The following is a 57,491-nucleotide window of genomic DNA, read 5'->3' on the forward strand; positions in this document are numbered from 1 at the left end:
TCACTTTCTCATATATATATGTATATATATATTCGTAATACATATCAGCACGAATTACGTTAAAGAAACAAAAATCATATCAAATGTGATCGATTATAGTATCTCGTACAGTAAATTCAAGTATAGCATTGTTCACTAACTGGCAATATAACCGTTAAATATAATCTTTTGTTCTTGACCTCTATACTGTTAAATTATTACAGAATACTTAACAGCTGTTCAGGCTGAAAAATTACATGCCACATCATACGTACACAAGAAACGTATACATTGAAATCTACGTTTTGGTATACTTGCAATATCACTAATAAATGAGGTAATATACTCTTCCATCAATGTTATTATCTATAACTTATTGTACGTCTTCCCCATAGATGTACTGCGTCCATAACTGATTCACATTAAACATAACTGATTTACATTAAACAGATCGACTGGTTTTCCTTACGATAAACTGTGGTTTGAAGTGGCAGTTTGTGTTCTTTGTCCTGAGAATAATTGCATGAGGTGAACGGGAACGGCCTCTGTTCACATGCTGCGGTGGCCTGAGAGGAGTGTACCTTATTAATAACGTATCACATCCCATTGATAACTGCTTAAGCGAAGACTGACGGAAATACAAAGGGAATAAAGAAAATGGCAAGGTATCCCTAACGACGCACTTCACCACCTGAGAAACGCCATTACGGTACACAAAGGATTACGTTTAGCGTACTCTTTTCGTGAACAAATATGTCGTGCGTGGATCCGTTCATCTATACCGACCTATACTAATGAATATACATGGATGGAACTATCTATACACAACCACTCACGTATTTGGATGGACGAATCATTACTTCACACACACACACACACACACACACACACACACATATATAATATATATATATATATATATATATATATATATATATATATATATATATATATATATATATTATCCCTGGGGATAGGGGAGAAAGAATACTTCCCACGTATTCCCTGCGTGTCGTAGAAGGCGACTAAAAGGGAAGGGAGCGGGTGGCTGGAAATCCTCCCCTCTCTTTTTTTTTAATTTTCCAAAAGAAGGAACAGAGAAGGGGGCCAGGTGAGGATATTCCCTCAAAGGCCCAGTCCTCTGTTCTTAACGCTACCTCGCTATCGCGGGAAATGGCGAATAGTATGAAAAAAAAAAAAAAAAAAAATATATATATATATATATATATATATATATATATATATATATATATATATATATATATATATTTTTATGAGTCCACAGGGAAAATAAAAAAACACGATAGGTTTTACAGTGCACTTTCGTGTAATAATCACATCAACAGGGGAGACACGAGAGAAATATAAGTCAATTGATATACAACGAAGAGACGTAGCTCGGACGCCATTTGGTAAACATGCATATATTATTTTGTTATTATTCCTTGTCGCTGTCTCCCGCGTTAGCGAGGTAGCGCAAGGAAACAGACGAAAGAATGGCCCAACCCACCCACATACACATGTATATACGTGCACGTCCACACACGCACATATACATACCTATATACATCGAAGAGACGAAGCTAGGACGCCATTTCGTCTCTTCGATGTATATCAACTGACTGTTACATTTCTCTCTTGTGTCTCCCCTGATGATGTGATTATTACACGAAAGTGCACTTGGGAACTTTTCGTGTTTCATTTTCCCCGTGAACTCATAGGAATATATATATATATATATATATATATATATATATATATATATATATATATATATATTATTTTTATTATACTTAGTCGCTGTCTCCCGCGTTTGCGAGGTAGCGCAAGGAAACAGACGAAAGAAATGGCCCAACCCCTCCCCCCATACACATGTATATACATACGTCCACACACGCAAATATACATACCTACACAGCTTTCCATGGTTTACCCCAGACGCTTCACATGCCCTGATTCAATCCACTGACAGCACGTCAACCCCGGTATACCACATCGCTCCAATTCACTCTATTCCCTGCCCTCCTTTCACCCTCCTGCATGTTCAAGCCCCGATCACACAAAATCTTTTTCACTCCATCTTTCCACCTCCAGTTGTTGTTCGCTGATGATACAGCACTGGTGGCTGATTCATGTGAGAAACTGCAGAAGCTGGTGACTGAGTTTGGTAAAGTGTGTGAAAGAAGAAAGTTAAGAGTAAATGTGAATAAAAGAGCAAGGTAATTAGGTACAGTAGGGTTGAGGGTCAAGTCAATTGGGAGGTAAGTTTGAATGGAGAAAAACTGGAGGAAGTAAAGTGTTTTAGATATCTGGGAGTGGATCTGGCAGCGGATGGAACCATGGAAGCGGAAGTGGATCATAGGGTGAGGGAGGGGGCGAAAATCCTGGGAGCCTTGAAGAATGTGTGGAAGTCGAGAACATTATCTCGGAAAGCAAAAATGGGTATGTTTGAAGGAATAGTGGTTCCAACAATGTTGTATGTTTGCGAGGCGTGGGCTATGGATAGAGTTGTGCGCAGGAGGATGGATGTGCTGGAAATGAGATGTTTGAGGACAATGTGTGGTGTGAGGTGGTTTGATCGAGTAAGTAACGTAAGGGTAAGAGAGATGTGTGGAAATAAAAAGAGCGTGGTTGAGAGAGCAGAAGAGGGTGTTTTGAAATGGTTTGGGCACATGGAGACAATGAGTGAGGAAAGATTGACCAAGAGGATATATGTGTCGGAGGTGGAGGGAACGAGGAGAAGTGGGAGACCAAATTGGAGGTGGAAAGATGGAGTGAAAAAGATTTTGTGTGATCGGGGCCTGAACATGCAGGAGGGTGAAAGGAGGGCAAGGAATAGAGTGAATTGGATCGATGTGGTATACCGGGGTTGACGTGCTGTCAGTGGATTGAATCAGGGCATGTGAAACGTCTGGGGTAAACCATGGAAAGCTGTGTAGGTATGTATATTTGCGTGTGTGGACGTATGTATATACATGTGTATGGGGGTGGGTTGGGCCATTTCTTTTGTCTGTTTCCTTGCGCTACCTCGCAAACGCGGGAGACAGCGACAAAGCAAAAAAAATATATATATATAGATATAGATATAGATATGCATCTATATACAGGTATTCAGACCAAACTAAAAAACGCAGGTACCCATACAGAGAGAGAGAGAGAGAGAGAGAGAGAGAGAGAGAGAGAGAGAGAGAGAGAGAGAGAGAGAGAGAGAGAGAGTTATGGAACTCCGTCCTGTAGGTGGTAAAACCTTCGAACGAGGCCACACTATAATCATCACGTACGAAAAAAAAAAAAAAAACCTCGGCGATGGCATATAATTCTCAACAGTTTTAACCTACCCACCATATACTCATCTCAAACTGTACTCCCTAGACAAGTAATATATATATATATATATATATATATATATATATATATATATATATATATATATATATATATATATCATCCTCATACCTAGGAGTCCCTTCTATCCATATGAGGATCCTGCAACACTCAGGACCACAGGTCATAAAGTGTTGTGATGTGTGTGCGTCTATGTGCAGAGAATGCTGGCAACGAATCGTAAGCGCTTAGGGTCTTTTTTTTTATGTTACTAGTTGCATAGTTGCTAGTTTATGGTACTAGTTGCATGAAGGGTCTCGCAATATGTTGAAATGATATCGGTAGGATTGTAATGATGGGTGCGACGAAATCTGTATAGCACCCTTCTGACACAGCGGTTGAAAGTAGAAAAAAAAAATGATACAAATAGAATCCTTTCCCATTTTCTTTGGGAAGCAAATAAACTTTATTTTACATCAGCCTAGCCTCCGTAGATCTACTTTCGGCCTTTTTATCATACGCTACATCTGAACTTCTTAATATCAGTTCTAGTATAAAGAAAGCCTGGTTGATTATCAACAGGATGGGTAATTTTTTTTGAACAGCCTATGGTCGCCCGTAATGGCATGATTACCCAAGCACGCCAAACGCAGTGGGAAACATGTGACAGGATATGCTTGAATAGATTTGAAAAAAATGATTAACTGGGTAAAGATAACTCGTGTCGTCATGGAGACTGCCTCTTCTTGTATCTTCCATCACATTCATCAAGTTGGTTGTCATGCCTCAAATATGGTGAAATCTTGTCATGGGCCAGACATCCGCTACTGCATAGCCTTATATAAATGTCTAAGCATCGTATAAAGAAACAAAAGGCTTTCTTTTACTTTTTCTTTCTTTTTAGTTTACTAGGCAAAATTTTTCTAAAAGATTTATGGAATAATGAGAAAAGTCATACCTACTTCTAAGGTGACCTGTAAGTTATTCTGGAAGTCATTTGTAACAGACCTCTCAGACTTCTATGAAGCAGAGATCAATTTTAAACAAAAGAGAAGACTGGGTACATACACTATGTGTGCATCTGGAGTGCCGGAGAGCATTTGACACTATACCAAATGGGAGCTTAGTAAAGATATGGACCTTTAGACAGGAGTAAAGACAGACTCCGACATTATGAGAAAGGGACTGGAAGCGGTCTGGAGTCACCCGTAGTTTGTCGCAAGGTTCATACCTGGAACCATTATTCTTCTTAATCTGTGTACCTAACGTGCAAAAAGGTTTGGACTCGTGCCTAAATGAATGAGGACGATACGAAGGTTATGAAGGAGGTAATGGAGTGAAAAGGGACCGAGACAAACTCTTTGAGTTGGTTTGATACAAGTTTGATGAAATTCAACCCAACCAGAGTAAGTATCAAATAAAATTAATGGGACACGGTGAAAGATGGCCTTGATATAAATATCATATGTCAGGAAATAAGCTGTAGGAGTCTGTGCATGGGAGGGACTTAGGAATCGACACTGTACCTAGTTTAAAAGACAAACTCTGCTGGTGAATAACTGGGTCACATTCCAATCAATAGGCAATATATCATTCAGTAGCCTTTTCACATCCTTTACCAGGCCAAAACTAGATATATGATTCTCAAGTTTGGTCATCACATTTTAAGAAGTACAAAGAACTATTAAGGTCCAGTGGACGGCAACCAGAATTAAGAAAGCTGAGTTACGGTTAAGGTTCAAAGGCCATAAATTTGTTTACTGTGGAAAAGAGAGGAAGGGATGGATTTAACCAAACCCTTTAAGTTTTCAAACTAGTCTGAATGACTTCAGAGAGCAGCTCTTCAAAAGATGAAAAGATAGATCGACCAAGGGTCAAACAAGGCAAACTAAAAACTTGTCAGAAAATATGAGAAAAAACATTTTCATTGAATAATAGTAGTGGTAAAATACTACAAAAATAGACTGTGAATGGGGACAGCATACAGAAGTGTAGTTTGGCTAAGGCAGGCCTTTCCTATACGTATGACTTAGAGCGTAGGGCCCCGACAGCTAAAGAACCCATTGTTCCGTCCTTTATATGGCAGCCTTCAGAAAGCAGGAAATACTGTCCTAAAAACCCTATAATTTTTTCAGGGGTATGCCCCCTGGTCTCCCCTAAAACTCATAATCTATGGGGGAGTTTGAAGGGTGGAGGGGCGGGCCATCAAAAGAGAATCAGCTTCGGTTCCCCTAAAGGCTAGGGTCGGTCCTGTGTGTTACAGTAGTGAAGGTTACAGATGGGGTTTCATAAGTGTACAACACCCCGTCCAACCGTACACTAAGTTAATTACGCGGAACGAAATAGCTGCAAGATACCCATAAGTGGATGTGGTGGTGATGAATTCGGGTTATAAAAGTTCTAACATTAGTCATATATTTTGGGCGGGTCATTATCAGGTATCGTCAGGGGTATTAGGGTTGGCTAAGCTGTTGGGGTTAGCATTACTGTCTCTGCCCTCGGTTTTTTTTCCCCCCATGTTCCATATTCCATAGACATTGTCACTAAGGACTGATGGAAACAAAGTGGTGAAAATGAGATATAAAGGTGAGTGAGAGACTATGACAAAAAGGAAACAAATTGAATAGTTACGCTATTGATTAGGTAGATATCGTATCAGATAACTAACTCGGTGTCTCGTCAAACAATAAATAAGCTGAGCCCCCTGAAACTAGATATGAATACAGTGGTCTCTAATAGAGATATGAATATTTGACGTTGCAGTTTATCACTTCACATAAAAGTTTTAAGGCAGCCCGCGGAAGCCTCTATTGATTCACTCAAATAACTAGACTGGCTACTACTTGAAACTCGCCCGACAAGGGCTTGGCCATTGCCTTTGTCATTCTCCCTTCCTGTAACTTTTCCTTTAAAAGTGAGGTCTACGGAGTTGAGAAGCTCTGATTACTTTTAGTTTTTCCTTCTACTACCAGTATCTTAATTTCTTTTCACCCCAGACGGCCACATTTTGCCCGTGCCATGTCAGTCACTACACCTCATAAATGGGCGATTCCTGATTGGTCTAGTTGGTAAAGTCAAACAAAAAAGTTTATAATTCTTCTTGGAGACAGGTCTAGCTCTTGCCTGAGCTGTACGCCATAAATCTATCAGCTAACACGACAAAGGGTACATCTCATTTTTCCTTTAACTGTATCAGAGAAAAGCTAGTCTCATTCACAAAGCTTTTTGTACTAGTGGAGGTTCAATACATTAACTCATTGTACTCGCTCCAGTCAATCCAAATATTGAAAAGAAGCTCCCAAGTTTTAGGTTGCTGTAATCTCGCAATATTTTCCTTGCAATTGTTTTGTTCCTGGTAGCAATTGCATTCTTTATTTAAACACATTTCAAACTGCAAAGTTATCTTTAACCTGGCGTTGACAGTGAATGTGACATTTTAATATCCCCCAACAAACTGTTAGCCGAACTATTTTTGCATGTTACTTATGATTCATCTGACTTTTACCTTCTCATGAAGAAAGATTTTGCTGTGATCAAATACACGTATTTTCAGTCAGTCAAGAGATTTGGTTATCTTCGACAAATCCCACCGATAAGAGTTATCTTGGATTAAAAGGGAGTGACAACAATCTTTACCAAAGATAAGGTTGATAACGCAAGATAGCATGACTATCAGTGAGCAACTGTTTGAAATAATTCGATAGCCAGAATAAGACTTGTATATCATAAAAGTTATTAGTATTTGAAAAACGGGGAACATGTCTGGAAAGTTTATTTAAAATCATAGTCGAACACTTTCTTTATCCCACCCAATTGTGCACAACCTGTCATAGATATTGTAATGCGATGACAAATAATGAGACATGCTAAAAGATTAATGAGACAAAATCATAGTTACATTTCACATGAAACAATACGAAGTTCTAGAATATAGAAAGAATCGCTTCATACAGGCTGAATTACAGTGCTGGGAAATAGTAATACATAACCAAAGGTGGTCTGGAGCTACTAACATGGACCAATGTCATCCATCCACATGAGAGAAAACGTGGGGAGGGCAATGAAGTACAGAGAAAATATTTTATGAAAAAGTCATACCAACTAACCTTACGTCACCCCTCAACCGTGGCTCTCCGTCGACCGAAACTCAGTACTACATAATTTGCTTTTATGAATCAATATCCTTTGGGTTATTTTCTGTTGTCCTTCACTGCGGTGGAATAGTTGGGGTGAGTTACTCCTTGGTGGCTTTGTACTCGGTGGCTACAACCGCCCGTGGGAATTATTAATTTATACGAAAAGAGAAACAAAGTGCTTACCAATGGCTTCTTACAAAGACATGTTGTCCAAAGGGAGGACTAAAAGCATGTAGTATTCACCACAGGAAAATCAATTATAGTCGCCAAGAACGAGTTGTGTGTTACATGTTGCCTGAAGCGTAATGTACGATTCTGTACGTTTGTGACTGAATGTCAGAGTGGGGCAGAAATAGCAGACAGCTATTTGGCCAAAAGAGTAAAACTTAACCACTAAGGTGCTGGCCAGACGCACCGAGAGAATCCATTTTCACAATATTGGTGGTTAGAAATACGTTGGGTTAGTTTAAAGGTAAGTTAGTGTTGTGTCGGGAACTGAAAATGAAATGAAACAAAAAAGGCTCTATAGGTTGACTCCTCTCTCGATATTACAAATAATGATAAGAGCTTTGACAGGAAACGAGGGCAGATAATGCTCTGATTTTTGTTATAGACGACAATGACAGCCAAAAAAAAAAAAAAAAAAATAGAAAAAGCGAGAGAGAAAAAAAAGCCATCCTCTTACTAGAAATTTATATCAACTCGACGCTTTTTATATGTGCCAGCCTTATAACAGTATTCACAGGCTGAGGCATGTAGACATGAAATATATACTATATATTGACTTGGTGATTTAATCGCTGCCGTTTAGAGGGATTTTCCCCGCTTAAGTTTATAGAAATTTACAAGTTCATAAAAGGGTGTTTCCGAATAGCCGGACACCGTACTTACCAGTGGTATTCAAGAAATGCAACACCCAAATGGCTTTTGTAAAGCCAAAATAGCGTATCAAATTCCCACTGTCCCTAATTGTGTTGCATGAGTACATGACAGACAGTGGGATCATTCTTTGTACGTCGTTACACCTAATTTTAGCACACCTCTAATTCAGGTTCTAATGAAACTTTATCCAGTTGTTCCCCAGTATGTAAACTATCAAGTGACATACAACTCACAACTCTAGTTGGGTTTTTTGCCTTTTTTTTATGGTGAAGGCTGTATTAAGGTACCTAGAATTAAGGTTTATTCTATACCTTAACTTACGTCCCACCTTAGAAAAAATTCAACCTTTGGCCGTGAAAGTTTACGGTTTCCCCGTCAACTAAAAATTTGAATAAGAAAAGATAAATAAGTTGTTTGTTTTTATGCCACCTTAAAAAGGTTAAACTTAAAATCTAACAAGGCATATGACATGAAAGTTCTGTCTTTAGACATGAAACATAGTAAACCTGACTGTGATATCCTATAAGCATTTCGATCCATTTTTTTCTCACTCCAATAACTATCCAGCAATGCGAGGGACATACTTGTTCATGGAACATCTTTCGTGCTGTTGATCAGATAAGGAAACATGTTTAATTAAGTTGCTGATGTAGAAATCGATGTTCAGTGACATTTTATCTCACGAGATTAAAATTGATTATCTGCAGGCCAGTCATATGTCTTAGCATTTAGGCATTGATGTGAAAAATGTTTAGATAGTATTGTCTTATAATCATCCTCTTGCTTCAAAGCTCCTTTCATATGTAACTGAACTCACACGGCTATCCAATTAACTGCACTCCATACCCACATTCCACCCACTCAACTCTAACCTTCCACCATACATTTACCATACCTTATTTTATTTCAACTTGGGATACGACCTTTAAGTATGGTGGCCTGACCTTTGACCGGACTCAAGGATTAAAGTCAGAGGCCGTATTGCTGTGCTTAAGAACCGTACCGTCGTGCTTAAGAATCATACAGCAGTGCTTAAGGGTCGTACTGTCCTGCTCGTGGTTATCTTTGATGCATATCGCATCCCGGACTTGCTTCTATACCCAGTAGTAACTCACACACGCACACACACAGGAAACTCTGACCCCTGCGCAGTCCCGTAGCAAAGAAATGCAGCACTTACTAGCTATCAGGGAGGTGTGTCCACTCTCAGTAGGGATGATAAGAGTTATCGGCCACACACTCCACAATGAAGAAGTGTTTTACAACCTTGATTAAATGATTATCATTCACACTTCCTTTTACAATAAAAAAAAAAAGTACTAATTACAATTAGCCCCTCCATAGTGATATTCATATTAGCCATGAAATTTTCATGGGTCTCATCAACTACTTGTCTCAGAATTCAGGCATTGTTATTGAATCTTATAAATAGTAACCTATATAGTCGCTATAAATATCAGGCTAGTTCATAGAATGATTAGTAACTTACTTGGACTAACTTCCTGCATTTGCCAACTTGTCGGTGTTAATAGAAAACACACACATATAAGTAGCCTTTATATAGTGCAGTGATAAACCATACCTTTTGAAAATTTTACAAAATATCAATTTGTTCTCAAGTAAGTAAGCAGTTTAAAATAATCATGAATGCTGTGATGTACATCTTTTTCCCTCATTTTTATGACACCACCCTTACAAGAAATATAGATAATGACAAACACTTTAGCTAATCTTTCCTGGAATTTTAATCACTTGGAGAGTTATGGAAAGATTTAGAAATTATGGAACTGTGTAAGACAGTACTAGAGAATTAGGTTATCAGGAACACTGAGCTAATGTTAGCATTTATTAAGGCCTATTGGGGTGTTCCTACTGATTACTTCTACCAAATGTTCCAACCTACTACTTCTACTAATGGAGAAAGTATGCAGTTTATTGGGGGTGAGGGGGTCTTAGGAGGTGAGTCAGTTGTTGGTTGGTTTTGACAAAGTGGTTGATTCAAGAAACTGCAGAAACTGGTGTCTGATTTAGGGAAAGTGTTTGAAAACAGAAAGAGAGTAAATGTGAACAAAAGTAAGGATGTTAGATGTACAGTACAAAGAGACAGATTAATTAGGGTGTGAGTTTGAATGGAGAAGACCTGCACTAATCGAAGTGTTTTAAATACCTGGCAGTGGACATTGCAAAGAATGGAACCATGGAAGCTGAGGTTAGTAATAGGGTGGGTGAAGGGACGAAGGTCCTGGTAGCACTGAGGAATATGTGGAAAGAGGTAACTATCTGGGAGGGCGAGGATGGGAATGTTTGAAGGTATGTTGGTCATAACGTTGTTGTATAATTGTGAGGCATGGGATATAAATGAGAATGTATGGAAGAGGATGAATGTTTTGGAAACAGAATGTTTGATAAGAATACGTGGAGTGAGGAGGGTTGATTCAGTATGAAATGCTAGGGTAAGAGTATGTCTTAAAAGCTGAAAAAGGTCTGCTGTACTGGGTTAGGCCAATGGAAAGGATAAGTGAGGAAAGGTTGACCAAGAAAATAGATATGCCAGAAGTAGATGAAACAAGGAGAAAGAGATGTTACTGGAGATGGAAGGATGGAATGAATTAGATTTTGAGTGCTTGAGGCCTGTACATGGAAGAGGGTGAAAGATGCACACAGGATAGAGTGAACTGGAGTGATGTGATATACAGGGGGAGACACACTGTTGATGGACTGAAGCAGGGTATATTAAGCATGTGAGTTATATTATGTGAATACCATGATCCCAACAATGATCTTGACTTTGAACAGACAACCCTGAATACAGTTCATGACACTACTCTCTCTGGCTTGGTAATACATACACAAAGTAGTATCCTCATTTCTCTTCTGGTTGCAAAGTTAGGAGCAGAAAGAAAAAATACCATGTCCCCTTCTGTGAAACATTGACTTTATCTATGACTTTGACTTTGAAAGTAGGGCCCTGGGGATGGGTAACAACACATAATCTTGTGGCTTGTAATACTTGTATAAAGTAGCAACCCATTTGCTCCACTTGCCTTAATGTTACAGAGCAGAAGCAAAATATGCATTGACTCCTAGCTACAACTAGCTACGATATAAGAGGTAGGTCATAGTTCATCATGTGGCAGTCAGTAACATTTAAGTAATCTATCATCCCAGTTCCCTCATGGGTTCACAAGTTATGGAAAAGACAGATGGCCATAGGGAAAAGGGTAATTTACTCCATAGCACTTGCTCTTCAAGTGGGGTCCCAGTAAAGAAATTAATGAGACGACATCAGTTATAAATAATCACCAAAATTAAAGCAAGTCTGAGGTAATATGAATATGTAAAATTACTACTAGATGTTGAGAAGACCACAACATGAATTTCTTTTTAAAAGGGAGCAGGGAAGAAAGTCAAAAACAGAACACAACTGAAGCAGGACAGAGATTGGAATGCATAGATAAAAGGGCTATTGGTATGGATGAATAAGAAAAGACTATGAAATACAGTATGGCAAACATCATAAATATGCAAACCTGCTTCACAGCAGAAAATGTTTTAGTGGATATAGAAACAATTTGATAAGAATATGATGTCATGATAAAGCAATGGCTTTTTATAATTGCCAGAGGTATATACACCTTTCTATGGGAATCCAGTCTGAAAAGGAAGTGTCATATGTAAATATCAGCCACTTGTTTTAAATAACTTTCTCAATGATCTGGACTATTTTCAGCTCCCTACTTCCTTGCCTTCTTTAAAATGCATTCTAAACCTGATGTGACTTTCCTAAATGGTACAATGGATCTGGCATATCTTCACTAGGTTCAACAGCACAGCACTGTACCATGCTGTACAATTTACTGGGACATATAACAAATATGCACATGCTGGGTACAAAAATTGAAAGAACACTGATTCAAAACATGTAATTCATATAATATGTTTAATCTCTATATTCATGAGAAGACATTCTACATACTATGGAAGGGATTCTTAAAAAAGAAATAAACACATTTGGTAAAATTTGCCTTTTTTATTATGTACATAATAAGATTATAGCACTGGCCATTTTTCAAGGCATTTTACTTCAGTATAGATGACTGGGGTCCTAAACATTAGTTGCTTGTACACAATGTACCTTTCCAGAGCACAAGCAAATCTGAATTTTGTTATATGCTTGCATCTTTGTCATATATCTTAGGTATACTAGTCTTACTGTCACATTTAATCACCAAAATGGTAATGGTAACCATATACTAATAACAGGAATACTAACCACTTTATATAGAAACTCCCATTTGAAGAAAAGATATATATATTTCTTAATGGATTGATAGTTATAATTCATAACTATTGGCATTTTCCCTCCTTGAAACGAACAATCTTGTTATAAAAACTGTTCCTCCTGAAGTACAATATTATTTCTTGGGGAACATCTTTGGATTGAACTTAAGCTGAATCCTGTTACCTAGTTATGGAGCAGTCCACTCAGAGATGAGAAAGGGCACTTCCTCAAAAGACAAGTGGATTCCTTGGCTAGGACCTTTATATGGTTGCTGGTAATAGGAAACATGAATTTTACCTATGTATCTCCTGCATGCTACAAAATGCAACTAAAAGGAGCTAAAAAAAACCCTTCTGTACTAACTTTATAAAAGCAGAGTATGAGAAGGGGCCGAGTGAGGATATTTATTGAAGAATCAGTTCGTGATGGTACCTCACTAAGGTGGGAAAGGTGATCATTTGAAAAAAACAATAAAGCCACCTTCAAGTAGAAATTCAATTTCAAATATGTGCTTTTCTTTGCAGTGGTGGTTAATCAACACTGAGCCTCTTCTTTTCTCCTAAAGACTCTTGGCTTACATTCTGGATACTGGTCTGTGTAGAAGCTACGTATTTCACCATGTTCCACCAACATATCCTTGATGACCTAAAGAGGAAAAAGAAAAAGACAAATCAATGTGAAACCCCAATCTGTATCATACTAAGGCTTACATATGCTAAAATAAGCCATACTAGAATAACAGCTGGCTCAGAGTATAAGAACTGATCAATGGTACAGACTTTTCAGCCTTTCAGGGACTCTACCAGTATATGTACAATTTATGGTATAGGGATTCTAACCATATATATATATGAAGAGTGCACCTTCCATCTCTTGTGGAAGGTGTTAAGAATATACGACATGGGAGAAAAGCTTAATAGAAGCAGTTTTTATGAGAGTAAGGCATATGTACAAGTAGGTACATACGAGACCATGGCTGTTTAATCTGTTTATGGATGGGATGGTGAGAGAAGTAAATGCAAGGGTCTTGGAGAGAAGGGTAGGTATGCATTCTGCCGGGGGTGAAGGGGCTGGGAGGTGAATCAGCTGGTGTTTGCTGATAACATGGTGCTAGTGGCAAATTCGAGAAAAACAGCAGAAGTTGGAATCTGAAATGGGAGAGTGTGTGAAAGGAGAAAGTAGACACTAAATGTGACTAAAAACAAGGTTAATAGCTTTATAAGTGCAAAGAGACAAGTTAGCGGGGAGTGACTTGGAATGGAGAAAACCTGGAAGAAGTGAGGTGTTTAAGACAAGTGGCAGAGAAAGGATTCATGGGAGCCGAGGGGGTTTATAGGAAGGGTGAGGAGATGAAGGTCGTGGAAGCAATGGTAAATGTGTGGAAAAGAGAAGTTACTCTCTGAAAGGGCAAAGATGGGCATATTTGAAGGCTTGGGCTAAAGATGAAAATGTAAAGAAGAGGGTGAATGTGTTGGAAATAAAATGTTTGAGGACAATATGTGGTGTGGGGAAGGCTGCTTAAGTAAATGATAGGGTAAGAGAGTGGTAAGAAGTTTGGCTGAAAAAAATGAACAGGGTCTAATGAAGTGGTCTGAACATGTAGAAAGAATGAGTAAGGAAATGTGGACAATGTGGAATGTGTGTCAGAAGTGGGGGGGGATTACAAAAAGGAGGCCAAATTGGAGGTGAAAGGCAGAGTGAATTAGATTTTGAGTGCTTGGGGCCTAAATGTGCAGTAGGGTGAAAAGAGTGCTGGGAACAGAGTTAATTAAAGAGATATGGCATAAATGGGGCAATGAGCTGCCAATGGACTGAGCCAGGGCATATGAAGCAGCTGGGGGAAATCATGGAAATGTCTGTGGAGCCTCACCATGGTTAGGGGGCTGTGGTTTTGGTTCATTACACATGACAGCTACCTGGCAAATATGGTAAATGGCAAAAAATCATGAAAGAAAGAAATTACCTTTTTCACATTACGATTTTTGGCAAGCTTCTTCAGATGTATGTTGTAGCTCGGCAATGTCACACATGGTGCAGGATATTTCTTTTTTTGTAGACGGACCTTTCCACCCATTATGTACTGTAATTGAAGGAAAATTGTCACAAAATACAGATTAAAGTACAAGAATAATGTTCAACAGATACTTTCGTGATTATCATCTGGTTAATCTATTTTTTCCCAAACGTGATCGCCCTTTCCAACATTAATGAGGTTGTGAAAATTAAGCTATCACATATATTTCTTTGTCTGTTCCTGGCACTACCTCACTAACACAGGAAACAGCAATCAAATATGAAAAAATAAAACCTAAATAAAACCTGTTTCATATTGATGTTGTATGTCCAACTGATTTAGAAACTTGAAGGCTGTAATTAGGTCATCCCTCCCTCCTCCATTTTTGACAGATTTGTAGCAATCAGTCTCACTATTACTCAGCTCTTAATTCTGGTTCCATTTCAGATTTCCTTCCCTTGATCCTCTAAATTAGATTTTTGCGCTTCTTTAGGTGCAGTGACCAACTTCAAAGGTATAACCCACTTTTGGTCTAATATCTATTGTGAGCAGTTTATGATGCTGTTTCCTGTGAGGCAGGGTGGCACCAAGAATGGATGAAAGCAAGCAAGCATGAATGTGTTACAAGTGTATATATGTATGTGTTTCTTTCCTTTCATACATATTCGCCATTTCCCGCATTAGCGAGGTAGCATTAAGAACAGAGGACTGAGCCTCAGAGGGAATATCCTCACTTGGCCCCCTTCTCTGTTACTACTTTTGGAAAATTCCAGCCCCCACTCCCTCCCCTTTTAGTCACCTTCTACGACATGGAGGGAATACATTGGAAGTATTCTTTCTCCCCTGTCCCCAGGGATAATATGTATGTATATGTATATATGTGGTTCTAGAAGCGGTAGAGGATGTGTGGATAAGGTGTTTGCTTTATAGAATGTGTGTGAGAAATACTTAGAAAAACAGATGGATTTGTATGTGGCATTTATGGATCTGGAGAAGGCATATGATATGGTGGATAGAGATGCTTTGTGGAAGGTCTAAAGAGTATATGGTGTGGGAGGCAAGTTGGTAGAAACAGTGAAAAGTTTTTTATCAAGGATGTAAGGCATGTGTATGAGTAGGAAGAGAGGAGAGTGATTGGTTCCTAGTGAATGTTAGTCTGTGAGAGGGGTGTGAGATGTCCCCTTGGTTGTTTGATTTGCATATGAATGAGAGTGGTTAGGGAGGGAAATGCAAGAGTTTTGGAAACAGGGGTGAAAATGCAGTCTGTTGGGGATGAGAGGGCCTGGGAAGCAAGTCTGTTGTTGTTTGCCGATGATACAGCTTTAGTGGCTGATTCAAGTGAGAAAGTGCAGAAGTTGGTGACTAAGTTTGGAAAAGTGTGCGAAAGGAGAAAGTTGAGAGTAAATAAGAGCATGGTTATTAGGTTCAGTACGGTTAAGGGACAAGTTAACTGGGATGTAAGTTTGAATGAAGAAAAATTGGAGGAAGAGAAGCGTTTTAGATATCTGGGTGTGGACTTAGCAGCGGATGGAACCATGGAAGAGGAAGTGAGTCACAGGGTGGGGGAGGGGGCGAAGGTTATAGGAGTGATGAAGAATGTGTGGAGGGAGAGAATATTATCTTGGAGAGCAAAAATGGGTATGTTTGATGGAATAGTAGTTTTAACAATGCTATATGGCATGGGCTATAGATAGGGTAGTATTGAAGAGGGTGGATGTGTTGGAAATGAAATGTTTGAGGACAATATGTGGTGTGAGGTGGTTTGATTAAGTATGAAAGGGTAAGAGAGATATGTGGTAATAAAAAGAGTGTGGTTGAGAGAGCAGAAGAGGTTGTGTTGAAATGGTTTGGACATATGGAAAGACTGAGTGAAGAAAGATTGACAAAGAGGATATATGTGTCAGAGGTGGAGGGAACAAGAAGCGGTAGACCAAATTGGAGGTAGAAGGATGGAGTGAGAAAGATTTTCGGTGATCGAGGCCTGAACATACAGGAGGGTGAAAGGCGTGCACTAGAGTGAATTGGAATGATGTGGTATACCAGGGTCGACATGCTGTCAATGGACTATTTCCTGTGTGGCAGGGTAGCGACAGGAATGGATGAGGGCAAGCAAGTAAGATGGAATATCGGAGTAAAGGTAGCTTTATGGTATGAGGACCTGAACATTCAGGAAAGTTAGACTTGAATGGTAGATAAAAAGAATTGGTATACTGGGGGTAATGTGCTGTTGATGGGCTAAACCAAATTATATTAAATGGTCAAAGTAAAACAGAGTGGTCTTTAGCTGCATGCATGAGGTAAATTCTGAATTTGGTCCATCTAAAATGCCTGCTAAAGACTGAATGTGTGAAAATGAGACCATTTCTTCATCCATTCTTGTTGTGTTACCCAGTGAAAGCAGGGAAAGTCATTAGGTATAAAACCTAAAAGTTTCTATAGGAAAGTGAGACCAACTGACCTACTATCTATAAAGATTCATTTGCCAATAAATTTCACAAGAGCCAAGTGAAATGACTTGCTATGTTTATGAAGGGTGACTTACAGAAATACCTAAACACAAAACATAATATAAATTGAAAGCTTTTACCAAGTACCAAAACCATATGTTAGAAAAATGATGTCACACTCACACGAGTGAAATCCAACTCCTCTTCATTGGAAATTTCCTTAGGAGAGCGTACTTCTCCTGACTGGGGAGATGCAACCACAAGAGGGAAGTTAAGATTTTCTTCACGAAACTCCACTAAGTGCAGGCGTTTCTCATCTGCTAAAGTTTGGTGTGTTTTCTGATAAAAGACAAACAATTATCACATACTTCTAAAGTTTTCAGTTACTAATACTGTCTGCAGTAAAATCACATGATATACCTATGAGCCAAAGTTACTGTCTATGCAATGACATACAATATCAGTATCTGACATTAGAATTTCCCTAAAACAATATCCAATAATGGAAGTTTAGGTTTTACCAAGAAAATTAGTATTACAGTCAACTGTTCGATGAAATTTAAATGAAAACATTAATATAATTTCCAATAATATTTCAGTATCAACAGACAAAAATGAAAAAAAAAATACTGACATGTTACAGACTACAGAGAAGATGAAATGGCTTACTTTTCACATACCTTGCAAATAGTGAATACAATTCAAAGTACATGATTAACTTATCAGTCTAATATATCCATTGCATTCAAACCCATAAGTTCACCAGGAAACATCCTTATGACTAGTGTGCTAGAGTAAGCTATATATGCAACTCCTGTTCCAATCCTTCTTAAAATGGTACTTCTAACATTCAAGTATATTATATAAATAAACAACTGTTATAATAACATGACTATTGGCAATGGCAAAACCATTTTTTGAAATACAATGAATCTAACCGCCAACAAACCTGACTGATGAGACCTAAAAAGAATGCTTTGGTAAGGTTCTGTACATTGGCGGGACCCTCAATCTTAGCATGGATGTCTTTGATACCAACAACTTCACAGATCGTGCGGATAGCACGATGGCATACTAAGCCATACCCTGCATGCATTTTCTTGACAAATATCTTCGTACAACCATACTGGCAGAAGAAGTCATGAAGTACTGAAATGGTAGAAATGGTCCTTTAAATTTTTTTTATCATTATTATACCTGGTTGCCGTTTCCTACGACAGCAAGGTAGCACCAGAAAACAGGCAAAGAATGGCCCATCCACTCATATACACACACACACACACACACATATATATATATGGATTGAATCAGGGCATGTGAAGCATCTGGGGTAAACCATGGAAAGTTCTGTGGGGCCTGGATGTGGAAAGGGAGCTGTGGTTTCGGGCATTATTACATGACAGCTAGAGACTGAGTGTGAACGAATGGGGCCGTTGTTGTCTTTTCCTAGCGCTACCTCGCACATATGAGGGGGGAGGGGGATGTTATTCCATGTGTGGCGAGGTGGCGATGGGAATAAATAAAGGCAGACAGTGTGTATATATGTATCATCCCTGGGGATAGGGGATTAAGAATACTTCCCACGTATTCCCTGCGTGTCGTAGAAGGCGACTAAAAGGGGAGGGAGCGGGTGGCTGGAAATCCTCCCCTCTCGTTTTTTTTTTTTTTAATTTTCCAAAAGAAGGAACAGAGGGGGCCAGGTGAGGATATTCCAAAAATGGCCCAGTCCTCTGTTCTTAACGCTACCTCGCTAACGCGGGAAATGGCGAATAGTTTGAAAGAAAGAGAAGTATATATGTATATGTCTGTGTGTGTATATATATGTGTACATTGAGATGTATAGGTATGTATATTTGCGTGTGTGGACGTGTATGTATATACATGTGTATGAGGGTGGGTTGGGCCATTTCTTTTGTCTGTTTCCTTGCGCTACCTTGCAAACGTGGGAGACAGCAACAAAGCAAAATAAATAAATAATAAATATATATACACATGTACATATTCATACAAGATTGCCTTCATCCATTCCTGGCGATACCCCGCCCCACAGGAAACAGCATCACTACCCCCTGCTTCAGCGAGGTAGCACCAAGAAAACAGACAAAAAAGGCCACATTCATTCACACTCAGTCTCCAGCTATCAAGTGTAATGCACCGAAACCACAACTCCTTATCCATGGTTTACCCCAAACGTTTCATATGCCCTGGTTCAGTCCACTGAAAGCACATTGACCTAAGTATACCATATTGTTCCAATTCACTCTATTCCTTGCAGGCTCCAATCACTCAAAATCCTACAAAATATAAATGTCTTCCTTGCAATTTTCATAAGTCTGCAATTTTCATTTCCATGAATCACTAAAATTCTTTTTTTGTTTGAATGCTCCTTTGTCTTCCTGTAATAACCATTATTCTCATCCATTATTGTTTTCCACTATTAGAAATCAAACAAAATTTGAAGATTTCCATTTCTGATGACAAAAAGAAAAAGTGCAAAATTCAAATTCCACTCTGGCAAGCTTAACTTTTCAGGAAATGAACTGGTTCCCTAAGAGAGTATAACAGTTGCTTTACAACAAAATTTCAGTCAATAGGGTACCATCAATTATGCAAGGGAAGTGTGTACATCATAACTGCAGAGAACATGATTTTTTTTAAATATCTAATTGCCTTCACCAACTTCACATGGCAACATCAGCAACAAATAAATACACACCCAATCTCAACCTATCACATTAAAAGATTAAATAAAAGACAAAATGGGCTGAGACAGTGCAATCATTTAATAAATAAGTGATGAGCTTAAAACATATATATCTAAAAAATACTATGCTGATTCTATATTAACCATCAAATATTACAACTTAACAACAAATCCTCCCCTCCTTGTATTAACTTTCTAAAATGGGAAACAGAAGAAGGAGTCACGCGGGGAGTGATCATCCTCCTCGAAGGCTCAGAGTGGGGTGCCTAAATGTGTGTGGATGTAACCAAGATGTGAAAAAAGGAGAGATAGGTAGTATGTTTGAGGAAAGGAACCTGGATGTTTTGGCTCTGAGTGAAACGAAGCTCAAGGGTAAAGGGGAAGAGTGGTTTGGAAATGTCTGGGGAGTGAAGTCAGGGGTTAGTGAGAGGACAAGAGCAAGGGAAGGAGTAGCAATACTCCTGAAACAGGAGTTGTGGGAGTATGTGATAGAATGTAAGAAAGTAAATTCTCGATTAATATGGGTAAAATTGAAAGTTGATGGAGAGAGGTGGGTGATTATTGGTGCATATGCACCTGGGCATGAGAAGAAAGATCATGAGAGGCAAGTGTTTTGGGAGCAGCTAAATGAGTGTGTTAGCGGTTTTGATGCACGAGACCGGGTTATAGTGATGGGTGATTTGAATGCAAAGGTGAGTAATGTGGCAGTTGAGGGAATAATTGGTATGCATGGGGTGTTCAGTGTTGTAAATGGAAATGGTGAAGAGCTTGTAGATTTATGTGCTGAAAAAGGACTGATGATTGGGAATACCTGGTTTAAAAAGCGAGATATACATAAGTATACTTATGTAAGTAGGAGAGATGGCCAGAGAGCGTTATTGGATTACGTGTTAATTGACAGGCGTGCGAAAGAGAGACTTTTGGATGTTAATGTGCTGAGAGGTGCAACTGGAGGGATGTCTGATCATTATCTTGTGGAGGCTAAGGTGAAGATTAGTATGGGTTTTCAGAAAAGAGGAGTGAATGTTGGGGTGAAGAAGGTGGTGAGAGTAAGTGAGCTTGGGAAGGAGACCTGTGTGGGGAAGTACCAGGAGAGACTGTGTACAGAATGGAAAAAGGTGAGAACAATGGAAGTAAGGGGAGTGGGGGAGGAATGGGATGTATTTAGTCAATCAGTGATGGATTGCGCAAAAGATGCTTGTGGCATGAGAAGAGTGGGAGGTGGGCTGTTTAGAAAGGGTAGTGTGTGGTGGGATGAAGAAGTAAGAGTATTAGTGAAAGAGAAGAGAGAGGCATTTGGACGATTTTTGCAGGGAAAAAATGCAATTGAGTGGGAGAAGTATAAAAGAAAGAGACAGGAGGTCAAGAGAAAGGTGCAAGAGGTGAAAAAAAGGGCAAATGAGAGTTGGGGTGAGAGACTATCAGTAAATTTTAGGGAGAATAAAAAGATGTTCTGGAAGGAGGTAAATAGGGTGCGTAAGACAAGGGAGCAAATGGGAACTTCAGTGAAGGGCGTAAATGGGGAGGTGATAACAAGTAGCGGTGATGTGAGAAGGAGATGGAATGAGTATTTTGAAGGTTTGTTGAATGTGTCTGATGACAGAGTGGCAGATATAGGGTGTTTTGGTCGAGGTGGTGTGCAAAGTGAGAGGGTTAGGGAAAATGATTTGGTAAACAGAGAAGAGGTAGTAAAAGCTTTGCGGAAGATGAAAGCCGGCAAGGCAGCAGGTTTGGATGGTATTGCAGTGGAATTTATTAAGAAAGGGGGTGACTGTATTGTTGACTGGTTGGTAAGGTTATTTAATGTATGTATGACTCATGGTGAGGTGCCTGAGGATTGGCGGAATGCGTGCATAGTGCCATTGTACAAAGGCAAAGGGGATAAGAGTGAGTGCTCAAATTACAGAGGTATAAGTTTGTTGAGTATTCCTGGTAAATTATATGGGAGGGTATTGATTGAGAGGGTGAAGGCATGTACAGAGCATCAGATTGGGGAAGAGCAGTGCGGTTTCAGAAGTGGTAGAGGATGTGTGGATCAGGTGTTTGCTTTGAAGAATGTATGTGAGAAATACTTAGAAAAGCAAATGGATTTGTATGTAGCATTTATGGATCTGGAGAAGGCATATGATAGAGTTGATAGAGATGCTCTGTGGAAGGTATTAAGAATATATGGTGTGGGAGGCAAGTTGTTAGAAGCAGTGAAAAGTTTTTATCGAGGATGTAAGGCATGTGTACGTGTAGGAAGAGAGGAAAGTGATTGGTTCTCAGTGAATGTAGGTTTGCGGCAGGGGTGTGTGATGTCTCCATGGTTGTTTAATTTGTTTATGGATGGGGTTGTAAAGGAGGTAAATGCAAGAGTCCTGGAAAGAGGGGCAAGTATGAAGTCTGTTGGGGATGAGAGAGCTTGGGAAGTGAGTCAATTGTTGTTCGCTGATGATACAGCGCTGGTGGCTGATTCATGTGAGAAACTGCAGAAGCTGGTGACTGAGTTTGGTAAAGTGTGTGGAAGAAGAAAGTTGAGAGTAAATGTGAATAAGAGCAAGGTTATTAGGTACAGTAGGGGTGAGGGTCAAGTCAATTGGGAGGTGAGTTTGAATGGAGAAAAACTGGAGGAAGTGAAGTGTTTTAGATATCTGGGAGTGGATCTGTCAGCGGATGGAACCATGGAAGCGGAAGTGGATCATAGGGTGGGGGAGGGGGCGAAAATTTTGGGAGCCTTGAAAAATGTGTGGAAGTCGAGAACATTATCTCGGAAAGCAAAAATGGGTATGTTTGAGGGAATAGTGGTTCCAACAATGCTGTATGGTTGCGAGGCGTGGGCTATGGATAGAGATGTGCGCAGGAGGATGGATGTGCTGGAAATGAGATGTTTGAGGACAATGTGTGGTGTGAGGTGGTTTGATCGAGTAAGTAACGTAAGGGTAAGAGAGATGTGTGGAAATAAAAAGAGCGTGGTTGAGAGAGCAGAAGAGGGTGTTTTGAAATGGTTTGGGCACATGGAGAGAATGAGTGAGGAGAGATTGACCAAGAGGATATATGTGTCGGAGGTGGAGGGAACGAGGAGAAGAGGGAGACCAAATTGGAGGTGGAAAGATGGAGTGAAAAAGATTTTGTGTGATCGGGGCCTGAACATGCAGGAGGGTGAAAGGAGGGCAAGAAATAGAGTGAATTGGAGTCATGTGGTATACAGGGGTTGACGTGCTGTCAGTGGATTGAAGCAAGGCATGTGAAGCGTCTGGGGTAAACCATGGAAAGCTGTGTAGGTATGTATATTTGCGTGTGTGGACGTGTGTATGTACATGTGTATGGGGGGGGGGGTTGGGCCATTTCTTTCGTCTGTTTCCTTGCGCTACCTCGCAAACGCGGGAGACAGCGACAAAGTATAAAAAAAAAAAAAAAAAAAAAAAAAAAAAACAACAAATCACAATTCAACCACCTGTATGTTCATTGTAACGTTCTATGTACAACAGCTTTTGTCCGGCCTTGTTTTTCACTCTTCGCACAGCATCTGCCACAGTTGTAGCTTTGGCTAAGGCAAATCCACCAAGACCATTTCCATTTCCAGCCACAGCAAATATGCTCATTCGCCGCTTCCGACCAAAGACGGCAGTCATGGATGATACAACTTTTAGTTCCAAAACCTTTGTATCAAATCCATCAAAAGAATCTGAAAGCATCAGATATTGCATTTGTAAAAAAAGGTGAGTTTTCAAGGATCTAAATCCATTTCTCTACTATAAGCAAAGCTGTATGAACATCTTAGAGAAAACTTGCTACGTTGGGGTCAAAATATCAATTTACCTCAATAAATGGGATGTATCTGTGAGGATTCACCTTTCAAGAATATCATAAACCATAAGAGGACAGCAAATTTCTACTCACAAGATTCAATGACCATAAAGAAATTTGTTCACGTACATGATGCTATGGTGTCAGGCATGCTTAGCAACCTTTCACCCATATTCACTCCCACACCACTTGTGACTGTGCCTTAGTTATGTCAATGTCCAAAAATATGAAATGATTTTTCAAAAAGGAGAGAGGAAAGTAGAACTAGAGAAAAAAGCTTCTGAACAAAAAGAGAAGGAACCAGCTAAAGGATCATCCATAGTATCAAAAGGGTCATAATCCATATCAACATTCAAATTCAGTTACTTGATATATTTCCAAGACCTTAAGATCTTGCTCTATAAGCTCAAGCCTACAGTATCTTTTACAAGAGAGCATGTACAGCATATGAACAGTATGTATCTCCTCATGGATACATCTTATTTCAATGGGGTAAAATAATGTTTTAACTGCTTACAAGCATAAGCCCCTCAGAAACTCATGAGGCTCAGTCCAAGAGTGCAAGAAATCATTGCAGAAGCAACTGAATCCTGAAATACTTTAATACAATTTAAAGAGATTCAACATATGAAGCAGATCAATTACCTAGGAGTCATTCTTGTTTCAGTTTAAGGTTAACACAACTTATAGTCAGTACAAAAAAAATTATAGTATTTTTACCATGTGTTGCACAATTTTACAGGAATCCATATACAGAATTAAGCAACAACCCTGAAGGATATGATCTATAAAGTCTAATTGTGAATATCTCTTTCAGCAACCTTGATATATGTGAGAGATGGATTAACATGTTCTGGAAAGCCCACACTACTGACAAAGGTATGATAAAAGGAACCTTATTTCTGAATAAAAAATATCTATGGCAGGCATGTAAGTTATCATCAAAATTCACACTACTTGCATAAATTTAAGTGATGGTACTTATAAATATTCAGCAGGAAATATCTGAAAAATGTATTATCATACAATAAAACAATTACCAATTTTCTGCATTAACACATTTCCTACAAAAAATTTTGGTTGGGAAATCAAAATGACAAGACTAGAAGGATCTTAGTGGACCTACAAAGGGATAAATGGCTTATTATTTATCACACGTGAGTTATTTTCTAAGTTTCTATGTAAACATTCTACCCTACAGTAATGCTTTGACCCTGAAAAACACTTTGTTGCAATAATCAGATTAATATGAGCAGCACTGGGATAAAAGAGTGTGTATTGCAGTATGCATGCAGAAGTTTTACAGCATACATAACAAATTATGAATATAATCAAACAACAGGAAGGACACAGCAAAAAGGTACTAATTAAAACAAACCTTCTCCAATGGGATCTGGTGGACCAATACTTCTGCCAGGCATTTTACTTCCAGTCCAGCCTCTTTCAAGGGGACTAATGCGGAGAACACGGAATGAACTCGAAGAATCACGCATCTTGATGAGGTTTGCTTCTCTCTCTTCATCTCTGGGGAGTTTCTGTTGTTGTATAAGTTCTCTGCCACGTAAAACTGGTGCATTAAGTCCAGGCCACACCATATTCTCCCTACCTATAAAGCAAAAAAATAACCATATAAAAATCATTCATAAACTAAATTTTCATATGCTGCTGCTGGGAGATTTCAGTGAGAAACTGAAGAACTTCGCTTAGAATTTGGAAGTGTGTGAAATTTGAGAGTAAGTGTGAACAAGAAGCAAGGTCACTATAGATAGGTAAAACATGCCTAAGTCAAAGGCATCTTAAAAGAGAGAAAATAGCAGAGGAAAAGGAAAGAAATCAATCAGGGCTCAGCTAGTGTTTGTAAACCTGACTCATAAGGAAAGAAAGGTTATATGAAGAGGGAAAAAACAAAAGAAGAGAATTCCTCAGCTTAACTATATGAGGAAAGAAGAAGGCACCATAACAGCCAATCCTTGAGAGGCTAGTCTCTACAGAAACTATGGGAAGCAGCACCCAAACACATGCCACAGGTCCAAACCCTGGGATGTGGGGACATATGCAGACAGCTCACAAACATCTAATTTTCAGCACATCTACCTTTTTTTCATTCTTTTGCATTTACAGCCAAAGACTCATCCACAAATCACTGTTGGGACCATTACACCTTCAAGCATACCCACATTTGTTGTACAAACAATGACCTCTCCTTCTCCACACCTTAATGCCCCCAAGACCTTTACCCATTTCCCATTCAACAAATCATTTCAGCTTCATGTCCACCTTTACACTCCACATCATCCAGGTACTCCAGATTCAAATTCACCACGTCTTTCTCCATACTATATATCATCAACTCAATTTATTACATAAACTCTAAGGCTTCCTTTTTTTTCTTTTTCATGCTCTCTCCAAAACTGTCACTAGCTTCTGGAGTTTCTCTCAGGAGTCTAACACCAGATCTGTGTCATCTGCATACAGCAACTTATTCACCTCCTATGAACCTGCACCCTCAGCATACTACAAACCTACCACTTGCACTTTGACCCATGCATCCCATTCCCTCACCAGCTTGCCCATAAACAGATTAAACAACTGTGACATTACACATACTTAACTTAGAAATATTTCAATTATTTCACAAACAACCATTTACCCTCCTCCCTTCTTACTTCTGCAGATGCCTTACTCTCCTGGTAAAAATCCAAACTACATTCAGAAACTTCACATATCCTATATATTTGTCACACTTCTATGAGGCCTCTCTGTCTGTCAAGGATATCATGTACTTTCTCCATATCCATAAATGCCATGTGTAATTCACTTTCTTTCTCCAAGAATATCTCAGACAAACTCTTCAAAGCAGACACCTGTTTCACACATCCCCTAACTCTCCTGAAACAATGCACTTTCCAATCAGATGCTCTATGCATGCCATCATCCTTGTAATCGCTACTCTCCCACATTATCAAGTATATTCAGCACAGTTATTCCGCTATAATTCAAGTTGTTACTTTTGTATCCCATGTGTTTATATAGAGGCACTGTGCATAAATTCTGCCAGTCCTCAGGCATCTCTTCTTGGGTCATAAAAACACTGAATGGCCTGATTATCCAATCAATAACAGTCATCCCCTTTCTTGAAAACTCAGCTATAATCCCATCCACTCCTACCACTTTACCAAACATTATCTTATGCAAATCATACAGCACATCCTTTCTTTTCACCATACCATTTACCAGGACTCTCAATCCACATGCCATCTCATCCGAAACACACCACATCCACCAGCTTATCATCAAACACATTAAAAAGTACTTTTTCTGTACTGTACAGAAACAAAATTCAAAACAATTGAACTCAACCAATCTCATGTTCATATACCTCATATCTTTACTCACCAACACCAATTATTTGACCTCTGTTCAGGTTTTTGGCTCTCTTCTTGCCTATACCTTTCCCGCGGCCTTGCTTCTTACCAGCATTACTCACACTGGTCACACCCTTCCACAGCTGCTCAGCTCCTACTGCAAAACAGAGCATAATTGTAAGAGATGAAACATAAAAAAATACTCAGTTTTGAGCTCATGAGAAAACGGTGGTTCCTACAGAGGTCCGTGAACAAGAGAAACATGAGAACCCTGCTCTCTTTGATGACCTGGGGTATAGTATCATTATCATACTGCAATAACCTGCGTATATATCTCACTATCAGCCCCTGTCCCTATCTCCCGTGACAGAACACCAAGTAATGAAAATCTTAAATTCATTCATTCAAGTAAATACACAAAACATATGTGTAGTGTGCTTACAGTATATAGTCTAAAATCACACCTGGAAAGAAACCATGAAGAATGCATTGCACTTAGGTATAAATTCATTGTATCTGGTATCAACTCTGAAAAAACCCACAATCATCATACGCTGACTGACTGCCCACCGTAACGCAGTCTACTCAAAACCCTACCACATCAATATACAGTAAAGTACACTACTTAATTCTTTTTCTGTACTTCTATTCCACTTCCTGCCTTGTGAGGTGGCATCGAGAACAGACAACATAGTGTTTGAGGAAAAATATCTGATTGGCTCCTTTTGCCCCTTCTTTTGGAAAGTAATAAATATAACATAGGAGAATTTTAAGCCCCCAACTCTACCACTTCTGAAACAACACTGCTCCTCCCCAATCTGATGCTCTGTACATGCCTTCACCCTCTCAATCAATACCCTCCCATACAATTTTCCAGGAATACCCAACAAACTTAAGCCTCTGTAGTTTGAACACTCATCTTTATCCCCTTTGCCTTTGTACAATGGCACTATACATGCATTCTACCAATCCTCAGGCACTTCACCATGATCCATACATACCCTGAATATCTTTACTAACCATACACACACATACATACATACATACATATACATAAACTGCACATACACTTATATACACATGTACATATTCATATTTGCTTGCCTTTATCCTTTCCTGGTGCCACCCCGCCTCCCAGGAAACAGCATCACCACCCCTTGCGAAAGCGAGGTAATTCCAGGAAACAAAGAAAAGCCACATCTACTCACATCCATTATCAGGAAACAAAGAAAAGCCACATCTACTCACATCCATTATCAGGAAACAAAGAAAAGCCACATCTATTCACATCCATTATATCTTTTACCTTTAAAAAATATAATCCTAAAAACATACTGAAGAGGTACTTTTCCTTGTGGATGGGTGGTGTTTGCTTTACCTCTCTTGTAAGACTCTTAGTCCTTATTATGAAATGTGATCAACCCTAAAGTATATCTGGGACTTATAATAACTCTTGTGAGACTCTTAGTCCTTATTATGAAAGGTGATAAACCCTAAAGTTTAACAAGGCACCAAGTGAATGCATAATACTTTACATCTATTGAAGAAGCTTGTAGTTCTTGTTGTACATATCAAGGGCAACAAAGGTGTACATGCTACTTGGTTTGCTGTTTGCAACCTTTCTAACTTTGTGCTCACAGGATTCACGGCCTGAATCCCTCTCTGGGATAGAGTGACAAATCTTCTCAACCCTGAAATAAAGCAAAAAGAAATGGTTACAGGTTTACTTATTGATACATAACAAAGCAAATAATATAAAGTACAAAAGAAACATTCACTGATTAAGAAGTTTGCCTCTGAGACATAAAATGTATGTCAGGGTGACCAACTTCTGGTGGGATGAAAAGCACACCATAATGCGCATCCATATCAAGCTAAATAATCATACATCAAATAGCTGCTAAGTTCACATGTAAAACTTGACCAAGATGTTGATGTACATATGTTTGCAGACATGTAAGTGGATGCCAAGGGTAGGAAATCAGTTCCTCATCAACCTCGAAGAAGCACACTATAACCAGTGGAAAGATAGAAAAGCATGATAACCTTATGCCTTTACATTTAAGCAAACAATACTTACTGATAATGGGAAACAAACTCCACTAACAATTACAAGGGCAATCAGTGAGCAATGCAAAATCCCTTGCAACAGCAATGAAGAAACCTCATGAAACAAGGCTTTGTAACAACCACAAACTTGCCCTGCACTTTATACTAACATATGAAGTCTAATCCAATCAGTCAAAAATTGAGATCTAATTGTTTAAAAAACTAACTGAACTGAGGGCTATAAAGAGGATGGTTACCATAACAACACACACAAATCAGTACTGTGTGATGGGGCAAAACATTAATGCAATGCTCATACCCAGTATGATTCTTCCTTAAAATCTGCTACATCGCTTCTTGAAAAAGTACGTAAATGTATAGGCAAATCTGAATAACGGATGTGTGTGTTCCTTGAACTACTTTAGTTATCTATACATCAATTAGCATGTACTTACAAAGTGTCACCTGCACAAATGCATTTATATCAAGGGAAAAAATGATCTACAGGAACTTGAACAAGACAATGACATACTGTACATTTTTCAAATAAGTCAAAAAGTAAGTAAATTTTTGGCTGCACCGGGAAGTCAAATATGGTTTTCATCAGATCTGTTGACTTGTTCAAGTCTAGGCTATTATAATCACACCCTAATACCCATTCCTACAATCAACAAATTCATTTATGAATAAAATCCAATGCTCCCAGTACCAATCCCCAAGTTCAAATCACTTATCATAAAAGCTGCCATTAAAAAAGATATCTACTGGACTACACAGTTACTAAGGAAGATAACAATACCGAGTTATAATTATCGTCAAACCTTTAAGACTCTTATTTCTTAATCAATTCTTCACATCATCTGGACATGATAAATGTTCTGAGATGCAAGAAATGTCTTCAACTATTCAACTACACGTTTTCCCTGTAACACTACCAGGGTATAAAGGTATATGTCTGTGAACTCGTTTCCAGTGCGTTACCTCCACCTGAATCTGTCCCAATATATTTCTCCTACACTATACTTACCGTTTGAAGAAGATTGCACATAAATACAACTCAAATTTCTGGCCACACTGGTGAATCGCCGAGGTACCGCCATGTTTACATCTACTCAGCTGTTACTCGTTAAACCTCGTTCACTTGGTCGTTTACACAACTAACGATGATGGTTTAGCCTTCGTTAACAAACTTTATTATCGTGCAAATTGATATTTTGCTCAAGCAAGCAGCTGTATCATTATTCAAGTTATCAATGGATCATTTTATAGGAGTGATTTTATGATTTATTAAAGAACAATTATAGGATCAAGGATTTTTTTTTTTTGTCTGAGATTACAGACTACTTATTGGACTGGCAATTACACACATGTACCATTACCGGAGAAGAGTCTAATGAGTGATTAGCTTACTTAAACAGCCACTGTGTATATCGATTTATGAAACACTTTTAAAGTAAATATCTTAAATTCGTAAAGAAGTCTTGCGATACGTGCCACATAGCTGGTTAGGGTTCATTGGGTTGTCAACTAATTTCGAAATGAAACTTAGGAGGGAATCTAGCAATGTAGCATTGTATTGCATAGTTTGCTCTATTTAAGTATGACTTTACGCATTATGGCAAGTTATTTGCATAGCGCAGATGGTAGTAGTAGCTCTAAGCTGGAGCGTGGTTAGAACGCGGTTGACTACTCACACCCTACTTGAGGAGACATGTCTGACAAGATCCTTCATTTCTTTCTGATTAGATATATATTTTTTTAATCTACCTGTAGCTCCAATGTTCTCATTAACATTTGGTGACAATAGAACATTATGACAGTTCAAGGACGATCCGTCCACCCATCTCTTTTGACTTACCCAGCGCTTGCTGTCACACAAGTCTAGTTATCTTGTGCTTGACTACTTCCATCTGACCCTGTGCTTTCATGAACACATCATCTCGTTTGCTTGTTTCCTTCCATGTGTTTTCTTATTTCCTGTAGTGCTTTATAGACTGTCCTTTTGAGTGGTTTTGGCTAGTAGTTTATTGATTTTTCCCTATCTCCTTTCTTGAAATTAGGTACAGTTTATGGAACAGCTTTGGATTACCTTGAACTTTTCCCATAATGTTCTCAAAATTTTCCCTTACTTCCTTGTGTTACTGTAAATTTCTTTAGCGTTTTGACCTACAGTATGTTGAACTGTAACTCATTCTCCTCTGATGCCCTCCCTTTTCTTTCTTTTATTGGTTTTCATACCGACTGACTCCCTTACCAAAGATTCCACGTAACTTGTAAAACAGATCCATACCCTAATGGTGGAATTACATTTCTGTGTTTATGAAGGAAAAAAATTTTATTGCATAATCACCAACCTTGTATCTGAAACAGATTTTGGTTGTCACTATTTCTAATAATAGTGTTTTAATTACCCTTAAGCTGTTTCTAAACTCCAGTTCTTCAACTAGCCTATAATTACATACCATTTTCTTTTCATTCATTGTTTCTTATTCAACTCTTCATCTGTCTTTCTGCTGAGTACATTAATTTGTTGTACCTCTATAAGCAAGTTTCTTTTATGGGTGTAACAACACTTGGCTGCTATATACTAAAAATGAATATAATGTGTCCTCCGCTCTCATACCTATTGTATTTTCTCATTATTATTGCTTCTTTAACTTGCCACTGGTTTTCCTATGTTCAGTACTTATACTATACATGCAGGAGCATGAGTTTTACATGTTAGGTCCCATTCCTGTAATTATCTTTTTGTGCATGCTAGAAGTGTTATACTTGTTGGGTGCCATCTCTTAATCCTGCAATTCTACTCTACACTTGTGAATTTTTCTTTTGTTTATATTCATTTAATATCTGCTTAGAGTGTTCCATGTATGCATTATGTTGTTGCACAAGTATTTCTCTCTGTTATTGTAAGCATATTTTGTGTAACTTCTCTTGAACTCTTGTTGTGGAGTCTGCAGATTTCAGACAAATGGTCTTTTCAACTTCAGTGTGATTATGTGAGAACTCATAGGCTATTATTACATATCCCCTTATCCTCCTTTCTTCTTGTAAGGGTAGCTCAAGGACTTTCCACCTCTCACCTTATTTCACTTTAATCTCTAACAGTTCTGTGTATCTCCTTTAGTAAATAGATCGAGCTGCTGAGGGATATTCCAGGTTGGGTCAAATATACATCATATTCTTTCTTTAAGATATTAGGTATCTTTAATTAAGAAAGTATACCTAAGTTAACAAAATACAGTTTGCTTGTCTTGTGATCCTTCTCATGTGATTTTCCTGGGATTGATATAATGTTAGTTCTTTAGAATTACAGAGTAAACAGCTTTGAAAATTGTGGGCAGTCACAGATAAGAGAAAATGCTTGTAAATTTATGCTAAGAGCCCATAAAGTTAACAAATGAAATATGAATTACTTTAAGTACTGGCAAAACAAGAGTTGTTCGTTAACTATGAGCTAACCAAAGTGAAAAGCTTACATATTTTCTGCAAGAGAGTTTGGGAGGAGAAAAAAGGTCTACTGTACTACTGTAACTGTTCAAGAGCTATATCACCATACCAAATAGATTTTTTTTGTTCTGTTTTGAGGTATGAAGTAAAATATGTTTTCACTATGTCATTTATTTCAAATCGAACAATATGCATTAACTTTTGGACATGTCAAAAATGGAAAAACCTTAATTTTTTTATAAATGCAGCTATAAAATTCAACATTACAAAGATCACTCTGTATGAAAATAAATATGTGGTTGGTAATAATTTAACTCCAATAAAATTACTGACACAGAGCTCATCAAATGCTGATTCAATTTCACAGAATTATTTCAGTACAAAAGCATAAATATCTAGAAGACATATTTCTACTCTTGAGTGGGATATTATGGAAGCATAAAATGTCAGGCACATTATATAATGCTTGAATAAATATCTAACATGGCCAAGCATCATTTAGAATACAATTCATGGCTATGATAAGAAGTATATTTGTAATAAATAATGTTTTGATTTGACTTAATGGAATAAGATGTGATGAAACTGAATATATCCAATCTTCATAACAATCTCCTATAGGGATTTAAATAATGGTCAGTTGTAGTTAAAGCCTAATGGAACAATTTTTCCTTATTCATATATGGTACTAAAACTATAAAGACAGTTATATGGTACTCTGAAGAACAGTCAGATGCAATTTATATCCATTACATCAACAATTAACTGTAAAGATGTCTGGCTCGGTTAACTACCCTTGTCGAAGGATACTGACCAACATGACGAAAAAAAACTTATTTCCACTGACTTGCAACTCGAGTTAAGCACCCTAATTTTGTATTACTTAAATTTGGATCAGAGCAATAATTAAGTACTCTCTCCAGTACTAAATAGAAAGTTTTCCATTTAAAACAACCTCAAACACAGTAAGTGTTCATGCATTAATTACATTTACTCAACATCTCACACATTTTCACCTATAAAATACATGGCATGTTCAATACGTTTCATTTAAATTTTTTCCAGTCTTTACTTCTTAGTGTAGACTGAGACAAAAGCACTGTATACAAATTAATTCACCATACTTGTGCAAGTATCCTTGTCCAACATCATTTAAAATCATGCTTATCAATCTACAAACATTGAATTACTAATGCACCTTTGTTAAAGTACTGTTGCTACCTCACTGATGTGGAAAATGGTGACAATGCATAAATTTTTTTTTCATACATATTCGCCATTTCCCACGTTAGTGAGGTAGCGTTAAGAACAGAGGACTGAGCCTTAGAGAGAAAATCCTCACCTGGCCCCCTTCTCTGTTCCCTCTTTTGGTAAAGTAAAAACTGGAGGGGAGGATTTCCAGCACCCCGCTCCCTCCCCTTTAAGTTGCCTTCTACAATACGCAGGGAATACATGGGAAATATTCTTTCTCCCCTATCCCCATGGATAAATTACGTAGGTATAAGTTTACTGAGTATTCCTGGGAAAATATATGGGAGGGTATTGGCGTAAAATATAGCTGTCATGTGTAATGCACCAAAACCACAGCTTCCCATCCACATCCAGGCCCTACAGACCTTTCCATTGTTTACCCCAGACATTTCACATGCCCTGGTTCAGTCCATTGACAGCACATCGACCCCAGTATACCAAATCGTTCCAATTCACTCTATTCCTTGTATGCCTCTCACCCTCCTGTATGTTCAGGCCCTGATTGCTCAAAATCTTTTTCACTCCATCATTCCACTATTGTGCAGCCTTAAATCTGAAGGAGCCTGAAAAAGAAGTATTGGGGAAATATATCTATCTCAAAAATTACACATGCACACAACTACGTAACTGATGGAAAGAAAAAGAAATATCAAACATAACATAGCCAAAAGTAAATTGTCATACTTTAAAGCTGACTTCACTAATTTTGCTAACAAATTCAAAATTTGGTAAGATATTTAAACAGCTACAGACAATAAGAAGTTCATTCCTAAGACATATCACATCCACTTTTAAATAAAAGGTACAAGCCGGTGAATTAATGATACTCTAACATGGGTGTTTCCTAAACCACATTTAAAGTGCAGCAACACTTGGTAGTCTCCTACACATCTCTAAATTCTACAGTATCCTAAAAGGACAAGTAATTTTTCTATTTCCCTATTTTTCCTTATTCCTTTCCCTACCTTTTTATAATCTCCTTTCAAACTATTCCTTTTATTGGACTTGCTTTGTTTCAATACTTTCCTATCTTTGTACAAACAATTGCTTACCTGCTTCATTTTCATGATAGCTATATGAACCTAAAGATCTTCAGTTGATGTTTTAAATACTACTATTAAGTCTTCAGTATTCAAAAGAAGTGGAAATGGTTGGCACCTAAAATGTGACATAGACTATACCATGATTGCAATATTATACATACAAGAAAAAGACATTCATGATACAGATACACAGATACATGGAAACTTAAAACTGAATCTGGCCAATAGATGATTTACAGAAAGTCAATTATGTGGTTAATTCATTTACAACAAATACAAACCCTTTAAAATCATTCAATTTCACTTATGTCAAGATCATCCTCTGAATCCCATGAGTGCACTGTAGCTTTCATCTTACCGGTTGTTGCTTTAGATTCTCTATGATGACCTCCCTCCGAAGCACTTACAGAACCCCAGAGGCTGGTGGGGACTGTATTGGATGAGTCACTCACACTTTGTAAATGCTGCTGACTTCCACAGGGAGAACTTTGATCAGTGTTTGAGTACCCTAAAATCCCCCCACCCTCATGGCTAGTGCCTGGTACAGTGGTGCCACCCATGACATCCACAGCCCCTGCTGGTTTGTTCTTTTTGCGTCCACTCAACTGAAGCTCAATGGATCGAGTGAGGTTGCTTACCATCTCTCCACTTGCTTTTTTCAGTTTGATTTGCTTTGTTTCAGATGGATTCCAACTGTTGCCACTGATAATGTGCAAGTCAGCTGATTCTGCTGATATATTCAAACTGTCAGTTCTTTTTGGTGGTTCTTTTTTGCAGTTTTCATATTCTGGTTCAGAATCCCAGTCAGATTCACTCTCCTCAACTTGCCCATAGGTTTTGTTATCAAAATAATTGCCCTGTTTCGGTCGTGCACCTGACTCCATTGTTAGGGGCTCATCCCTAAACAGGTTTCTTGTTACAGACTTTGAGGTCTCATTATGAATTTCTATCTGAGCACTACTTGACTCTTCTGATTCTGTCTCTGTTGAACTGTCAACTTCAGATTCAGCCTTTTCTTGTGAGACAGAAGAAATTCTCCTTGTTCCTGAAATGACTTTGACATCATCATTTGATTTATTACTGGAGTGAAACATATCTTTAACACCCAGCTTCATAGATTCACTTGTTTTTGACACAGTTGAAGAGAGAACCCGTGACTGCTCCTTAACTCTTGACCGAACATTTTTCACAACTCTTGAAAGGACACCTGACTGTTTTCCTTTGCTTTTATTACCATTCAGCATTTCTGAAAGTGGCTGGATTTCAGATATATCTTCAGCATTATAAATTTTGTCATCAACCTTAGCTCTTATCTCATTTTCTAATCTTTTCCTTAAATCTAAGAAATTATTGTATTTTTCCTCAAACTTCCTTCTTTCTTTTCTCAGATGCGATAAACAAGAGGTCAAAATTTCTGATTTTATGCCAGTTGTTGATGGACTTATTCCTAATGATGACAACTTTGAAGCAAGAACATCTGATGTTGCTTCCCGCATCTGATTCCACAACTGTGGATTGTCTTTCAACAAAGTTTCTAGATTCAATGATTCAGATGACCTGTCATCTTCACAAAGACTTTTATCATCTTCAGAAGAATCAGAAGATGAATGTTCAGAATGAAAGTTATTTTCCTTTTGCATTTTTTGTTCCTGAGTTTCTTCTTCTTTTTCTGTATTTGAGCTTCTTATCTGAAATCGTTTCACCTTCAAGTTACTTTGGTTCCAATGTGATGTATCAGTTTCACTCTCTGATTCTGACTCAGTATCTGAGTCACAAGTATCCATATGATGGATATTTGACTCAATTCTAGAGTCAGAATGTTCTGATATTGGTGAAGTTCCAGGGAGTTCATGTATCATGGATGATGGTTTAGTAGCTTTGTTTAGTACTGGTGGTTTTCTTCTTGTTGGGGTTCTAGGGGATGGTGGAGGTTTCTGGGAAATAATTGCTATTGAAGCCTCTTGTTGAGCTATATCCTTCATCATCTCCCTTAGCTTGATTTTTTCAAACTTTAGTTTTTCCTCATAATCACTTTGTAGTGATTCTTGTATTTGTTTTAAAGAATGCTTGTGATTTTTCTTCTGTTCACTCAGTTGTTTCTTAAGAGCCTGGAGTTCATTTGACAATCCATCCACAACATCCTCACTCCTTTCTTCTACTCTATTATTCTCAGTCTGATTTTGGATCTGTGCTTGCAAGAACTTCAACTCTTCTGCTTGCTTTTTGATAACTTCTGCAAATCCCTCTCGATCAAAAGAAGGAACTGTGTTTCTGTCTCCCTTTTGAAAGTTAGCAATCTGTTCACTTAACTTCTCGAGATGGCTTTTATATGATTTTTCCATATCATCTTTTTCTTCCCAAGCCTTCTTAACTTCCTCTAGCCTTCTTTCATTTTCTGTTTCTAATGATCTCTTTTGTTCCTCCATTTCTTTCATAATCTTCAAAAAATTTTCATTCATCATACTGAATTTTTGTTCAATTTCTGCTAATCTAAATGAATCAACATCATTAGTCTTTGAAGAAATCCCAGTGGGTGCAGACTGAAGGGGAGTAACAAGGCTGTGAGGTTGCTCATGGTTTTTAGCTTCAGAGTTCATTGTTGGACCCACAAACGAACCTGACACAGCTGAGGGCATCTGAGTGACCTGTGGGATTGGGACACTGCTGGCTTGAGTAGGGTGTTTCCTCCACAAATGGGATTGGAGAAAGTCTTGTCCACGAAAAGTTTTGGGACACAGAGGGCATTTGAGAGATTGGAATATACCATTAGCAAGTGCAAATGAGTTAATACATTTTACAGTTTCACGCATATTTTTGTTTGTAATTTTCATTTTCTTGGCTTCTTCAACCTGTTCAACCAATTTTGCTTTCACCTGAAGAAAAATAAAATCTGTTACTTCTCACTAATGAGACAACAGCTGAAGAGAACATGCTAAAAACAAAATAATTATACTGGGAATCTAAATTGACAGAAATACATTAGATAAGAAAAAACTAGAAAAACGAATGCAGATCCACGTACCTCCCAACCCCTATCCAGAGAATTTATATAATCATAATGTAAGATTCAACAAAGTCTGTAGTATAAGAAATCAATATATGTGATGTAAAATAATCATTTCACATTGTTAAGTGGAACAAAAGTGACTAAGATTTATTAAAGAATAAATCTTAGCATTAGTAGAAGTACCTATGAAAAGATTTTGCCCAAGGTATAGTGCACTGAACTAATGTGTCTTGCTTGATAAACGATACTGTTTCTCTCCGTAACTATGCTCATTACCTAATGCCCAATCCTGGGTTCATCTGGAACTGACTTCAACCAGAATAGCAATGACATCAATCAATGGATTAGCTTTGGTAACATTACATATCAAGTGATCTTCAGCAGTAAATGTATTTTAGGCTTTTCCACCCCATATTTATCTTGCATAATTTTTTCTTCTTCCTGCCCCTTCAAAAACAAATACATAAATGTACAAGATATTCCTTTAATTTCAGTAGGAGATAATTAATTTCTCTTAATCTCTTTTCTTTTTTATAACATAAATCCTCAGCAAATCTTCCTTCATTATTTACTTAAAACTATTTGTTATGTCCCTACAGGAAAGTCACTGGCCCATTAAACAAATGACTGATCTGCAACTTCACTGAGTACATTTTCATATTTCTAAAGCTTTTGGAAATATATTCTATTCTAATTCAATACTTCCAATCTACAATATTTTTAAAACTAAGCATGTTAAATTTTGTTTTAAATATATGAAAGACCTACAGTATACTATTATAATGAATAGGTAATTATTTGTTATAAAAACTGACACTGAAAACTTTACAATTTTAACAACATTAAAAACCACACATACACTAATGACTAATTCATAACAAGAAAGTATTCAATTTTTATTATCTAGTAAGAAAGAAGCAAAATAATATTCATACACCAATACTAGCATACTGAGGTCCACTGCAAAACTTGGGCATACTCATTTATCCAATTCATGTAAGACCATAAAAGGTTCTATTCAGGTGTCTAAAAGTCAGAGAACTAGACAATTGGTAATTATCAGATTAGGACAAATCCTGACAGACAGTTGGAATAATACATTTCATGAAAGTCATATATCTGAAAAAAGAGTGCAAATATGCATGTAGATATATAAATCAGTACTAGTTTCAAACATGAGTCAAATATAAATAAAAAGAGAAGTCTTACAAGGATTACATTAAATACACCATGGTTTAACTAAAGTGATAAATAAAGACAAGGATATGAATGAACAATTTAGCTCTATTCAAGCCCGAGCTGAGGATCTATATATCATGTGAGAAAACCCTAAAACATTTAGCAGAGCAAATGACTGAAAACTAAAATTTATCTATCTATCTATCCATATCTCTGATGCCAATTCCAACTGGCACTCCCTCGAAGGGTGGCCACAACAACAGAGTCTCCATGACTAGTGAACTCCAGTGCCACTTCTTAACTTTTAGTGCCTCACCCTTAACAGGCCAGTGGCAGAGGACAACTCCAGCACAGTTTGCTGAGGCTTCTACCTAATGTTCCTCCTGACTACTTCTATCTAATGCTCCTTCCAACTACTTCTACCTAAGTGTTCCTACCTACTACTTCTATGTACTGCTACCATTTTGCCAAAAGCCAGGGCTAGCACATAGTGCTTACTGCTGGAAAATCCAGAGTCATGAAGAATGAGCCGTGTGAGTTGGGTGTTGTCAAGAGTTATGCTATGTGGACAGAATGCCAGTAGTTGACATGTTATTGAGGCAGAAAGAAAAGATAGCTACCTGGGTCAGAAGAGTGTAACCTGACAACCACTGAAGTGCTGGCTCACAAAGCAAATGTCACTAACCCTCCTGATACCCAAGCAGGTAGTTCCGGTAAAATACCTCCTTGGTCATTGGCTGCTTACCAACTACTACCTACTACCAAAATCTAGGACATATATCAGGATGGATGTCAAAGTGCTTCATTGAGATCCAACTTTAAATACAGCCAAGAATCAAATGTGTTAGTAATTATCTTTAATTTAATTTCATCAAATTCCAACTAGCAAATCAGAGCTACTGACTAGAAAGTAAAGATTATGACAAAGATATGGATGTCTGTGTGTGCAGATTAATTTAGATCCATTTTTGTATTCATAAGGCATATCCATGAAATAAGCATTCTTACTCAATATGAAAAAATCCAACTTGACAAATCAAAGTTGTCACCAGAGCAGTCTTAGACATTAGTATAGACTTATGTTCATACAAACCGTTTTGGCTTTACCTTCATGCTTGAACTCTAGAAAAATGAAAGGAGTAGCTCCACTTTATCTGATTAAAAATCTGCAGGATTTTAAAAAGCAAGTGATATGACATACATCTAGAAGCCTAACTTGGCTACATTTTTAAACATGAGATGAGGTTCATTTATAACAGCAATCTCACCAATTCTGATTGAAACTGATTTGATTACAAAAATCTTGTGATCACATATTGTGGTCCATGATGTTATATACCTGTATGCATGGGACATGCAAATAAGGTTATAACAAGCAATTTCATTAAATGAGTGGTACCATATAATTAAATGCAGTAAAAATTAGACTTAAAATAGGAAGCGGGTGTTACTTTTTGCTGTATGATGCTATGGTGCTGATGAGATATATGAAAAGTTATTATCTATGGATAAAGTAATCGAAGTAGAAAAGAAATATGAAAAAATTCAATACAGCATAGTGTAAGGTTGGTAAAGAATCAAGGAAATATGTAAAAAGAGGCAAAAAGAAGAAAATGTAAGAAGGTAAAATCAAAGACAGCAGAGAAAAATGAGATAAAACGTAATGAAAGTTACTGGAGTCCACAAGCATTCAATTTCAGAAGGGATCTGTAAAGATTTTTCATATCAAGAACAAACAGTGAAGAAAAGAAGAAATCATTTAGATTATTATACCAAATACTTTCACATAAAACACATTTAATGGGCATGCAAAGGTAACAATGCTTACCTGTTGGTATTTTTCTGTAATTTGTAGGACCTCTTCTTGAGACTCCTGAAGCTGAGTCTCTAGAAATTCTTGGGAAAGGAAGAGATACTGAATTATGAGCTGAGCTAGGCGGAACATCTTCAGGAGGTTACGCTGACCTGCACTGGTTCTGACATCAAATTCTGATTCCACATCACAGAAAGTAACATGCGATAGATTTTCTTGGAGGACTTCCATGCTACATCCTGATGACAATTCGTGAAGATCTACAGAAGCAAGTTTGTGCCAATCCACCCTTTCCCGTCGCTGGGAGGGGAATTCTACAGCAGATGGAATGGCTACAGCCCCAGTGGGTGACATTGCTCCTAGCCTTGTCTTCATTGTGACTGATTTGGCATAGTTTTGAGAGATGTATGTGCCTCACAACTTACCTGGATATAAGTGTAAAAGCAATGATTAAAACAGCATCTTTCCAATTTATTCAATTCTAAATAGAATATTAGAGTTTTTCATGCAATACACTCAAGCTAACATAAGAAGTGACCATACAATTGTAGCTTGTGCAAATGATGCAAAAACAAAATAATGTTCAAGAACAGACAATTTCTGCTCATAAACGATCCACCATTTGAGAAATATCACCTAAAATGCCCATACAACCGTGAACATATGTAATATTTAGCAGCAAATGATGCAGGGGTAGGAGGCTCCTCTGGCTCTCAGTCTCTATAATCCAAAGTATCAATCTGTTGAGAAAACAGTGAAGAAGGAGGGGAGAATTTACTTTTCACATGTGCCTGATCATCTTCCAATTAGAAAAAAAATCTACTCTGGGCTGTATTCATTCAATGGGATGTATTCACTTTGTCCAATTACCCATGGCATTTCACTGTCATATTTCCTCCTCACACATGCTCCACAGCCATCAACTTGTCTTGCATCACACAGGTCACCAGGTGACCCAACTTCACTTGGGAAGTTAGAGCAATAGGATGAAGGCATGTGAGCTAACTTAAAAACATGTTTTTCATAAGTTTGAAGGTGACTATGAAAGCATACTCTCTCAATTTCCTTTACCCATGAAATTTTACCATGGTAGTCTATTTGGAAAGAATAATCTATCCAACATGAAAATCTCTTAAAGCTACCAAAGGAATGACTAGAATCTGAAAGTTAATTCTCTCCTGGAAAAATACAATCTGGGAGACTTCTTTAACTGAGTTCCAAAACCATCCCTATTTTCTAAGGACTATGTTTCATTAATATAAGATATATACTCCATGCAATTAACATTAAACAAAAGCCCTTTTGGATTCAGGTTATGAAGTTTTATATCATCTTGTAAGATCTGAGAATCAAAATAGCTTTGATAGAGAAATACTTCTCAATCATGTATTGTACCTTAAATTCTTTTGTTGGCAAACCTTAACACCTACCCTAACCAATCTTGAGATCAAAACAATAGGTTAAAAAAGATTAAGCACAGTTATAATGCAAAAAAATATACATGCTTTTAAATATATATTACCTCTTTCATCTTTACTTAACTCCATATTTTCCTGACTTTACTACTGTCGCCTTGTGTTATATTCTTGTGTGATACAATACGTTAAATCATGCTATGCAAATATTTCTTTAAGCACAACCAAGTATATGATGCACTTACAACATAAGTAGACATCTAAAGCTAGTTTTTCGTTGCGGAGCTACGCTGAATAATGACCAATTTTATGTATGTTTCACTTATACGTTTAATACCCCACATTTTCTATAAGAATGATAAAATGATGTTCCATATCACACTCCTCGCTCTCATATTACTCATACTCCTGTCACAACTAAAGAAAATCAGTGACGTCTCTATGTGGTTCAGGTGATGAACCTAAACAGCATTATCACCAAGTATAATACTAGTATTCTTATCAAGGCAATATATCATTAATCAAGAAGTTTTAGATTCAACATTAAGACAACAAAGCTTAAACATATATCAGTTTTAACTTCATTTTAAACACACTGGCGATATGATGAACATCATTATCTTGGCCTTGAATCAATTATAAGGGCTCGATGTACTTACGTCCTTGTGACATTGCTGAGCTTTTATTACTGTCGAAAAAATAAATAACCGCCACTCTCAAGACTCCGTTCCCGACATCATCACCTTTTGTTTATATTTACAAAGTTTGGAATCCATGGCGACCATGATACAGCTTTAGAAAGTAGATTTATTTAAGTTTGATTACCAATGACCTTTCGTATATACCCAGTAATATAATGTTATAAGTAAATGATAACCTGCTTTCTTGATATTAGTTTTCATTTTGCTGCAATAGTAGAATGAAAATTTGAAAGCTGTTCTCGCTTTGTAATGAGAGCTGTGCTGCCTGCTGATGTGAAGAGAGTAACTAAGTGATAGTTAATTAATTTCATATCAGAGAACTCCGCGCGGATAACCCATCAAATAACGGTATCCCAAATGAGAGAAGGGTGAGGGGTGACCTGATCACTCCTAAGTCTTGGAAACAAACATGTCACAGACAATTTTTTTTTTCGATGGATATAGGGATAGCAAGATGACCACATCGCTCCAATTCACTCTATTCCTTGCCCTCCTTTCACCCTCCTGCATGTTCAGGCCCCGATCACACAAAATCTTTTTCACTCCATCTTTCCACCTCCAATTTGGTCTCCCTCTTCTCCTCGTTCCCTCCACCTCCGACACATATATCCTCTTGGTCAATCTTTCCTCACTCATTCTCTCCATGTGCCCAAACCATTTCAAAACACCCTCTTCTGCTCTCTCAACCACGCTCTTTTTATTTCCACACATCTCTCTTACCCTTACGTTACTTACTCGATCAAACCACCTCACACCACACATTGTCCTCAAACATCTCATTTCCAGCACATCCATCCTCCTGCGTACAACTCTATCCATAGCCCACGCCTCGCAACCATACAGCATTGTTGGAACCACTATTCCTTCAAACATACCCATTTTTGCTTTCCGAGATAATGTTCTCGACTTCCACACATTTTTCAAGGCTCCCAAAATTTTCGCCCCCTCCCCCACCCTATGATCCACTTCCGCTTCCATGGTTCCATCCGCTGACAGATCCACTCCCAGATATCTAAAACACTTCACTTCCTCCAGTTTTTCTCCATTCAAACTCACCTCCCAATTGACTTGACCCTCAACCCTACTGTACCTAATAACCTTGCTCTTATTCACATTTACTCTTAACTTTCTTCTTCCACACACTTTACCAAACTCAGTCACCAGCTTCTGCAGTTTCTCACATGAATCAGCCACCAGCGCTGTATCATCAGCGAACAACAACTGACTCACTTCCCAAGCTCTCTCATCCCCAACAGACTTCATACTTGCCCCTCTTTCCAGGACTCTTGCATTTACCTCCCTAACAACCCCATCCATAAACAAATTAAACAACCATGGAGACATCACACACCCCTGCCGCAAACCTACATTCACTGAGAACAAATCACTTTCCTCTCTTCCTACACGTACACATGCCTTACATCCTCGATAAAAACTTTTCACTGCTTCTAACAACTTGCCTCCTAGAAACGTACTTTTATAATATAAGACTAGGTTGATTCAGACAGCATACATGAATTTAAAAGGTTGCGCGATAGTAGAGAACGTTCAATAGATAGGGCCCCACGAATGTAGAGCCCTCCTGGTCATATTCTAAAACTTAAGTAATTTCATTGCTGCTAGGCCCGGACTTTGCTTTGCTTTTTTAAACGCTGCTTCACATTTTTATGTCCTGGCAAAATACATGTACACTGAAGATACATAAATACACACTTTACCAAAGATAAGGTTCCATAGACATTCTTATTACAATTGAAATATTTTTGCGTAGTCCCAGAACCTCTCTTATTATGTTCCTGCAGCTTCAAGGCTGAACTCCACACAGGAACAGGGAAATGTTGGAGGACTCCTTTGAGGGGAAAAGGTTTACCTAAATAAGACTACTTATTTCTGTCCATTGACAGGTTGCTTCTCGCTCGCTGTAAGCATTTACAGGCTCAGTCTGGTGACACGCTTCAGTACATGCGGACAATAATTCACAATATTTCGGGAAAAACTATACGTCTTATAATTATCGAGAAGGTACAGAAGACAAAAAAAAAAAAAATGCATTTCAAATTATTTCCTTAAGGAATACAAACCAAATTTCTGGATGCATCAAAATCCGGATTTCAACATTGAACGTACTGTTATGTCAACAAAACTTCCAAACAGGTAACCTCTGATAATTTGGTGTCCAAGAATTAAGAAAATGAAATAAACTACACATAGAACAAAAGAAGAGGAATGAGTAGAATCTTGCGAGCTGATTCAGACATAGAAACACCGAATTATAGGATTTTTCATGGAAGGTAAAAATATGCCCATATTACGTGGTGAATCTTTCTTTGGTATTCATTATTTTGCCAATATGTCAGCACCGGTGGATCTAAAGGTATCATACCGATATTATTCGCTTCTTCATTTGCCGAACTTAGTACTGCAGGTATTGGCTTTTCCTATGAAAGATTTTTTTTTTTTTCAAATATTGAGTTTTATACAAGTATCAATGTTGATGAGGGAAAAGTTGAAACTCTGTTTAACAAATTCAAGCAGGAACCATTAAAGAGCTCATACCCAGTATAGTCGTGAGGGAAAAGTTGAATCTCTGTTTAACAAATTCTAGCAGGAACCATGAAAGAGCTCATATCCAGTATAGTCGTGAAATAGAGGGAAAGTGATAAGACAAACTAGTTGAACCAATTAAATGTACCCTCAGTGGCCTGTCAACTTTGTTTAACCACAGAGTAATGCAGAGATAGATTGTAGTTACAAAAATTGAACGAAATACCTGATGATAATTATGGTAATGCTAACATCTGCAGATGTCATTTGACCTTCACCCCAGTGCTGATTTATTGACATATTTGTGATAAAGTACCCACTGTGTTTTTATTTTCTGGGATATGTACTTCATTTATGTTAATTTTTTTTTATATTCAATCAAACAAGTATTAATGAAGACTTTGCATTGCACTGAAGAAGGAAAAAAATAAGTAAATATGTAGCTTAAGGTCATGCTGAATGTCTCTTTGGAATATCATTGATTTCATTTTGTAATTATTATGCTTTTAAGAAGAATTAGATATGTATTCGTTAGAGCACCTCATTTTTTAATGATTTTATGCATGCCAGTATATTTTACGTGCCTTCTTACTTTAAGTGTGAGAAATGGTTTGCTGTTCTTGGTGTAGTTTAGATATATAATGTAGTTAGCAAGATGCAGTAACACATTATGGAAATGTTTTTTTCCTAGATCTATTATATATATTTTTTCCTTTCTGTGTTTCAGAATTTGGGCTGTTGTACTACATACTGGTGGTGCCTTTGTCACTGCCAGTAGTGCTCCTCCTGCTCTACATCAGATGGCTTGGATGGGAATTGTATACAAATAATTGAAAAAAATGTGTAGAGACATATGAATAACAAATGTGATCTGTACAACTTGATGCATTCTTCGAGAACATGAATACAACAGAAATATTCTTTGGTAACCAATGAAGATCTTAAAAATCTTATCCCAAGACCTTTTACTGATAACCATTCTGTACTTACAGTTTTTTCATTACCATAAATATGGCAGATCATATATCAGCTTCTGATCTCAGCAAAGATACAGCCATTGCAAGTGTGGCTCTGGATTCTGATGAGGCAGTACCCCTATCTTTTGAAAGACTGTCTCTTTCTAAAGTTAGAATACCAAAAACAGTTACTAGAAGGCAAGGTCATTATCCAGTGCCAGCTACTTCACTTGCAGAGGGCTTTGACAACATTGAATCACCAGTATCTACCTTGGTATCATCAGGGAACAGCCATGCAACTCCTGTTTCAACCCAGGTAGATGATTTAGTAATGAAAGTCAAGTGTGAGTCATCAGTGCTTTCTTCTGAATGTACACCACCAAACAGAAATGTAGGTGAAGATAGAAGTCTTGAGGAGAATCTGAGTCAATCTTCTCATACTCCAAATGGGACAAATGATGAACCTACAAATGTTTTAACCTCACTTAGCACCAGTAGTGGAGTAGATTCCAGTACCATTGTTATTGGAGAAGATGTGACAGGTTGTGTAGTGGTTAACTTGCAAGGCAACATGGTAGTTCAGGAACATCCTTCAGCTCAGGCTCCCTCAGGATCATATCTAGTAGATGAGCAACTTCTTGTACAGGTCACCCAGGAGCAGGGGCCTGGAAACACACAGTCAAGTGAACCTCCAAATGGTTCTAGAATACATGATGGAAACCCTTCCCTTTTGAAAGGAAATAAAGATGACTCCATTTTTAATGCTTCTCCTAGGAAGGATACATCTAGAAAGCATAAGGAAGGAAAAAATGTAGCTGATATGAATACTAAATTCAGTGATGGAACAAAAGCTAAGGCTCTGTCTAATTTTGAATCAAGATGGAATTTCCACAAAGTTTTTGTAAAGTCTGAATGTCCTTTGATTACCAAAGCATCACCAGATGACATTATAGTAGAAGGTGAGAGTGAACCAGAAGACATAGGCAGACCAAGGAGAAAATCTGCTAAAAAAGCAAGACTAAGGTGGAAGAATACTCATGATGTTGATAACATTGGAAAGATTGGTGTAAAGAGATCAAAATGCATGCATTTTCTTTCAAGGGATAAACTTGCCAACAAAACAGAAAAAAATGTGGTAAGTACAATGTGGGAGACTTGCAGAGCCTTCACTTATGCTATGTCTTTTAGTATCAGTACTTTTATAATTTTCCTACAAAATATGTAAATATCATATCATGAAACACATATGAATAAAAGACAGTGATACTCATAATGACCTCATAGGAGGTCAGAGATGAAAGTGAAGACACTGCAATATGATGTCTGATAAAGGTCAAGTGAAAATTGTTGAAGTTAGATGGTTACTTGGACTGCCCCATTTTCATGATATGAGTTCATTGGCCTAGTTGAGTAGGTGTATATTCATTTAGTCCTCTGAATGTGCACATGCTAGCTCACATGTTTTGTGATGATTTGGACATAAAATGGTGTTTTACTTTCCCCAGTGAGCAAGGGCTCTGTTGACTTATGAGATTTTCTAAAAAATATTTTCAGATGAGCAGGCTATTTTTTTGAACAAAAATTCTAAAGTTTTTGGAAAAATCAATTTCTGAATTTAAGTTGGTTATGATATGGATTCGGTTTGGAGTTTCAGTTAAGGAAGGCTTTACTCACAAGATGTGCCTTTTGTTTGAAAGTGAAAGCATTATGCTGAATCCACTCCTATTTTTTCTTGCTTTAGGAGTTTTTGTTATTTGTCAGGATCTCATGGTAAATGAGCAGTCGATTCAAGATCTTCCAGTGTGGGCCCAGCGCCTCACTTCTGTGCGAGTGTTAGATAATAAATGGGTAGTAGGAGTAGCATCCTCCAGTGCAATACTCCAGCAGACTCTGGAAGGACACTCCCGAAGTGTTCTGTGTGACTACATTAAAAGGTACTTGTAATTAATATCATACACTCTAGGTAATTGAGAGAACTTCATTGATATTATCTTGATGTATCTGATACAAGATAAGCAAGCAAACAACAATACCACAGACTTCAAGAACATTTTTGTAGCCTTTGTTTTTTTGTAAAAATTTTTTTAATGCATTAAAGTGGCAAACAGTGAAAAGCACAAATACAGTAAGTCTAGAAGTGATGTAGAACTTTCAGTATTTCTGTTTCAGATTACAAACAGCTTTAAAATAATTTGTAATTACCAACAGCCATCCGAGCAGTTTGCAGCAGCGTCACCGCACAAGATTACAGGCTAGTCGTATAATGTGGCATCATCAGCGAATAAAATTTGATGGGGTACCTTTTACCATTCTTTCCTCTGATGATCTCAAGTGTGCATTTGGAATGAACTATAAGATTAAGGTAAGTTTTCTAGTGCAAGTGCTTAATTTCAAGAAAAATTCATGTTGAAAAGAGAAGAAATATTTTCAGATATGAAATGCTATCTGTAGCCTATTGGATCCTTTGTTTTTCAATGTTTGGTCTGTACCTGAGTTCTTGAAACCCATTGTTCTTAGCACAGTGTCTACCAAACTGTCCTTGTAGATATAGTGTACAAAAGTAAAGACTGTCACTGGAAAGATTTAGTCTGAGAAGGTACATAAAGATTTTCATGATAGAAATGTAGTCTACAAAGGTTCAAAATATTGTCTTTGTTCTGAAATACTATAATTCTTACTGAAAGTTGGCATCTGAGTCCTTATTGCCATTATCTTAGTGGTTATGATATGATTCAAGATAGTATGAAGATATCAGATGCATGAATACCTTTTCTATGATAGTTTAGCATAACAGTGTCATCATCCATGGGGATAAGGAAGAAAGAGGACTACCCACGTATCTTCTGCATTTCATAGAAGGCATCTGAGAGGGCCAGGAGTGTGAGGCTGGAGATCTTTTCCCTCTTTATTCAAATGAAGGAACATAGGAAAACGCTGAATGAGAATCTTTTATCCCCTAAGGCTCAGTCAAATATTCTCGACACTACCTCACTCTTGCGGAAAATTGCAAACGTTTATGAAAGAAAGAAGTTTCATTGTATTAGAATGTTCATACAAGGCTTTGACTCTTTTGTTTAGGGTTGAACTTAAAATTGTGGTAGTACCCACATCTATGTCATAGCATGTGCCTCTTTATCAAAAGCTGTTGAATGTTTTTAGATAAGCTAACTAATTTTGGCCCATGCTATGAAATAGTTTCCCTTTTCTTTTTTCATGCTGGAAACTAGCAAAAAAGAAGATGTTTACTTTCATTTACTTTCAGAGAAAAGACTCAGAGAACACAGCAAAAAGTAAGCAACAGAGAGATCGTTTAGAGGAGGATTTTGTGCAAGAAGAAGGAATTAGTGAACATACAGAAGACTCAGAGAAAAGGAAAATTAACCAAGTCAAAGGAGAAATAAAAGATATTGTGCCCAAGAAGCGATACAAAGATGTTACCTTTACCTCATGTACTGCCAAAATCACTGTGAAACTTATTATCAAGTGAGTACATAGCATGTCTTTGTAACCATTTTGACAACACTGCCATATGCCATGGACTCAAGATGTATAATTTCTAAATGAGCATAATGTGCTGAAGGGATTTTGTATGATGATGAATAACATGACGATTTATTTTAAAACAAGCAATTACCTGCCTTTTAATTAGTAGTCTCCATGTGGTTCAAATGCTGTTTTGCTACCATTAAGAGTTGGTAAATTATTCTCCCGTGGTTTGTGCTTTTCCATTGTGTCCTGTTGGTTGAAGCTGATGTCAGTTTTTTTTTGTTTTATTTCATTCTTGTAAAGTCAACGTTTGAAAGAGGTTTCATTTATAATTGTAATGAGACCATAGTAAAGCCTCATCTTGGTATTTTTAGCTACAAGTGTATAAGTGAAGCTGTGTACCCTTGGGGGAGATGACAATCTTTGAATATTTAGATTTTCCAGGTTTTTTGTTTTATTTTCATTTTTAATCGTTTATTTTTATTATTTATACAGGTACCCAGGCTATGCAGTTTCACATAATGCTCTGGCTTCAGAGCGGAAGGTGATGCTGAGAGCTCTCCGAAGGAACATGAGTGAAGGTTTGACATTAGAGAAGGAGGAACTTTACCATGTAACTCTTCCGTTAAGCTCTGTTCACAATCATCCATTACAAGGTAGATCACGTAGCATTCATCCTTCCATCACAGGTAAAATTAAAGAACTTGTAGGTGAAGGGGTTACTGCACCTAAGGTTATAAAGGGCATTCTTGACAACCATGTAGAGATGCAACATGTTGGTGATGTAGTGGTTCCACAGCCAGATGACAGAGCATATTATCCAAGACTTAAAGATATAGCTAATCTTGTTTATACACTTTGTAAGAAAATGGGTATATCAGCCAAACGGAAGGTTTCCAGTGATCAAACCACTTTTGAAACAATTCAGAGAAAGAAAAGAAAACATAGGAGAACTAGATCTAATGGTGAAAACGAGGTGATGTGTTCTGATAATGTCATATCAGATAGTATGCCCTTGCAAGCCTCAACATTACAGGAGGCAGTGCAGACATTCTGCACAGATGAACCAGACAGAGGCAACCTTGGTGGCTTAGAGGGACGAGAATGCATATCTACAGATGTAGCACCAAGGGATGAATCAGAGGTTTCAAGCTTGGCAGAAATGGTTCGAGGACAGTTGGATACCTTGCGCAGCCTTACATTCTCCCTCCATGAAGCAGGAAGCCTTCAGGAAATGTATCATTCCCTTCAAGTCATCCTAAACCAGTACATGAATAACAACCACCACACACTGCAAGAAGGAATAGCAGAAGCACCTCCCACTACAGCTTTCATCATACAAGACCCGTTGGTAGATCCATTATCTTCAGCAGCATCACCTGCTCAGGGAATGCCAGAATCAACAGCAGAGCATTTAGTAATCTCTGAGAGAGATGGAACTGGATCTGGAATTGCAAATAAACCTAGAAATACTCAGAATATTGGCAGTCAACATGTGCGTCAGTTACGGCCCCCAGTAGCACTCCAGTGCCTGACAACTAATGTTTTACCTACTCTTGCAGTGTCACAACTTCCTAGATCAACCAGTCAGAACCCTCATCAAACTCACACACACATTGTTACATCTGTCCCTCACAGTGGAAATAATCAAGCAACAGCTACAATACCACCACCAACTTATCAAACCTTGGGACCAGCTATACAAGATGGTTCTCCTACCCCTGTTCATTTGTCACTTCCACCGTACTTCTATTATGTTCAAGAAGTTACAGTTCCAGAGTCTAGCCAAAATTGGACATACACCACCTCATCATGAGCTTGTGATTTTATGTATTATGGGATCTGTCAAACAATGTTGTGTCAGAGTTTAAAAATGAGCTATTTTAAAGGATCATAAACTGATGAAGGAAGTTACCTTGTAATGCTTGATGAAACAAAAGCTTCAGTGTCTGGATGCCAAATGCTTAGCTTTTGATTTATTGTACAGTGTTATAGTTCTTATGGTTGTGGGATTTCAACAGTAAGAATAAGCAAACTCTTTTCAAATTAGGTTGTAAATAGAATAGACTAATCAGTATTTTAGTCATGGATATCTTCTAGTTGGATGCAGAATTTCCAAAGAATATTTTTTATACTGTATTTGTCCTGCAGGGATAGTACTCAATTGATTACTGTACAAATATGTAATTTTGTTTGATACCAATCTCTTCATATCATGTATTTTTCTTCTGACTTCATTTATTCTGATCTCTGCTTTTCTATATTTATGTGTCAGGCATTTCCCTCACTTTTCAGTGTTGTCTCTTTGCAGCTGGTGTTTATTGCCTATTCATTTTGCAGCTTGTTAGTGCATATCCCACTAAAATTTTGTGTATTTTGTGCTTCTGATTATTGCCTACTTTTCATTTTGCATTGAATTACAATTTTTTCATTATCTCCTTTGTTCTTCTTGCTGATAAATTCTTTTTACCTGTTGTTTTTTGAAATGGGCTTATCAGATCTCAGTGGAGAAAGAGAGATAAATCACATGCTTATTATGTGTATGTCACTGAGTTTGATGAGCTTTGGCCACTTAGTGGGTGCCGTTACAGTCTGTAAGGGTGTTTTCATGTATCAGATGCCCAGTCAGCCTTCAAAATGTCCAGTCACTTGTCAAGACATGAAAAAGTAGCCGGTTGAAGATTAAGGATCTTTACTGATGATATGGTATGATTAATTTTGTCATTGGATAAGGCAGCTAGTCTCAAGATCATTGAACTTTTGTGATATATTTTTCTCTAAATTTCATAATCAGTTTGCTCCAGGTCTGTAGCGAGCTGCCATAATAGTGTTGCTGTCACAGGCAAAATGGTTATGTTCGACTAGGCTTATTATCCAAGCCAGTGTTGCTATGATCAGCTCATCTTCTGTTTACTCCAGTTCTTGCTGACAGGATGTTGAAGTTATATTCTGGCATTAGTTTGAGAATTGCAGTTGGTACTTATAAATTAACCCCTTAATGCCTACAGACAGATGTTTATGTGAGCTGGGTGATGCCTCTAGATGGATATTTATGCATTGAGGTTCATGCCTCACTTTTAAGACTGCACACTGGGTCATGACCGGGGTGGTTGTGCAAAATAATTTCTCTATGTTACTTTTGAGAGAATGTACTTTTACTCTCTTTACCTTCTTCCATTTTATTTCCCATTTGTTATCCCACTGATATTCAAATCATCCAAATTGTTCACCTCTGTAAGTACTAGTCACAATAATCTTTCCTTCTGGGAACAATATTAAGTTTGGAAGATGAACTTTCATGGTTTTTTGTTATATCATCCTATCATCATAGCTCTACACCCAATTCCTTAGGGTGTATTAGGTATTTACTGCCTCTGAAATCTCTCAAGCACATCCAAAACCCATGCCCAGTCTATGAAAGTGAAGCATAGACTTCCACATTTATAAAAGTGCTCCATGTATTTTTTTTATTTGTTTTGTTAATTCATTAAGTGAGACTAATGTCTCCATTCAAATTCCTCTACATACTTTTCAGTGTATCTGATCCCATCATTCCCCTTAGCACTTTCATGTGAAATATCCTTAGCCCATTTTAGTTTTGTCTGCTTATTTCTGTCTCTTCTGCAATCTCCTTCTCCTGCTTGTACTTTGTTTATGTTACACTGCCATATATCTTCTTGAACTACTTATCATCTGCCATATGTTCTACATGGCTGTACCATCCCAAAATACTGTCACATACTTTTTCCTAATGATATCTTCACACCCTTACATCCTCACATTCTTTCTTCCATATATCATCTTACTTCCATTTATACTGTGCAAGTTATACATCACTACTTTTCTGACTTTTAACCATTTTGACCTATATAAACTTGCATTGCATTTTCATATATCAGAGTTGTGGCAGGTGCTTCTTCATGCAGCCACTTGCTCACTCTGCACCTAGTTTTTTCTAATAGAGATTTCAGTGCACCTTCAATTTTTTTCTTTAGTATGGCTCTGCTTTCAAATTAAATTTTCCCCTCTTCCATTCTTACTGAACTTTACTCCAAAATATCTAACTCATCCATGATTTCTAGTTCTTCACTTTGCAAAATGATATTACATTGTTTTCCCTACTCATTTACTCCTTCTTTTTTTTTTTTTTTTTTGTCACTTTCAACAAGGAACCCAGCTTACTCGTAAGGTGATGACAGAACTCAGCATGTTTATACTTAAATCAGATCCCAAGCATTACATGCTTGATCATTGTTTTGTTTTGTCTCACCATGTTCTTTAAATTTGTTTGTATGGGAATTACCTGTGGGGCAAAATAATGTAGGGTAGTTTAATGTTTCTGAAATCGTGTTTTGTACAATAATTAAAAAACATGGTTCCTCTGTTTTGTTAAAAAAATGTACCTGGTATCACCAAAATACCCAATCTGTCATGAAAATACCCCTGTGCAGAGCTAGCCAAGCTTGCTTTTAAAAAACTACTCAAAACTAAATGCTGTCAATTCTTCCTTTCTTAGTATTTATTCCAGGTAAACAAAGGACACTTATCTTATATGTGGAGGACTCCTGTCACATCTGTGGTAGCTCTAGCTCCATATCTTAATTTGAGTGTAAAGCAGTCCAGCTTTTTAACTCTTCAATCTGACTTCAAAACTTTATCCATTCACTTTTTTTGTGCTGCAGTGTTGGTTCTCTTTTCTTTTGTTATCACTTTTGTTTCATCTCCCAAAAGAAGGCTGTTTGTGTTTCTTGTGTATTTTTGTCACTGACAAAATGATCAGTAGAGAAATGTCATGTATTTTATTTTCAAAATCTTGGTAGTGTTATCTACAAGTTATAACAATATAAAGATAGAAAGTCTTATTACTTGTTCACTGATGATTATAATTCTTGTTCGTGGGTGTAGCTATTGTTTCTAAACCATATATTTAAGAGCAACTGTTGAGTGAAATGTACCATTAGATTTGATATCAGAAATCTCTTTTGCAATGTTTTTGTTGTTCAGGAAAGTTGACATTGACTAAATGACTGTAAGTGATGAGGCATACAGTAACATTCCCAGGGATGGACTGGGCTCTCAAGCCAACTGGGGGCTCTGGGTTCCCTTGTTTTCAATTCTTGTATACTGACTCTCTTTCTCTGTCTCACCTCAAGGCCCAGATCCTCTGTCCATGCCTAATTACCTGACTGCTCAGTCTGTCCCTAATCATTTCTATATCTTTTTTGTTATCTGTCTATCACTCATCACTAACTCCATTCCTTAATTTCTTGGGGTGGATCAGATACATACATTTTATCATTCCTACTAGTTTCTGAAGGCTGGAGAGTAAGTGAATTTGTGTTTGAATAAACAGTATGTCCCTTATGCTTTAAAAGTAGTTTATGAAGTGTGTAATAACTTTTTTATGATAAACTTTGTAAAACAGCATTTAAAATTGTCAGACATAAAGATTTATTTTTTAGATCCTTGGTTTGATTTTTTGTTTCATCCGTCACAATGATGAAAGATTATTCCCTTATGAGATAAAAAGATAGTGATAATCAGGAAATATGTGGATAAGTAGTTGCATGCAGAATTAAGGGCAGAGCAATGATAATGATGAATTGAACCTCCTTTGATTGTCTGAATAAGTGGTGTACTTATTTCTATCTATCTATATTTTTGAAGCCATTCCACCAAGAACTCCCATCAATGGAGTGCCCATGGCAAAAGAGTCTCCACTTATCCCTCTCCTTACATGCCTCCCTGAAATACATCATTCCACACATTTTTCCATGTTTTCTCTCCCTCCAGTTCTCTCCTACTTTATTTCCCTATGTTACATATGGTCTTTCTATCACACCAACCTCTTTAATCATATTATCAAACACTCTCCTTGTAAACTCCCCATCTTGCATTCTTTCCACATGCCCAAAGCACCTCATTCACTCGTGCTACCTTTCTACAGTTCATTCCCTTTGCATTCACTGCCAGACCATGTCTCTGATACATCCCTCAGTACTTTCTTCATTCCATATAGTCATACTGCATGTCCTCAGATGACTAATTTCCAGAGCCTGGATTGTTAACCACTGTGACTCATCCCATGTCCATGTTTTGGCTGCATGGGTCAGGATTGGGAGGACTATGCTGTCCCTTGACCCTTTCTTTACATCCAAACTTACACCTCTACTCTTCATCATTCTATCAATAGAATGAACCTTCTACCCTGCTCTGCTCTATCCTTTATTTCTCTTTCCATATCACCGAACGTAACCAAGATAACTCCCAAATACTTAAATCATATCACCTCTTCCAGTCTGTATCCCCCATATCTATAACATAGTTTCTCCTCTCACTTTATAGGGCTTTGCAAAATCTATACTTTCTTTTCTTTCAAACACCAACCTTTACTTATACTTGCATTTACCTTCAATCACCTATGCTTACACACATCACAAAACATGCTTACATCCTTCTGTAACACTTCACTCAGTAAACCACTGATAAGTTCTGGCCCCTAGTATGAAGAGAGTAAAGGAAATAATAAGTACCATGGATGAATGAAAAGGAAATGCTGCTACTTATACATGTTCCAGCACATGCTCCTATTGTAAAGTCAGATTTCAAATCATGGCCAAATTGCCCAAGTGTGATCAAGTGAAATGTTAAGGTAGATAGATTAGAATGAACAAATACTTATACAAAGTTTCATGTAAGACAAAACTTTTTTTCATCAAACTAACAAACAGGTGGATGTGTTTGGAAGCTCCATGAACAAGCCCAGTAAAGTAATATCCAAATGGGAGTTACTTTAGATAACATGAGACTTTGAAGTGATAAGTTGATATGGTTATTACAAAGAATAGTAACTCTTAAGAAAGATACCATCAGCAAAATAAGGCATGGGAGATTTCCAGCAGTTGATTAATTGATGAAACGTATCAAAAGAAAGCTTGATTAAAGGATTTGCCTATAATTTCGCCATGGTTAACAGACAGCTGACCACTTTCCCCTTCTCAAAAACCACACCATAACCATAGTCATCATAATCAGTCTCTCTCCTCAAGTAACTTCCACCATATCCGTATACCTTTGTAAAGAAGTTGATAATCCAAATCTTACCTACCATAACCACCATTTCACCTTTTGCTTCCATGATATCCATCACCATTTATAGACCCACCACCTCCTGCCTTTGAATTATCACTATACTCAAATCTCCTTTTCTTATGTAGCCCATATCCACTGTACGTCATCATAACCTGACAATATATTTTGACCCTAATTCCTACCATTTCCACTGTAGTACACCCTTCTGTATTTCCATAACTTGTGCAAAGTATTTTGAATCACATACTTCATCGTAGTTGCATGATGTACCAACAATACCCGCTGTTGTATTCATTGACATTAACATCATAACCTCCTTTGATAGCCTGAAAAGTACAAGAGTGAATTACAGATTAGCACTTGTATATTTCAGTATAGTATACTAGACAAAGTACATTAAAAGAGAGATTACATGAAGGGGGTTTTCTTTACTACCAAACAACTTTTTACATTTACATCATACAGATCTAGTCTCATCACATAAATCATTCCATTGATCCACCACACTGTTGATGTAGAAGTATTTCTTCACATCTCTTCTAACTTGTTTCTTTCTATGACTTCTTGCTTTTTGGTATTTTCA

At 37.6% G+C, this 57,491-nt stretch overlaps 3 protein-coding genes across 3 annotated transcripts; 1 reads left to right on the top strand and 2 right to left on the bottom strand.

The window, feature by feature from the left end:
* Positions 1-12,337: 12,337 nt before the first annotated feature.
* mRpS5 (mitochondrial ribosomal protein S5) lies at positions 12,338-30,145 on the bottom strand. The gene is made up of 9 exons (XM_071669523.1): positions 29,999-30,145; positions 28,458-28,613; positions 26,954-27,079; positions 24,936-25,163; positions 23,205-23,435; positions 18,014-18,213; positions 17,248-17,403; positions 14,567-14,683; positions 12,338-13,248 (listed from the first exon to the last, which is right to left on the bottom strand). The coding sequence occupies exons 1-9, from the start codon at positions 30,069-30,071 to the stop codon at positions 13,138-13,140; spliced, it is 1,398 nt and encodes a 465-aa protein (XP_071525624.1). The 5' UTR covers positions 30,072-30,145; the 3' UTR covers positions 12,338-13,137.
* Positions 30,146-32,583: 2,438 nt separating this feature from the next.
* Positions 32,584-42,916, bottom strand: DZIP1 (DAZ interacting zinc finger protein 1). Its single transcript, XM_071669524.1, has 3 exons — positions 42,789-42,916; positions 40,730-41,139; positions 32,584-37,588 (listed from the first exon to the last, which is right to left on the bottom strand). Exons 2-3 carry the CDS (start codon positions 41,087-41,089, stop codon positions 35,006-35,008), a joined length of 2,943 nt encoding a protein of 980 aa, XP_071525625.1. The 5' UTR covers positions 41,090-41,139; positions 42,789-42,916; the 3' UTR covers positions 32,584-35,005.
* A 2,030-nt stretch (positions 42,917-44,946) lies between these two features.
* LOC139753265 (uncharacterized) lies at positions 44,947-55,277 on the top strand. Its single transcript, XM_071669525.1, has 6 exons — positions 44,947-45,121; positions 46,102-47,465; positions 48,092-48,264; positions 48,539-48,692; positions 49,593-49,813; positions 50,312-55,277. The coding sequence occupies exons 2-6, from the start codon at positions 46,386-46,388 to the stop codon at positions 51,630-51,632; spliced, it is 2,949 nt and encodes a 982-aa protein (XP_071525626.1). The 5' UTR covers positions 44,947-45,121; positions 46,102-46,385; the 3' UTR covers positions 51,633-55,277.
* The last annotated feature ends 2,214 nt before the right edge of the window (positions 55,278-57,491 follow it).

This window comes from Panulirus ornatus, chromosome 14 (genome assembly GCF_036320965.1).
Source record: "Panulirus ornatus isolate Po-2019 chromosome 14, ASM3632096v1, whole genome shotgun sequence".
NCBI lineage: Eukaryota > Metazoa > Arthropoda > Malacostraca > Decapoda > Palinuridae > Panulirus > Panulirus ornatus.

Excerpts from the sequence above, each read along its gene's own strand:
- DZIP1 (XM_071669524.1), bottom strand. The coding sequence starts at position 41,089 with ATGAAGACAAGGCTAGGAGCAATGTCACCCACTGGGGCTGTAGCCATT. Across the intron at positions 37,589-40,729 it reads TTACAGAAAAATACCAACAG|GTGAAAGCAAAATTGGTTGA; the intron begins GTAAGCATTGTT and ends ATTTTTCTTCAG.
- mRpS5 (XM_071669523.1), bottom strand. The coding sequence starts at position 30,071 with ATGGCGGTACCTCGGCGATTCACCAGTGTGGCCAGAAATTTGAGTTGT. Across the intron at positions 28,614-29,998 it reads TGTGCAATCTTCTTCAAACG|GGTTGAGAAGATTTGTCACT; the intron begins GTAAGTATAGTG and ends GCTTTATTTCAG. Across the intron at positions 27,080-28,457 it reads TACAAGCTTCTTCAATAGAT|TAGGAGCTGAGCAGCTGTGG; the intron begins GTAAAGTATTAT and ends TCTGTTTTGCAG.
- LOC139753265 (XM_071669525.1), top strand. The coding sequence starts at position 46,386 with ATGGCAGATCATATATCAGCTTCTGATCTCAGCAAAGATACAGCCATT. Across the intron at positions 48,265-48,538 it reads CTGTGTGACTACATTAAAAG|CCATCCGAGCAGTTTGCAGC; the intron begins GTACTTGTAATT and ends AATTACCAACAG. Across the intron at positions 49,814-50,311 it reads ACTGTGAAACTTATTATCAA|GTACCCAGGCTATGCAGTTT; the intron begins GTGAGTACATAG and ends TTATTTATACAG.